Source organism: Polyodon spathula, chromosome 7 (assembly GCF_017654505.1).
Source record: "Polyodon spathula isolate WHYD16114869_AA chromosome 7, ASM1765450v1, whole genome shotgun sequence".
NCBI classification, from domain to species: Eukaryota; Metazoa; Chordata; class Actinopteri; order Acipenseriformes; family Polyodontidae; genus Polyodon; species Polyodon spathula.
The window spans coordinates 10416061-10488149 of NC_054540.1; the positions used below are offsets into that span (position 1 = coordinate 10416061).

Consider the following 72089-nt stretch of genomic DNA (forward strand, 5'->3'; position numbering starts at 1 on the left):
TTTAACTGAAAACTGAATTTAAGAAAAGTCTATAAAACAGTTACAGCTGCCCTTGTAATTTTCATGAAGGAGATTGTTGATTTTTGAAGAACCTTTAATTGGAAACGTGTCTCTAAGGCAGTGGTTTTCAACCTGTGGTATCTGTACCAGTACTGGTACGGGACAGGCTTGCAACTGGTAGACACTGGCATTGTTCTTTAATTGCAGTATTGCAATGTATCAATCCGTACCACCAAATTGCAGAGAAATTAAAAATGATGATGAGCGGTCTTTCAAATTACTGCTGGTGAACAAAAGCAGCCACTCTGCGTGGTTGATTGTGGTGAACTCCTGTCAAAAAAATATTTTGTGATAAAACCGGTTGAAATGGGGTATGTCTCTGTTCTGCAACAGCCATTTCAGATTTCACAGTTACTGGCACACCTGGTGTTCCCTGCTGGAAACACTGGTACGTGAGAGGAAAAGCTAATCTTGTTCACAAGTCTCTTAGCAACCAGTAATTTTCTTGTTGCGCTTGAATGAGTCAGTATATTCTATGGCAGTATTACAAATCTGTCTTATCCAGTTGGAAAATGTTCTTCTTTGTGCAAATAGATGCATCCAAGCAAAGTTAACATGGACATGGTCATAGCTGCTCAACTAAAATGCATCAGAGCTAAGACTACTACCACAACACTATAGGTAGTAGTATATGGTTGACTGGACCTGGAGCATCATCAGTGCAAGAAGATTCTTGATCTAGAGTGATAAGCTCTTTATGCTGTAGTAACATAGCTCTCACAGTACAGCACATACATATACTGCTCATCTGTAAAGAACAACATGTTGCCTTTGACACATCTAACAGTCCTTCTGATGAGATGTAAAAACAAGGTCCTATTGAAAGTGACTCTGCAGCAGCAATTGTGATGCATAGTTCACCCCCAAGTCTCTGTAAGTCGCTTTGGATAAAAGCGTCTGCTAAAAGATTAAATAAAAGTAATGTAAGTACACAAGCACAGATGCCAGTTACTACAACTTTATTTTGTGCAGTGGAAGTTACAGGAAAGTGGCAATATTACCTATCAAAGGTCAGTGCTCAAAGGTCACATATGCCTTATCTCTACCATAATAATGATGCCATTATCCTTAAAGTCGCTTCACTTTTTTATTTTATTTTGTTATTAATGGTTAAGTATTAAATAAGAGCCAATGTCCACTGTATTACGAACTGAAATAGATTATGCTATTGAAGTGGTTTTGCATTTGTTTAAAGGAACATTTATACACTTTGATGCAATAACATTTCACAAGTAAAATCAGATGTATTGTTTATGCCTTTATTTAAAAATGTATAAGTTGCTATATCTTAACTTACGATTACTCAGTATGGATGCCGTCTAGAAATGGGGTGAAGACTATATAATCAGAGGCAAGCTGAAAATGCTGGGCATAGAACTGACAAGCACGTCAAAACTTAGGCCCCTATACAACCCGAGCTGAGAACTGTGTGTAAAATGTATGAGGTGATTGGTGGTTTGTTTCACTTATAATTCTTCCTTGGTCAAAGAATAGAACAAGTTTGCCTTCAGAATTTAGTTTGTGTCTTCAGAAGTTTGATTACTGATACACACATCCAATAAAGTTAACAGACCAGAAAAATAAAACAAAAAAACTCAAACATTTAATTGAGGTGCTTTGTAAACAGTCTCTGGTTGTCTCTTACTTATTTTAGAATTGTAACTGGTGTTTTGTTTTGTCTTTTCCCTTAGAGAAAACACATTAAATAGTTTTGAGAATCTCGCTCCAAGTGAGAACACAGCAAGTTGTCAGAAATTCGGTTTTGAGTTCCTTTCTTTTTTTAGATTTTCATCATATAATAGAGGAGTTTCACACAACAGGATAAGAAGAACACAGCAAGGGTATGATCAATACAGCTCCTGAGCCCATTTACCTTTAAGTGGCAAAACACAAGTGAGGCAGGCAGAAGACCAATTCATTGGGACAAAACTGTATGAGTTATGATGTTTCAGACCTATGCAGTGATAACAATAACATGAGAATGACAGGGAAGATTTTGGTAATTATTATGTTAGCTACTTTAACTTCCCCTCCAAGCCTTAGTCTTGCTTGAATTAAATTGTCTAGCTTTAACGTTCAAAACTTTTCCTTTTTTTCTTTTTGACAGTGCTTTATTTCTTAGTGATAATTACATTTAATTAAAAAGCCTGTTAATGGTTATGCTTTGGTGTACTAGCTGCAGTTAGAGGTGGAGGCCACAGGGGTGCTTTCAACTTTTTAATTTTAAAAAGTCACCACAGTTTGATAACTGAAACAGAAAATGATACACAATGTGAATCTAAACCAAATTTAGAATACAAATGACTCTTTTCGAGCCATTATCGCATTAGCGCCAAGCAATATTTTAGTGGCTAAATATGTATGATAGTCTTCTTGTGAATGTCTCTGTAATGTCTATTTAGTTCTGGTTAGGTAGATTTATTGGATGAATTTTTCCTTTGCGCTATTGTTGATTAGTCATGAGAATATAGCCCCCAGTGTCTCCAGTTTATGTTAAGGACTATGCCGCACTGTTGTATTTAGAGTTTGCCTTGTTAAAAATGGTTCAGGGGTGAGCAGAATCATCAGCATACTAACAAGCCTTGCAGGCCATTACCTCCCAGCATCAAAATATCAATGAGCTTTATTTTTCTTTATTGAATAAGAAGCTGTCTTAGGAAATATGTATCAGCAGGTGCCCTAACGTGGATTAGCCCCATGTTTTAGGTAACAGTCTAGTAAACATGTCTTTCTTTAAAGGGTATTTCCTCTGAAATGTATGTAACACTACTGAGACATGTTGTATCAACTAGAAGGTGTTTTTCTGCACAATATTTATGCATTTGTTATAATGGACATCTAACTAGTTGTCCTCTGTAACAGGTTTCCATTAACAGCTATGGAGTGTGAGGACATTTCTCCAAAGGACCTGTTTATTGACAGCAAAAGACACACTTGTTGACTGTTAACCATATGTTGACTATTAACAGTGTATTGCTATTGGATGTCCAGCCTATGTCTACTTAGCATGTTGTTAACACAGTTAAAGCTTAAAATATTAGGAACCCGTCTGTTCAGCCAGAAAATACATTACATTTATCTTGCTAATGAGAACAAGAACAATTTATTGATGTTGCTTTTAAATGCTGCTTGCATAGACCACTTGACCTCAAAAAGATAAATGATGTAGCTTGAAACAATTATCAGAATGCAATACAGAGCATGATGTTCTGCATCAATGAGGGAAAAGCAAACACAGTTCTTCAGTGTTCTTCAGCAAATGTAGGTCTTCAGTGTGCTCTATTAATGCAGTTCCTAAATCCCATAATCACTGCTATGCTCAGAATCTTAAAACAATGAGCACCTTTTCATATGTATTCCTTATAGCTCTGTTGACAATTTATTGTATATATTTGTTACAGATGCATCATATGGTTATATACCTTTGCCTCGTTTTAGCAGTCCCCATTTGTGAGAAGAACATGGATGAGGCTGTAAATTAAATTAAAAATGCCATTTAATTCCCATCAGTCATTTACTCTCATATTGTATTACAACTTGGTATAAAAAATGCCCTTGCATTTTACTGTAAATTACAAACATGTATCCGGATAGACTGTATGGAAGGCTTTCATTTTGTATTTTTGCCAAACGATTCTTCCAAATAAGTGTACATGACTGATGAGACTTAAATGAGTGGACATGACTGGATGGACTTAAATGGTATTTGTTAACTATGTTAAACCTTGCTTAGGCTCAGCTGGTTTTAAACTACAATCACGTTCCAAGACTGATAAGAAACAATACCAACTTAATAAAGCAGTCAGCCGCCTAAATACTATATTAAACAAAGGCAAAATACCTTTCAGAATAGTTCATATTCCACAGTATCGCTAAAGTTTAGACACACGTTATGTCTCTCCAATATATCTTTTAGGAAGTGCCCAGTGTGGCTGTGCACTGCAACACAGACACAGCTCTGTAGCATGGCATACTGTGCCAGCTTCATAAACTTTAGTGCTGATCTGAAAATGATGGGTGGTGCTCATCTTCAGACTATCTCATTCTATATAGTGGCTGCGGGCATAAGATGTCTGGTGCCAACAATAATAAAACACCTGACCAAAGACATAGTATTTTAAATGAATTTACAGCACAGTGCTTTAGGGGGAAAGGACCATGTTAATTTAATTTACAAGACACAGCATGTTTGTAATCTACTATAGTTATAGAACTGATTGCTTGTACAGTTCATCCCACACATGTGCAACCCATGCTTCTTCCAAACAAAGGCACTAAATGGAATCCATAATGTAAAGATCCAATTGTTGGTGAGGATACCCCCTCTTCATCCAAATTCAACTTCAGGCTTAAAAGGTACTTCTCCCCAACACCTCCCTTTTTAAATGTGTAGCCAGTTCTGTTTAGTTTACTAGTAATAAATGTTTAGAAAATCCATAAACTATAAACTAACACTAACCAGCTGACAGATCTGTATCATTTTCTCCCAGTGTGTTCTATTATTCAGTTGCCATTCCATATTGGCTCAATGGCATCTGGTTCAAAATGTTAACATTTCCCCTGTGTATAAATGCCATTTTTCAGCAGACCTGGAGAAAAAACGTTATTAGTTACAGCTATATAAACTCAACGCTGAGGCAGCGGCCTCTGATTTCCAGTTTTTAAGTTATTTTTACTGTTGTTTTTTTGCAAAATGTAAATTCAAGTGTTTGAAAGGTGGTGGTTTTCCATCAGGTCCACTCAGAAAAACATGTGCCTATAACACTACTTGTAACCTACCTTTATTGTATTAAAAATCACAATGATTCAGTGAGCAAATAAGTACATTCACAAGCAACATAATCCCTCTGCTTGCCTTTTTTTCATTTGGGGGTATGTCAAGAATAAGCGAAGACTAACACAGTTGGTGTAGTGTGTTCTGTGTCCTGTTGCACTCTCCTAAATTCCTCTTTTATTTAACATTATTAAATGTGTTTAAACAAAGTAAATATCGTAAAACATTTCATTAGAGCTCAATAGAGGAGTAATAACAGTGGTAGTCTCCAATTTCTCTTTAGTCATTTATGATATTAACAGCTGGGTCATTCATCTGTCACCAAGAAGCCTTTTCAAAATTAATAACAGTTAATTAGTACTTTACTTTTGTTGCAGGAAATAAATAGTGAATAGTGTTTTTTGTAGTTTTCACATTCATACAAATCCATGTTACAGAAAGCCAACAGTTGTATTGATCTTCCAATAGAGACGACAGACTTCCCTCATTTACCAAAACGACTATTATGCACCCTGTTTAGAAGCAAATGCAAAGGCAAATATTTATAAAAATATAAGTAAACTCGCCACGAGAGGGGACATATTTTTTTGTTCTGAGTAGTTTTTTGCTAGTTTTATATTACTTCAAATATGGTATGCCATTCATCACAAATCCACACTTACTGTAAAACATGGTCTCAGGAATAAGATAGATAATTGCTTACTGTAAGTGTTATTACTATACAGGTTAAAGGGAATTACATCAGTTTACAATAATAAATCCATATAAATCCTATAGTTCATACAGTTTCAACACCTGTTATCCCAATTAAACCTATTTTTCCTTATGAATTACCTGACAAAGTGTTTTTTGCTGTGGATTGATATTTTCTTGCTTTCCCACCAGAGAGCCACTCCTTCCTGTAGGTGGAACTGAGCAGGTGCAAGGTTGTTTATTGGTTTATTAACAATGTCCAGAGCTTTATGGCGAACAACTGTAAATAATAAATGATGGAAGTGAATACAGCTGCGTGTATCACTTTCTTTGTAAAAATCCCACGGGTTTGACCGTAACCAAAAGTCTAGTTTAACACACCAACACTGAACACAAAACACAAACACAGTTCTTTGTGAGGGTGAATAAGTGCTAGTGGTGTATTACAGTTCTCTGTGAAAATGCAGGGGTGGAAGTGATGCCCGGGTTTATGCTAGCTTTCACCACAGCTCCGGATCGTGCTACTGGTAGTCTATTAAAAAACAGATTTTAGTTAACAAACACTAACAAACACAAGACAAAACTCACGGTTCGTAGTACGGTAACACAGACTCCTTCTAGGTTAACACTAACCATTTACCAAGGAACAGATTACTTTGCTACGCCCTTATTTTACACCCTAGCTCATGACCCCTTGGTTAACGAGCACATCCGGTTCTCCAGTCCGTGGATGCCACGCCGTTTCTTGTTCGGATCATTGAGTTTGGGTACTGTAGCTCAGTCTCTTTTCTAGCTGAGACTTCCATCTACTCACAGGAATAAAGTGTCATGACTTTTAGTCCAAGGTACTCTGCTTCCTTTATCTAGCACCCTCCCAGGTTGGGAGGGAGATCTAACACCAAGTGTCATTCGATCTCTGTCACAAGCAATAACACAAAGCTTATTTTAAGCTTAGTTTAAAATTCTGAAAAAAAAGCACTGAAAGCTATTTCAAGTGAACTGTGAACACAGAAAAAACACAAGCAAGGTCTACTACATCTCATAGGTAATGTTTTTAACTTAAATTGACGTGCTACTCGTATGAGACATAAAACTGAGGTCGTATTGTAAGTGACTTTGCAGCAGCGGTTGTGTTGCATAGTTCACCACAAATCTCTATAAGTTGCTTTGGATAAAATTGTCTGCTAAACGACTTCATAATAACAATAATATTTAATGATGACAACAAATATGGGAGGTCAGTGTGCAAGATTTACTGTTAGCACTAGTTTCAGTTATAAAAAGGCAACAACCACATAAAGGAATGTGAGTGAATCAATGGTGTTGTGTCATACTGTATTGAAAATGCACTCAACATGAGGTGATACAAAAAGAAATGGCTTGGGACCAATTAAGAGGCTTTATGTAAATGAAACTATGCAGTTCTAGTTTTGTAAATGTAGCACATACAATTAAGGCTTTGAGAATAGGCCACTTATAGTTTGACTTTTTTTGACTGTCACTTATTATTTGTTTAAGTAGCAGACACCTTTATCCAAGGCGACTTACAGAGACTAGGGTGTGTGAACTATACATCAGCTGCAGAGTCACTTACAACAACGTCTCACCCGAAAGATGGAGCACAATGAGGTTAAGTGACTTGCACAGGGTCACAGTGAGTCAATGAGTGAGCTGGGATTTGAACCAAGGGACCACCTGGTTACAAGCCCTTTCTTTAACCACTGGACCACACAGCCTCCTAAGGTAAGCATGTGGTCATTAGAGTGGGTTGCATTCGCTTGCCCCATGCTGACTGGTGCTAGAAGGGATGCTGTTCAGGGAAGACTTGATAAAAAAAGGCTTGTGACAGTGATCATTTTAGTGATCAGTTCATTCCTCTTCATTGCCCGGTTGCCAAATGCAAAGAGAATTAAAGAGGAAATAATTGTTAACATCCTGTGGTTTTATTGCTCTGACAGTGGCAAACCTGCCCTTTAACCCAGAGGTAGGCAATTCAGGTCAAAAGGGGTCATTCAACTTCAGGTTTAAAAGATACTACATAATGAAGTAATTATCTATTAGGTCCTTCACTTTAATTGCTTCAATTAAATAATTTAGCGAGATCAAAAGTCCAGAAACTCAAGTGTCGGAAGCGCAAAAAAGGAAAAAGTCCCCAATAACATTACTAAATCAGAAAACAGTCTAAAGTTTCTTAGTAGACAAATCCTTGCATTTTAAACATTAGTGACAGTTTATTGTTTTACAATGAATTGCAAAACAAGGAGAAATTGGAAAACTCAAACACGTACTTGTAATTGAATTTTTGGCATTCAATCCTATGCATTAAATTTGTTTACTGTAACTTAATTTCTAAGGGGCTTAAAATAAATTTGAATGAAAAAAACCCCACACGAATCTTGCATTGTTTTCTCAGTGTTTAATATTTGTGCAGATGGTGGGGCTTTTTTCCAAGATGGTATTAATATAAACTGTTACTAAATTCCCAGAGAATATCCAAACAATGGCATTTCTTGATTAAAGTACTTTTTCAAAAAGATGCAATCAGCAAGACCTGCAGACAAAATGAAATCTCTTAATAGGTTCAACACAGATAAACAGCCTGGGAGAAGGTACAATAATACATGTTATTTGAGGCATCATTTTTGGTTACATTTAAAACCCAATCCATTAGTATAGATGTGGCACATGGTCTCTATCTAATGTTAATTTATTCTTAATTTGCCCTTTCCAATAATTCTCTAAAGATGTGTACACTAACCACTATACACCAACAAAAAGCATACTGTTTGTATTGCATGTGCAAGGTTTTTACTGTATGAAGTTTAATACCCCCTGAAGTTGTAATTTAGCACAGGCATGAACTTTATCCTTTACATCCTTTATGTTCGCTTTTCTGGTCCATTAAAGGTCACTGAACATTTCTTTCTCAGAAAAAGTGGGACAACATCTGACATTTATCATATTAAAAAAAATGATTTATTGTCAAAAAGAATTAAACTGTACCAAGAACATCACATCATGTTGAGCTGCACTTTTAGCTTTTAGTTTGGTTAAAACTCCTGTCACATCCCCTGTGACCAAAAGAACTGTCCATGTAGTAGGTTGAAAATGTCCTACTAGAGTGTTGTAGAGTGGGGGCATACATGGGGGGGATACATTTAATGGATTTTCTTGAAGAAAAGTAATATCTGATTTTCAGAAGAGCACAGTTACATGCCTTAGCTTATTTTTTAAAGAAAAAAAATTGACTTCAGTGTGCAAGAACCCTATTATCTCTAGAGAACACATGCCAGAAGAAAAAAAGTTTGTACTCAGTTCAGAGAACGCTGGGCATGAAATATTTCCTTTCCAGTGTAGTGTGGGTGGCATGGTGAGTGATAACCCATTAGTGGGAAACACTGCTGTAAAGCTACAACAGCTGTAAAGGCTGATGAAAATAAACTCTCCTGATCAATCTGTGACATTTTTGGTATCAAATACCATTATAATTGGGCATGGATATTTTTCCATGCTTTCCCATGACTCGGTTATGCATTTACCATATATTTTAACCAATACCATGTTTTTATTATGTGATACCAAACATTTCTGTGATTCACAGTACTTGCATATGATTTACCATGCCGTTGTTACTACTGTATTTGACTTGTGACACCTGCAAGGTAGCCCTTACTACACCATCGAGGAAACCCTCGGAATTTAAGTTCTTTTTTTCAGAGGACAAATTAGGGAACAGAGCAACCAGGACACAGTCGTTATCAAATAAAATAATTGCACAGAATTAAAAGAGTTAGCAGCAGATCATTACGAAAGCGCGTATGTGCTTTGTGCAAGCAAAAAAACAAAAAAAAACAAACTAGGGTTTTATTTTAAATCACATTATTTATTTTAAAAGGATCCGAAATTAAAACCTGTTTAAAAATAAACATAAAACACAGAACACAAAATGCTAGTGTGTGCAGAGAAGGGGACAGCGATAAACATTACTCCCCAACCACATTATTATTATCATCACCAACATCATAGCAGCAGCAACAAGAACAGAGTGTAAAATTTACTATTTCTTTCCGTCTCAGGTCCCCTCTCTTCTATACGCACAGACAAGACAAACGGTAGATGGCCATCCTGGAAAACCCAAAATCAGGGATATTTATAGTCAGGTGAGTATATTCCTTTCAACTGCCGGGTAATTAATGAATTAGCTTCGGGTACTGAGTGGGGAAGCAACAATAAAGTGTTACAAATCAATCATAAAGTGCCCTATCAAAGAAAACATGTACAAATCAAAATATGTAAATAAATAAAAGTGCAAAAATAAAAATGTGAAGTGACGGGCCGTTTTGAACCCGTTACACTTATGCAACTGACTTTTAATATGAACTGGTCATTGGTGAGATAAAGCTATTTTTATTAAAATAAACACATTCACCTGTAATCGAATGACTGATCCTGATTGCTGCTCTAAGGCTGCTGTGTAGGCGGTTAAGAATCAGAACTGCAGTACCCTTGGGGATGACTTAAGGCTTGCCCTGAGGTAGACTGCAGCTACACTATGGCATTTCAAGGTCTGCACATGATTTCTCAAAATCAGCAGGACAGGCTAGACGGCCATAGATAATAACTCTTACAAAAGTGGCCTGTTGACTTTCAAATATATTGATGTAACAGGGATATATACATAACAGAGATGTATTGTTTTATTTGTACCATCAATGTATAAATCACTCAATGGTAAGATTTAGTAACCGTAAAAGGAGCTAATAAAACTTATTTGACAAATGTTTTGATGAAACATTTTCATGTTTGTGAAAAAGTTTGACTTGTTTCTTTCAGTATTATCATATTTGTGATAGCATTGTATAGACTCGAATGCATTATTGTGAATACATTTTTCAATATGGCTCATGTGTCCCTATTTTGAAAAGAAACTACCAAGAAATAACTACTAAAAGTTGAGGAATTATTGAGTTATTTGTACTAACTGGTGACAGTTTTGTTTTTCCCAGCTCTATAAAGCTAAAAAGAATTTCCATGTAATTTATTTTAACAAAAGACAATTTATATATCTCATTTGTGTATCTATACTTATTTTATATTTTTATCTGTAACCAGGGTGTCTATTTTGTATGATTATGGCACAGGGTGTCAGGCATCCAGAAAAAATAAAAATAATGATATTACTGGCAGCAAAAAGTCACAACGTTTAATAGTTACAAAATCATGAACCTTAAAGTGAATGTTCAACACTACTGCCATTTGCACAGCTTATTGTTATAATACACCATTATTTCTTTGCTGTTACATCATTGTTACCATGACAACTACCAAGCTAGGACTCCTCCATTTTGTCCCACCAAAATATCTGTCAATCTCCAAATGTAAATCCAAGTTATGCCCTTATTCTCTGTTTTGGGTCTCCTCCATCCTCCCTTCCTCCTCCACCTCTGAAACAGTCTGCCTTTGGATGCAAGTGAAGTTCACTTTCCAACCTTTGAGAGCTAGCTGTGCTGGCTTCGTCTCCGCCAGTAAGATTCTCTGTGAGCCAGAGAAGACCCAGCACCAAATCTATCCTAACTCTTTAGTTTTATCATTCTCTGCCCACTCAAGACACAAGACTTGCTTCCCAGCCTTAGAGGCCGATTGGTTCCGTCTCACCTCTGCGAGAGCGGCTCTCTGCAAGCCGAACGGAAACTCTGTCCTCTTTTCCGAGTCACAACACTTTTTCAATTCACAAGGTTTTTCCTCCGAGCAGCCCTGGCTCCTGTCCCGTGAATGGACTAAGAAATGTGTTTCATGTTGTTGAGATTTATTTAATACAAATGTCACTGTTCCCATGATGCTTGTCTTTGTTTTCTGCCTGCTGCTGTTTAGTGGATGAAGCCTGGTCTAGTGGGACACTGTTTCAATTCATCATTTTTATTATAGCAGGGCTGAATTGCCTTTAGTCTGTGCATCATGTTACTATTGTTGAAACTGATTGCTTTTTCATCAACAGTTTCTCATTATGTTCTTTTTGTGACCTGCAATTTTATTGGGAGATTCAGTGCCTGGGGACCTCACTGACTTATTTTCAATAGTATTGTGATGGATTTTGTTAATAAGGACATGTTTTAAATGACTTTTGGTACCCCAGGCTCCACCAGAATGGAACCCCCTATTTTTCTAGTTTTTATTTAATCATATTGTCTCTGTACTATACTTTTCTAGAAATGCACATACCTAACCTTGTGCATATTGGTAAGTGCTACTATAAGGAAAATAAAAAACTTTTTTTTATAATTTTTAAATTAATTAAGGTATTTCCAAGTTACTGTTTCAGTAGAGTCCACAGTATGAACACATACTAACTGCTGTGAGACTTAGCTTGTCTCAACCCTCAGATCCTGTAACAGCAATAGTATACCACAGTAACTGCAACAGTTTTCTTTTTTAAAAGCAAGTTCTTTTTCATTTTATTACAAAAAAGTTGAAGTTCGTTTTTCAAAGTGAAAATCGGTTAAACCTGTGGTACAATCTGCAAAATCCAAAGATGCACTTATTGATGAGTCACTGGCAGATTCTAAAAACAGAAGGCTACTAAAAGTTTATTACACTCTTTAAACTCACGCTGAAAATGTCCAGAATTAATCTTGTTCAATTATGTATTAGAAGTTGAATAAATGAAGCAAACTAGAAAGTCCGGTCACAGGGTGAAAGCGTTTATTGCTGTCTGAAGAACTGTGACCCTGTGGGCTTATAAGACGTTTTCCCTGCTGCACATAACCTAGCAGCCCTCATCGCTATATCAGATTCTCTCTGGCTTTTAAAAATACACGTGCAGCAATTCAGTTATAAAATATAGTCTACAGAAAAAAACAATGTTCTGTAAATTATTTTTTTTACATGCCGACTGCCAAAAATAGGACATTAACCAGTGAGATATTTTGTGAATTAAAGCTGCAGCGCCCCATTGTTCTGTTAAATTATACACCAGCGTACAATTCCACTGTGTGTGTTACTTATTGTATAATGTATTTTTTACCTTCAGTGTACAATACTCTACTTAATCAGAAAGGCCTGGTTGACAGCATAGATTGTTTACAATATGTAAGGAGTAGTGGTATCCATCAGGACAAAAGCTTCCTCCCCCTTATAACCTACTAGTAGGTAGATATAAATTTTATCTACCACATTAGCTTTATAATAGATTTTTGTTATATAGCTATTCATATAGAGGTAACACTTTCTTAAAAATAAAATACATATCTGTGAAAGGGTGGCTTGCAGTGGTAACGTCAGACCAGAAACACATACTCCAAAAAGTGAGGAATGGCGGGGCAACCTGAGATGGTACGGCGTCCAGCGTTTTATTAAATAATAAACAAAAAATTTAAACAAACAAATGGTATGCTTATTTCAAAACCAGCTCGCTCGCACAGACTTATGCCTCTCCTTGTACACTCCACCCTGAGCGTAGACAGCTACAGGCTTTTATATTCTGGCTGAGGGGTTAACTAGCTATTAATTAATTACCTTATTACCCCTTGGCCATAATCTGCATCTGCACCCCTTTGGAAAATGTAATTAATTGAGCAGGGTAATACGGTGGTTCATTATGTTGGCTTAAAGGCTTAAAGGAGTGCTAACACATGTGTATTGACATGGCATTTCAATTAATTGAATTGAATAGAAAGGCAAGCGCATGACGCGAACCACAAACCACACAGTTAAAGAGCAAGTTCTGTAGTCGAGGGGCTTCTGTGCTCAAGTCAGTAATAATAACTCATCACACTCTAGATGGGGATCCTTTACATTCTATCCCCATCTAATCGAAGTTCGCCCTTTCAAAGTGAACGCAAGGGAGCAGAGTTTCAACGGCAGGCTCGTCACGATGACCACTCACCGTTGAGAGCATCACGTGTCTCCCAAGCCAGTAAACATGTTATAGTTTATATAGAAAGAGCACGGACATTATATTACCCGTTTTAACCACATGGTCAAGATTACTTCCTATAGGGTGCCACTGCAATGAATTGGCACCTGAGGCCACTCAATTGAATGGAAAGGCAAGGTCTGAACGCGAACCACAAACCAGATTTCAAAGACAAGCACTTTACTGTTCATGTATTCTATCACATCACAATAAACTAAAGTAAACTAAAGACCTTTTTTTATTTCAAATTTCTAGTCTGCATCTGGGCTTAGACGTGCATTAAAATAATGACTACATGAATAACTACTGCTCAGCTGATCTTAGCTTGTTCTGAAACATGCAATACATTTGAGTAAACCAGTTGCCTTGTTGCTAAGCAACAGCTGCTGTCGCTTTTTTTTTTTTTTTTTTATCAAGGAAATATTTGCTGAAAATGACAAGAAGTGCTTATCAATTATTTTTTATGCAAGATTATAGCTCATTAAATAATCAGTGGCGGTTGGTTAACACTGTTCGCACGTTCGCCGAACTCCCAGCGATTTTCTAAATGAATTCAGCTTCCCATCGTCTGGGTAACGTGAATTCTGGTATTTCAACATTTTTCTGTCACTCTCCAAAGAAAACTTCTGTTTTGGATGAAGACGTAAAGAAAAGACTTCCAACTGCTCCTCAAACCAGGTGGAATTTTTGTAGTCGAGCAGTGAGGACAGTGTTTGAACAGTGTGAACATCTGCTGAAGTGTTTTCAAACAATCGACAATTCAGGACAGCATCACATTTAGAAAAGCAAATATTTTTTGCTATAGCCTCATTGACAGAGAGTTTCTGTACTTCTTGTACTTGTTCCAAAAGATAGTGCTGAAAGTGGATATTTTTTTATGGGGAAACTTATGGCAAGAAATATCACATCTGATGTTAATGCAGTGGTCACTCAATTTGTTGAATACATTCAGGACATCCGAGCATGTGTTGGAACACTAGGATCCATCCTCCCTGAGAACCTGCCACCAATGCAAAAAAGAAGCAGCCCAAATACCACTGAAGATTGTGACACATCTGCCTTGAAAATTTGTGACATCATAATCTCTGATGATTATGCGAGATTATTATTTGCACCTTGTTGCTGCAAAATTGCTGCAGAGTGACTTTTGATGAGTATCAGGTAGCTTTCCCAGACAGTGTATTAGAAGAAACAGTTCAAGCATATCCAATGCTTGGAAAGACCTCTATAAAATTGACTTACAAACAGTGTATGAAACTGAAGATTTTAAAAGTGCTGAAAATGCATAAAGTATGCTTGAACTGATGACATATAACAACTTGGACAAAACGTTTCCGGAGATTACAAAATTACTGAAGATAGTTATTACCACTCCAGTAACTACAGCAGAGGCAGAAAGGTGCTTCTCAACACTGAAACGGATAAAAATCTTCTTGAGAAACAGTACAAAAACTGAATGATTAAATGCTTTAGCCATGTTATCAATTGAAAAAGACATGATGACTGACATTCCTGACTTTAATAATAAAGTCATTGAAAGTTTGCCACGATAAGACATCGCAGAGCAAACTTTTTGTATCACTTTCAGCAAGAAACAGATCCACTAGACAGTGCATCTATCAATGAGGTCGGCCCCCTGGACGTCACCCCCACAGACCCCACCCCGTCAGCTACATCTAAGGCTGCCAATGTTGCAAGTTAGTCTACTACGAGAAATAAGGAAAATGAGGCAGAGTGATTTTATTTGTCTTCCAAGTTTGGTGGATTTTTTTTGTGTGTGTGCGTGTAATAGGGGTACTTAGTCATTAACTAATTTTTTAAAAGCTTCTGATATATAATATGCAGAACAAATCAGATTATTTTCAGTACAAAGCAAAACCACTGCATTAAGCTGAATAAAGTGATAATGGATACTATAAAATGGACTAGAAGAGGAATTTGTAATTATAAAATTGTATTACAGTATTTTAAAGTTATAAAATCCACTTTCTTATTTCCTATAACTAGGTCCTATGAACCTGTTGGTAAAGAAAAAAATCCCACCTCCACCGCAGCCTCATTTTCATTTCTTACCCATTGCAATTGAATTTGTGCCATAAATCCTATAGTATAACTTATCTGCTGAGGTAAGTCGTAAGTGCTTGTATAGTGGAATCTTAGATTAAGTCTTTGAACTGTGGTCAATTAAAGTGATCTTTAACTGCATGTATTCATCTCAAACTCATGCGTTGTTCCCCTGCAGATTATTGTAAATGCCATACTATGGGTAGTTTATGCTATGTTTGCTCAAGAATTAATGGAAGATACCATTAGTTCTTTTTTTTAACTGTCTGATTTATATATTTGTTGGCTTGCAGAAGATTTTAGAACTTGAAGATGTAAAGGCAAAGGCCTTGAATATGTTTTCTCTTTCTGCAATCCACGACTTACCTTCGGATTTAACACTTGTTAGGTAACTTCGTAAATCAGAGTGACTGGGCCGGAGCGAAGTCTTTCAGTATATTATGTCAGTGTCCCAGTTCAAGTTATGCTTATATCTTACTGCTGCCAACGGAAATGACCAGGAGTGATTTAATCTCAACTCAGTGACAGTTAGAAACAAGGTGTACAAGTATGCACAGAATCCTCTTAAGAGTAGCTAGTCTTCATTGCTCCAGAGTCAGCGTGGGGGTGGTAGCGGTGAGCTGAGCCTAAAAATAATTGAACATGCCAAATTGGGAGAAAATAATAAAATAATAGGTGATTACTAAATTTTAAAAAACAAACAAACAAAACAAAACAGTGCAAACTAATTGAGAGAAGCTGAAGTCCTGTTATAGCTGTAGTACAAGCAGGTTAATAAGGACTCCTTGCGGTTTGCTGTTGGCACTTTGCTTTGTTTTCTCACAACAAGCCCTCCACAATATCAATGTTTTTGAATGAGTATGAACCACAGAAGGAATTAGATGCAACTTTGTGACATTCTGTGGTTTCCACACAGGGAGCCAAAGGGGCTAATTCTATTTGATGGCCATTGTAGTTATCATTTAAGGGGAAAAAAACAAACATGATACTGAAGGTGTCACAGTCAACAAAAGGAATGCTGGGGGGCAGGGGACCTGATGTGGAATAAAAGTCTGCAAGCTAAATTACAGTAGATTTTATTTTCGATATTTCTGCTTAATAAATATTAAAACAGTGTTATCTAAACCAGTATGTCCATAGACAAATAAATGCATTTTCTTCTTCGATTAAAATAAATGAATAAATAAATAAATACATCTTCAGTCATATCTATATGTCACTTGCATTGAGGCAGATTTGTATTATTTTTTGTTTGGTTGTGGTGGAACACCTTTACCACCACAGATAAAACCGTCACTTCACTTCTGCGCTATGTTTCAAAAAATATTAGATGAGAGTAAACAATCTGAAAATATGACTGTGTGGGTTATAATGCAATACAGAGACTGTTATGTATATTGACCAATATACTCTGTGAAAGCCAGTGTAACACTGAAGTTTATATTGTACATTTTTTCCCCCTGTGTCAGTAAAATCTTCACTGATATTGTGAGTCTTGCTTCCATTTGTCAGTGTTGATGAATGCAATAGACAATATGATCACACTAATAGCGAGCTTGGGGAATAACTAGGATAAGCGGCACTGACTGGACAAAATAAACGAGAACATTTCAGGAAAGCACATGGATCTCATTGTCGGCCATTAAGACATTTACCTATTTTTTGACCAGTCAGTATGTTGGTTTTCTGGGGGCATATTTGTTTGACAAATAATGTTATAAGGAAAAGCATGCAGAACTTGGAAGTCAACTGTGTTCTTGTCAAATTCAGTAAAAAAAAAAAAAAAAAAAAGATTTTTTATTCATAGGATTTAAGGTTAGACTTGTTTACTACCTTTACTGTGTGTAGATCATGTAAAAAGTTGTGAAAAGGTGCCACCTTGTGGACATCTAGAAAAAAAAACATTATTTTAGAATACAGTATAACAATAGGAGTCATATACTTTATAGTTTGTATGAAAATGTGTGTGTGTGTTATTTTTTAATTAATATCTTTTTTTATGTTTTCACCATGTTTAACACATCATTTTTATGAGAAAAATTATCAAAAGTTAAAATCAGGTAAATATGAAATGTTTGTAGATTTGTGGGTTAAGTTTTGTCTTGTGGCTTTAAAAAATACTTGTCCTCTATAGTGGTTAAAATAGTAAACTTTATTGCTTTTGAAAAAAAGTTATTTGAGAAAGTTTGTGTTTAAAACAATTGTGTATTTGTTGAATTTTATTTTAATGACTCACTATTTGCTGTGGAGTTAGGTGTATTTAAACAGTGTAATTAAGTAAAAAAAATAAGTCAAACTTTTTTTTTGTTGCTTTGACAAGTTCTAAGGAAGTCTAAATGTATGTGTACGTGTTATGTTGTGGTGTACAATAAATTAATCTATAGCCTGTTTAATTTAAAAAACAAAACTACAGAAATAGGACCACTAAGTTAAGAAAGCCACTTTAGTTCTAAACTCAATCACAACCACAGACCATATACAGACTCCTATGGTTGTATAAATGGGATGCATGATGTTATTGTAATTCTAATCCCAAAAAAGTCAAGAAAAAGCATTAGAAACATTTTTAAAACATACATAGGTTTGGAAGGAGGTATAACTGCAGATTTGGTTCCTGACACAGTTGGAGTAGTGTGTGTGTTTCATGGTTCTTTGTATAATAGGCACCGGTACTGAATTGTCTAAACAAATTAGCAACTTTGTTGAATAAATAACTTACAGCAAATCCCTATTTTGATGGTAAACTTTTTTTAAGGAATGGCTGGACACTTACCTGTTACATGTAGAAAAGTGACTGCTAATTCTCTTTATAATATGCATTTTATTTTGTCGTTGACTATATGAACTGTCTGCATTATAAGCAGTGTTGATATTAAAACAGTAATATTCAACTTAGATTTAAATACATTGCTGTTTTCACATTAATTTGGACTAATGCTGCATAATCGAGTTGAATTTGTTTGAATTTCATAGTCAGAAAACAGTGAGTGACGTTTTAATCACTCATTTTAGTGTTTGGAGCATCTTTCTTTCATAGTATGTTTTGTAATTAATTTTCTGTTAACTCACAGAATCACTATTCAGCCATTTTCTCAAGAAGAGTGCAGGAGAGAAAGGTGTTCCTTTGAAAAGGTGCAGGACTGACAGTGATGTGGGAACCAATCACATGACAAATGGACTATTGACCAGTGGTGTAAGGATGTTAGGGCAATAGTTCAATCTATTTTTCCTAACAGTTCTACTGTTTCCTAACTAAACTTGTGTCTAAAAAAAAGAAAAGGACAAACAATGAAAAAATAGGACTACTGTATAATTCATACCAGAACTTGTTTACAGTAGCAGCTGTCTGCTCATTGATGGATATTATTATAGACACAACTTTCAAAAAAACAAAAAACAAAACAGCGTCTGGCCTAGCAATGTTTTTCTAGCAGTTTAAAGACAAAACTGTGTGATGCTGATTATTGCTGGTATTTTTGCAACATTATTAGATTTGTCAGTCTAGGTCACAATCTTACCTATCTCAAACCCAGTGTTCAAAAGCAACCTTACATTGCAGGCCCATGTATGGATTGGGTATGAAAGTAATATGGTTTGGGAACTAGCACTAGTCTTGGACTGATTACATTTCAGTGGTCCAAGATCCCTCGTGCTCCAGTTCTATAAAACCAGCTTATACAATTGACAGAGGAGACTGCAGTTTTAGAACCCTATTCCTGAAGGTCAGACAGAAAAAGACAATCCAAGGACCTGACAAGTGACATGAAGACTATGGACTGTGGTTCATGTTCCATGTACCTGCAGTTTGTTAGAAAGCAGGACCAACCAATTAGGAGTGAAGGGTGTTAATAAAGTTTTATAACCCAGGGCTCACAATGGAACGTTAAACAAGCAAGGTTCCAGCTATCCATATACTGGATGGGTCACTGCACTGCCTCACATAATTTAAACTAAGTATCGGTAGCCACCTTGCTTGCACTCACAGATGTACAGCTGTAACTATGAAACTGAGTGACAAATTACCTGCAAAAAATCCCAGTGGTAAGTGGTAATGCCAATTTGGATGAAGAACAAATTAAATTAACTGGAAGACAGCAAAACAGAAAAAATACCCCCCCCCCCCCCCCCCCCCCAAAAAAGCTGTCTTTATGCTCACCTACCCCGATTTTGTCACTTCAAATAATGTATTTTTAGTGGTTTGTATATGCTAAAGAAAAAAACAGTGCACATTATCCACCCCTCTGACACAGACCTTGAACAAATTACTGAAATCTGAAATGTCGTTGAACGTATTTGTATTCCACACGACTGTACTGTTCAATGTGTCTGACAGAAAAAAAAAAAAAATGAGTGCTGTCTCAACTGTGCCCCCTGGTGTATTTTTTCAATGGCAATGTGCACAATACCAAAACAAATGATTTAATTTCTTTTATATGTTTAAATTAAACTAATTTACTCAGATTAATTTAGTGTGTAATGTAGTGTGTGTATTTAAAGTTAGATATGGGACTATTTTATTTGACGTAAGAATATTTAATTAAAAAAAAAACTAATAATTTTTTGCCATAAACAGAATTTATGCTTTTTTTTCCTTCATATCCCCAGTTTTACCTGGATTATAAATGAAATAAAGCCCTTTACAGCCCGTATACTTTGAATACAAGGACTTCTTGGGGGTTCAACGTATACGGTTGCCCAGCCGGGCACTACTGTATACATATATAAATGTCAGCCTCACTGCTATGCATTGTGAAATATTTTGAACTGCAGAAAAAAAATTAGAAAAAAAAAATAATAAAATAAACATTGGTTTAATTTATAAGTCAGGTAAGTTTTGTTGGCCAAAAAGAGACGTTTAGAAACCAATCAAAACATTTATTTGTGTACTTTCAATTTGTATTGATAAATATGAGTGAACACGTGTAGTACATTGAATTAAAGACAGACCATCAGTTTGAATATTGTAATTGTTCAAAACAGAAATGTTTCCAAGGCTAACCTATGGGACTACACCAACAGGGTTTTTAATCCTGGTTCACAAATAATACCAATAGTCCAGATTTTGTTCAAACTAGGAACTAAATATTTGTTTTAAATATGCCTTGTTTTCCAGTGCACTGGTTGAAACAAAAACCTGGACCACTGGCGGTACTTAAGCACTTCTACGGTGTTGGCTATGTTAGTCTTGTGTGCAGTTTTGAAAGAAGCCTACACTATGTTATGGCAACATGTATTTTAATGTTATAAAATTAACGGTGCATTTTATATGAAAAGTTGAACTGGTATCAGAAGTTATTAATTAAAATGCATTTTTTAACTTGCATTTCTTTCAAAACTGCATATATGGTACATGACTAAAATAGCAAATGGAAGCTCAGTAAACAAGTATTACTAATGGAATTATTGTATTAGCTATACCCCATTTCATTAGTACTAAATGTAATGCTTACATTACCATCAAGCAGTTAAACTTAATTTCCAATGCTATTTCATCACTCTTTCAACTTACAGGACACTGTTTAAACATGTGGTGGTACCCTGCTTCAAATCATTGCACCATAGAAAACTCAAGTGTTGTAAAATAGTTCTCCAAAACCTTCAACTTCTCTTCAGAAACAATATTCTCCTGCTTTAAATGTGTAATAAGATTAGCAAGTGAGTTAAGTTTAGCTACTGTTCTCTCTTCGTTTTTCTCCAGCTCTGTTATCTTTTCATGTAGACTGGCAATTTTTTTCCATAGATGCTCCTTGTCAGTGTCCTGTCTGCAATACGAATGTTCAGAAAAAAAAATCTGATCTGCGTCAGCGCACTGCTGTGTTTCAGGAGATTCAACTAAATCACAAATTTCTTCATTATGCCCAACAGGACCTGTAATGATATCTGTATTTAAAGTTTCATTCGTTCGTTCGACAGAGTGACATGGAGCTCGGTTTCCAACAGACTCCCAAGTGCTTGGAAATGTTGAATCAAGCAGCTTTTCAGTGGACTCATTCTCAGATGGGGGCTCGGACTTGACTGATATGAACTTTTCCTTCAGCTCTTTTGCATCTTGTGAATTGTTTGTGGTGTCTACAGCTGAAGCATTTGTGTTATGTATCTCAAAAGAATGTGCACCTTCCTGGTCATTTACTTTTTTGTTTTCCTTTTGGCAGTTTTGTCCTTCTGATTCTACAGGGTGAGCTGTCTCTGAGTTTTCCTTTTCAACACATTCAATTTGAGGGCTGGCTGCTTTTTCTGTTTTATCTTGCTTTTTTAAAAGCAAAGATTTTTTCTTTGTTGAAAGAGAAGGTTTGACAAATGCATTTATGTCATTGCTATCAGCTGCCTTTTCCTTTGGCACTGCTTTTTTCTTTCTTGTATGTGGCCTACACCATTCCTCCTGGAAAATAATGTCATACAAAATGTATTACAAACAAATTTTTTTGAGACCAATACACGTAGTCCTGCTGAGTTTAATACACAACATACTTCAATGTACACAAACGCAACATTAACATTTTGGTATAATTATAAAAAAGATATATTATACATGTACTCAATAAGCATATACTTTTGTACCACATAGTATGCTCACCTAATTGAAATTAACTGGGGGAAATTTTTTTTTTTTCTGTAGCCTCAATGACATCAAATTCCTCTTTTGGCATTCACAGGCACAGCTTGTAACCTGATGCATTTTTAGATCTCCCTTGACACTAACAGGCTCCTGTAGTTGTTATACTCACCAAAGGGGGTGGGGGTCCAAACCTATAATACATATTCTAAACCTCTGAGGTTAAAAAAAAAAAAAAAAAAGAAAAAAAAAAAACATAAAAAAATACATACATACTGAAACCTATTCCCTTTCAAATATGCTCTGAAATGCAAACCAATACCAATAACTGACCTGAAAAGAATTATTTATATTCATTACCTGTACTGCTTGTGAGCCATGTCGATCATGCGAGAATGCAAAAACTGTAGGTACAGCACTGTGCTTCAGATACCGTATACCCCAGCGCACATCAAAGGAGTCTGGAGTGAAATGATCACTACATAAATACTGATGTTTACTGGGGAGCCACGCTCCTCGTTTCATGTTCACTGTCCATTTCTGAAGCCTTTCTTTATCTTGCAGTGGAAACCTTTTGAAACAAAATATAAAGAAAAATACCTGGTTAGACAAGATAAATAGTCATTGTACAACATTAACCAACCACTATGCCAATCATAATACCCTTTCACACATTTCACATCCTGGTAAAACAGACTATTTTAAATATCAAATATTTTCTATTATTGTCTTCAGAAATATGCTCAGGCAGCAGAGTGGTTATGTCATACAATAACAGTGTCTTCATCTTAATCAACAAGATGTACAGTGTGGCTGTTTGTAAATCCCTTCCTACTGTGTATTTTTCTCAACCACCGATATGTGTTCATTTATTATAGAGTTCCAGTCATTAGGAGGGTACATTTTGTGGGTGGAAACTGTAGACTGAAACTTGACAGGCTTTAATGTGTGCTTAGATAAGCCTGTGCTATTTTTTGGAAAATGAAAAACCTGAAATAGATCAAATTCACAGTAATGCAAGTCCTATTTCTATCCATGTGTGTGTGTGTATATATATATATATATATATATATATAGTGATTTTGTTTACCGCCTTTATTTTTAGACACTGTTGGACTCTGTACGATACATTGTGTTAACAAAATGAAGGGAGTTTAAATGAATGTAACGGGGCACTAAATTGACAAAATAAATGCAGCAATTGTTTCTTTTCAAAGTAAATCAATTTCAGTATTTAGCTTCTTACTAAATTGATTCTCCTTGTATTTTGTATTAATTGCAAACAGACAAAGCAATACTTCCTATATTACTAGTTGTAAAAGAAAAGAGTATCCTTCAATGCGATTATTTGTTCATACTCTGCCACAAGAAAGGCTGGCACTCGTTTCTATAATATCAATGTAAAGTTTTCAAAGTAAAGTCAACATAGTAACACAGATTTGAACAGCACGGAGTTAAAAACGATTAGAGAGAGAGAGAGAGAGAGAGAGAGAGAGAGAGAGAGAGAGAGAGAGAGAGAGAGCGAGCTATGTACCAGTTCCTAATGATAACAGTATTTGTATAAAACTGCTCCATTGAACAGTTTAAAAAGAAACAAAACCCCCAAACTTACGGATAGAAACTAATTTTCCTATTATCTTTTGAAGACAGGCCTCCACGATTTTTACAGAAATTTGCAGCACAGTAACGGGGCATATCACAAACTGCGGGCTTAATACAAGACACAAAAACAAACAATACAAACGTCTACACTTCTCACACACTTCAAAGTACTAATTCCGGGTAATAGGAGTTAGAGTCGGAGGTGACGTCAGTGCTTCGGAGAATAGTCTTCCACGTGCACACTATGAAAGGGGTCACCTGGTAACGCGTGAACCAATGGGTTTGCGCTTCGTGTTGTTTCGGTTCTGGAATTCACTGTCACAAAGTGGAATGTCTGTTTGCAGGAGCGTCAGTTGCGTCAGCCTTCATCGTTGAACAGGGTAAGGACGCAGATTTTGGTAGGTTAAAAACATGTTATTTCAAATAATAACAGCCATAAATGCGATGTAGATTATTTCCAATGTAAAAATATGAATTTAATGTGTTATTAAAACTAGCCAGAAGTGGTTTGGCCCTAATTATGCTGTCACAAAAGCATCGCAGTACGAGTGTATTAAATAGATTTGAAATAATGTACAATATTAAGGTCTTGGAAAAGTTAAAAGGTAGCAAGGTATTGCTATAGTTGGCTTTATGATAGCGAGTTTGTATTGCAAGGTTTTATAACTGTCTTTGGCCATCTAGACATATTCGGTTAGCTGTACGTACCCCAGGGCAACACACAATTTTATTCAGAGAAATGCATCAGCTACTGCCACGACTGCGACTGCTAACGTTAATGATTACAATATTTTCTGAATACTGTTTAATGTTAGTTTCTTACTAGGCTGCGTGCTTTTGAGTTGCAGTTCCAGTCTAGTGTATGTTGGTATTATTTTGTATTAACTGCCGGTCATTTGTAGTTAGTTCTTTTTTTTTTTTTTTTTTTTTTTTGAAAAGTTGCGGGTAACTGATTAATAATAACGTTTTATACACATTTAGAAACCGTGCCAATTAAAAAAAAAAAAAAAAAAAAAAAAAAAAAGTTGAAAGTTAAATGTACAGCTGAAAGAAGCAGCAACAAAGTCAGTTCTAAAAATAAGGATTTGTAACGTTTGCAAAACTGACAACACTTAACCCTAAAACCAACCAACCAGTAATTAACTGTTCAGTTGTCAGTGAGGATAGGAATATTTGAAAAATGTAGGATTTTTGTGAAGGCCCCATGATTTATGCTATAAACTTTTTTTATTTTGTTGATAAAATCACATCAATGGCTTTTCTGTTTAAAATAATAATAAAAATAATCATCATAATAATTATAAATATATTACAACACTGACTGGATATTAAGGCTCATTAAGTCAAATCTATGGGATTACTGCATGGTAATGAATGATTGAGAATAACATTAAGGGATTATATAATGCACTTCGACCCCAAACTGTCATGAGGTTGTACTGTATTGGACCCATGCATGCTTCAGATGAAAAACAAAAAAAAATATGAATGAAAACAGTAGTGAAACAAAGATTGTAAGGATTTTTTAAAAATGTATTATTTATAGTCGTTGATTTTAACAAAGAATGTAACCAGCATCACCAGGCAGTTATCAATGGTACTGCAGTTTTAAAAAAATCTAATTCATTGGGCTTGATTACTCCGGCCAGACCCCAAAAAATGAAGTTTGTCAGAACCACTGCTCCCAAACCATGATATATATATAATTTTTTTTTTCAAACTAAGCAGCATATCCATTATTTATATATTTATTTTTACTAATTAAATTATTTATTTTTCCCTCCAGGGTAACAGGCAATATGGCATCAGCACAGGCAGCCTTAACATTTGCTATTTGTATATTAATGATATCAGAATTAATATTGGCAAAAAAGGACTACTATGATATTCTGGGTGTGCCAAAAAGTGCATCTGAACGGCAGATAAAGAAGGCCTTTCACAAGCTTGCAATGAAATACCACCCAGACAAAAATAAGAGTCCTGATGCTGAGGCAAAGTTCAGGGAAATAGCTGAAGGTAAGTACTTTTTTTATTATTTTTAACATCTGAATCGAGATTTAAAATGGGTAGTTGTATTAACTGACTTTAAGTGTTATATGAAATAGATTACATGTGTTTATTAAAACAATAATAAACATGCATTGCTATTTGAGGGAGTTGTAATTGTTAATGGATTGTTATGGAGTTGTTTTCGATTTCTTTTATTTCCAGCATATGAAACCTTGTCAGATGAGAAAAGAAGAAAAGAGTATGATCAGTTTGACTACCGGGCGTTTACAAATTCTAAAGGTGGGAATGGACATCATTTTGATCAGCCATTCAATTTTAACTTCGATGATATGTTTAAAGATTTTGACGTGTTCAGTCAGAATCACCAAGCTCGTCAAAAACAGCACTTTGAAAACCACTTCAGAGCTCACCAGGAAGCCCACCGGAAACACAAGCGGCATTTTCAAGAGTTCTCTTTTGGAGGGGGGGTCTTTGATGACATGTTTGAAGACATGGAAAAGATGTTTTCCTTCAGTAGTTTGGGCAATACTCAGAGGCAAACAGTAAGAACTGAGAACAGGTTTCAAGGGTCTGGGAAGCAGCATTGCAGAACTGTCACACAACGAAGAGGAAATATGGTCACCACATACACAGACTGTTCAGGCTGATAAGTTACAATGTTTCTTGCCTTGTTGGGTGCAGTGAACACAAGTCAGATTTGTAAGTATCAAGATTTTTTTTTTTTTTTTTTTTTTTTTTTTTAATAATCCAGACATGTAACATTTTGCCAAACTAAAACCTTGAGTAAAGTTGGTTTCATTTTTTTATTTATTTATTTTTTTAAATGTGCTTCAGACATAACCGCAACATTTACTAAAGTTTGCAATAAAATCAGACAATACAGTTCATATTGGGCCCATTTTAGAGCACCCTGCAATTTAGGTTTTAGTTATTTTCTAATCAAATGTAGTAAATATATACAGACTTCATTTTTTTTAATTATTTTCAGTGATCCAGTTTAAAAAAAAAAAAAAGGTAATTGTACTTTTCCAGGAATGGATACTCATTAATATCAGCTGGTTCATCTTTAAAATAATAATAATAATAATAATAATAATAATAATAATAATAATAATAGTGATGATGGCCAGGTTTAAAACATTCAGATCTGATTTGTAAACTAAAGGTTATGGTAACACATTTCTCAAATTAGTTTTATATACAATTAAAACATGCAGAAGATGGTAGACCTTGATGTTGTTTAAATGTATACATGATTTATGCTGAAGTATACATAATAATCCTTATCAGTTAATACTCAGGAAGGTTAAAACTACATTTGCTTTCAGTAATGATCTGAATTTCTGTAGTGTTTGATTCTGTTACCTCATGTCCTCTGTAGAGTCTGTGATGTATAGATGTGTAATGTGCAATATGTCAAGCCAGCTTTTCTCTTTTCCTGTGTCTGCTAATTCTTTTCATTCATTGCTGGTTTTATATTAAATGTTCAATTTCTGTACAGCTGAATTGTCATGCACTTTCTTTGTTGCACTTATTCCTATGGATACAGTTTATTTACATGAGTCTTATATGATGAGTGCACACGTGTGAAAAAAATAAAGTATACTTGTAAAATCTAAACATTTTTAGTGTAATCTTGTGATTTGTAAAATGTCAAGAAAAACATTTAATCCAGGGATTTGTAATTTTATAGAGTAAGTAGCTTCAAATGTCATTTTAATTGCTGTTGTATGGTGTGTGTGTGTAGTCCTTCTGTGTGTTCCTTCCATTCTGCTCTTTATTCCAACTCTGGTCTTATTTAATTGAAACAATTAAACCTCCATACAAACACTAAAGTAGTTCATTATCTAATTGTACCTGTTAAAAAGAGGTGGAATGGCTCTCCAGGACTGATTGGGCATCGCTGTCTTAAGTGCTGGAACTGAACAGCCTTCCTCATTTCATTCCAATTTGACTATGTGACCTTTCACTGTCAGTTTCACCCTTGGTCCAAGTAGAGTAGGTGGATCTAACACAGTTACAAAGTCACATTGTCACATGATTTGAGTGGAATGAAGAAGCCATTGTCACAGCACAAAGGATACTCGAGAGACACTCGCAAGCAAATAAAGGATTTAGAGAAAAATTCTAATAATCCATAGTGGCAAAACAACCCAGAAGAACTCATAATGACTGAAATGTAAGGGAAATAAAATTACATTTGAAGCTAATTAACCTTAAAAGGTGTGTTTTATTTTGATTGTGGAGTCCGTTGTTTCACCTCAAGTCATATTCAGGTGGACTTTGCATAAGATGTCACCTGACAAAATCAGCTTTGTTTATATTATGTTTAGAAAATACTGGGACATGGTTTTTAAAATTGGCCTGGATTGGAACTTTATCTGTTACCTCAGCTGACCATGGTAAAAATCTTTCCAGTTTTGTATAAACAGGTCTTTTTTAACCCCAATGAAAAGTATTTGCAATGAATAAAAATCTCATTATAACATGCATTGTATTACAACTTGCCGTTCCTCCTGCTCTAGCCTGCAGCTGCTGGAGTGGATGATACTAACATAAAAAGAGAAATGTTCTCGAGATATATATAAATTACTTATTTAGAAAAAAACAACAAAAAAAACAAAACATGTTTGATCATTTGGCAAATATTTCATGGCATTATTCCTACAAAAGTCCAGTATGTGATGGCAAACAGGTGAGCCACGTCACATTGTTATGTTGATCACAGTTGCTTTGCTTTTCCTGCATTGCAAACCTGTATTTATTTATTTATTTAACCCTTTCCCTATACAGGTTTTGTTTTAATGTGGACTGGTGATGTGAAGTCAAGCTGTAATGATGGTTGATGAAATGCTGCCAACATGTGAGATGCATTCCTTATATCAAAATATACAGTATGGACACGTTTTTTTGTTTGGTGTTTAGGCAGTCTGGATATGGGTAGATTAAAACTGTTGGATGCACAGGGTCCATAAACAGATAAAAACTGAACATTATTGTCGGTTCTAACTGAGCAAATTAAGACAAACAAGAAAATATACTTTGCAGAACCACCAGAGGGCACAAGAATACTGTGTTTAGCATTGTAAGCCACAGGGACAACATGGATTTTAAAAGGTTAAATACACTTTAAGCTGAAGATTCTGACAGTTATGTAAATTCAAGCTTACTGATTTTTACACGGCATTGTAATAGTTTAAAAAAAACAACAAAAAAAAAAACAACACTTCACATGAATTTTAGACCTATATTTAAAAAAATATAGTAAAAAAAAACAAAAAAAACACAGGAAACAGCAGCTTATTTTAATACTTTCCAAATTGTGAAGTGACACTAATTAGGTATATAACCTAAGCATTTTAAGAATGTTTAGCTTCATTTTGCAGCCATGTAAACATTTGTATGAACAATTTAACATAAAACAATTTAATGTGTAATGATACTAGAACTTTGTTAAAGCTGAAAACAACATACCCATGCTATATCTCGTCCTCTTGACAATAGCATACATTTTTAATTGGTGCTATGATTAAAATGCGGTACTAAAAACAAGAAGCTTAAATGGGGAGAGCTATTACATGACCTAAACCCTATGCTGCTACTACACAATCTTTTTGAACATGTTATTTACAGAGTGGTTGACAACCCCATTGATTTAAGCTGTGAATGTTATACCCAGTGGAAAAGCTATCCTATTGAGTCTTCATTAATGGTTTTGTATTAACCAGCAGCAGTGGATTCAGTTCACTAATTGAATGTGCAACCAACATAACTCTTCAACAATGCCATTGGTACCCTTCCACGACCAATGACCTGAACCTTTCTTTTCTCATTCATTACAATGTAATTGTCCTTGACGGATTATGTAATACATGTCAAGCAGCGTTATGAGTGTACTGAGTAGCCGCTATTAGTATACTTGCCTTACTATATTTTCTTTATAAATGTTTTGAAATATATTTTTCATTTAATAGCACATTGCAGTTTTCTGCTTTGATAATATATAGAATATAGCCATAAACCAACACATGCGTTTTATTACAACTCTCTGTAATACATCTGTCGTATTAAAATACTTTATGTTGGTGGCTTTCTTTTTGAAATTCTAATATCATTACCAAATACAAAACTGTCTGCACATATTGTCTTTTTTAATGTAATATACCAGTATTTTTCTTGAAAGCACCCCACCCATCGTTTAAATGCTGCTATTCAGTTTACTTCAGGTAGTTTAAACGTTTACAAAATAAATGCAAACTTAGCAGCTTTAAAACTGACGCTAAAAAAAAAAAAAAAATGTAAGGAGACCAGTTTTCTTTTTTCATTTTTTTTTTTTTTTTAAATAAAAAATGTTGAGGGGTTAAACTTACAGTGTGGACTAACATGGATGGGGTCCTACTGATTTGTCCCACGTACTGTTCCTCCCCTAACCAATTATAACTTTCACCCAGAGAGCAGATGCAGAGGATGTTACTAAGATGCTGAGACCTAGAGGACAGCCTGGAGCTCTTTCTCTCTGGTCTTATCATACATCTGACCAGGACTTGTAGCTGGAGTGCGATGAAGCAAACCAACCCCAGCAGCTCCCTCCCTAGCGCGTGGGAGAAATAAGGCCAACACAGCATTTTACTGTCTGTGTTTAAGTACAATGAAGCAATAATTTTTAAGATTGAATGGTGATTCATTGATGATATGTATTTCATACATAAGTAGTCAGACCCACTTAATGCTTTCCATCTTATTCAGGATTAGATCTTTAGCTGGATAAATTAACCATAGAGAAGAAACGCAAAGCCATGTTTAATACTAGACATTCAAGTCATGTACGAGAATGCTTGAGTATGGCAGTATACAGTAGTTCTAATTTGCTATGAATGAAGCTGAGCATGAAACACTGACAGGGACCCAAACAACTGAATATTTGACAAATTAGCTTCTCTGGGCTTAATGCACCTCCTCCCTTCTACACAAATACAGTTCTGATATCTTCTTCCTCTAGGAGGCAATAGTACTCCAAAAATTATAATAAAGCCAACATGTTGTCAACCATTTTCACATATTTCACATACAATTTTACCTGAATGACTGTATCAGCATAGTTATCCTAAATCTCAAGGAAATCTTTGAAAAATAAAGACTTTCATGAAGTGATTGGATTTTAACATCAATCTGAAAAATAATGCACACCGATGTAAATGTATTTCACAAATCAACTTCAAAATAAAATCCAGCAGCACCTGAGATGGGTAATTCAATAATCAAGTACATCAATAATGTACTGTAATTCTAGACAAGAACAGACACATGCATTAACATGCACATACCCATAACACAATATAATCTTTCTATGTACATAAAACCACTCATAACCAGTACATAAATACACAGCTCACGGGACACAGTGCCCCAGTAAAAAAAATAAATAAATAAATAAATACTGTAACGTTGATATGTGTTTCAATTTAAAGTAGAAAACAGTAATGAAGTGAAATGACAGCATGAATTTGTTGCGTGTATTATGCTGATGCTGATAGTTCAATTTGAGTGCATTGGGAAGGTGACAGATTGAGAGCATTGGAAGATAAAGACACCTGTCATTACCAATCAATAACAGCTGGATAATGAGCAAGCACAGTGCTGTTTTTTTTTCTTCTTTTTTGTATTGTTTCATTAGTGTACCTCAAACCTGACCTCGCTGACTTTAGAGGGGTCTGAAGCCAATTCATTTCACAAGCTTTTTAGTCCACCATGCTGAATGGTGGTTTTAATAAATGGACAACAGTACCATTGTTATGACAGCTTACAGCCACCTATTGCATTACTGGTTTCTGGTTGGAAATAAGATGAAACATATTAACACCAATAACTTGATTTCTGTTCATAATTTTCTAAATACAGTAAACCTGAAAAATCTAACCCTAAAGAGTGTGCATAGATATGTAACTGAAACTGCAGACCTCTCCAGCTCTCCAGTAAGAGGTACCTTTGCTTCAGGTTGTGTATGTATCTGTTAGTTAGTATGTGGAGATCAGTTACTGAGATGGCTCCAACTCACGTTCACCAAGTTAAATTAAATGTAATTCATCACAGCAACAGTACAATTGCCTAAGGTAACACAGCTTTTCAGGTGCACAGTGTGAGTAAAGTAATACAGAGGCAATCCTGGTGCAGACCACAAAAGTTTTCTGTGAATTATTTCAGGACAGCCTAGATCTACAGTTTTATCTATTATTTAAAAACTTTGCAAATTAAACTCTGATGTAAGGTGGTCCACTGCAATATGCATTGGTAAAAATGTCCAAATTCAGCATTAAATAATGGGAATAACAGGCTCTGTTGTTTAGAGATTAATTTACTGCACAGGTTGTGAGCCAGATCCCTGAATGTACCACAAAATGAGGTCAGATTCTGACAGGATGCCCTTTGCCTTGTTAAATAAGAAATAGTTTTTTTCTTTAAACTGAAATACCTCATTATAAAACTCGCTCTCTATCTATTTTTAATCTCACAAGTTCTTTATTTTTAGAATTGTTTTGTTATATTGTAACATTAACGTTGCTGTCCACAGTGAGCTCTGGTGTGCCAGACGTTGGGTCTCACAGGGCTGTTTTGTATCATACGAATTGGACAAAAATGTTCAAAAAGAGGACAATGACTGGGAAAAAAAAGTATCTTGCTTTGATAAGATAACACTGTTTCATCTATTCACTATTGTAATGAAATACTAGATAGCAGCCTAATACAAAGAGAGAAAGAAAAAAAAAACATGCTGGTATTTCAAAGCTAGAACCAACTTAGCAAGTATAATTTATGATATTTAGAGAGTTTTCACTATGAGGCAGTGATTTAATGCGCTTGAGGCAATGCAAAATCTGAAAAGATCCTTATTTCCATAGACAAGACATTTTTAGTATTCTAAAGATTATGATCAGCAATCTGTACAGGGTCCACCCCCAACTGGTTTGAATAAGTCTACTATTTTTGCAAAACCAGTTTATAACTGGCAGTTTTGTTGAAACTGTTCTAATTGCGAGGCAGTCGGTCTTCACTGGGACTCCAGGGGGCGCCACATTGGCTTTTGCGCTCCCGGGGTTGGGGAGGTGGGATCCGGCTTAGACTGTTTCTCCTCAATGCTCTGCGCCGACCCCTATGATGGAGGGGGGAATTTGCTGGATTAGTCTTTATCCTCCAGAGGCTGGTAGCCTGCAGACATCTGCTCTCATTCCTGGGTGTAAGAAGATGCCAATTGGCTTGTGGGATCAGAAGATGCCCACTGAGCCTCGGGTCCCTGAGCTGTGTGGGGAATCGCTGAGGTGAAGGAGAAAAATAATAATAATAGTTGGGAATTGGGGGGTAAAAATAATTGGAGATTCTAAAAATTAAAAAAAAAAGTAAAAAGAAAGAAATGGTTATTATTGCAATAGTAGTAGCCAATTAATACTGAGTGTGAACACGGTGCCCTGCTTTTCTTGTGTATTGTGCTGCTTCTGCTGTAGCCTTGTAAAACCACACTGTACTGGGTAATCTGGAACTCTCTTATTCAGAATCTCAATTGCATCAGTATGACCCCAATGTACACTTGTTTACTGGACTGCTACAAAGTAAAATGCAAGTAAAACTGCAATAAACAAACGAAAATAAACTTCTCTCATCACTTTCTCATCTAATAATAAGAATGCATACTGAGTTTGTGTTTCCATTCTGCTTTCTATGTTAAAATATCTCACAGGCTAAATTGTAGTACATACACGAGTAATGTACTCAATAATACATCGCATTGCAGGAGAGCACAGTACACTAACTAGCTCATTTTGCCTTTCATGTAGCCGGTAGACTTGTTATTGCTGTAAAGTCTTGCTGGTTAGTGTTGGATTTGTTCTGCTTTCAAAAAGTCTATCTTCTAGCACGTAACTATCTTGTGTCTCAATGGAAAATATACAATATTTATGTTGCATCTCTGAGTTGCTGAACATCAAGCAGAGGTGCTTTGCACTGGGTGTAAGGGATTAGAAAACTACTGCGAGGTCCCACGACCTACAAGTTGACGTATTCCATGTGGAATATTTGGGGGGTACATATAATGTTCATGAGGATATTAAATATTAAGCAGCTGGCATACATTCTTCATACTGTCGTTATTGTTTTTTACAGTCAATCAGTGAAGTGTGTTTACACAGCATACGACTCTACATGTTCAGTTCATAGCAATGTCAACTGTGAATTAAATAAATCTTGATTGTCTCCATAAATCCAGCTTCTTTTTTTTTTTTTTTTTTTTTTTTTTAAAGGCTTGCAAAGATATAAAACTATATTATATACTACAGTCTTGTTTTTGGGTTTTGTATAGCATGTCAAATTTTCTCGTCTAGGCTGGAATTAAGTTAGTTTTAACAAGTTGTGCAAAAACAAAAGGATTTTTACAGGACTATGCTTTGCATATGGAAAATAACAGTAATATATTCATAAAACAAACTTAATTTAATCTATTTTCTCTAAATTGAACATATACCATTGGATTGATTCAAACCATTCAGCAAATGTAATTTTTGCAAAAAGGAAAACACTGAAATACATTCAAGTTTATGCATTCCTTGTTCTCTTATTTGAATGCAATTTACATTTCCATTGCTGTTTCCCTAATGTGATTGTCATGTATAATAAGAACATGTCAGCATGTTAAGGATTTCTTGAGCTGTTTAACTGAAATTCTTAGACAAGGCTATCTTTTGGGTCGCTCGGATGCAGATTAAAAGCTTTTTGCAATTTGTTTCTCAAATAAACAAGATACCAGGTACTCCTAGCAGGCCATTGAGTGCAAACTGTATTTAAAACAATCTTTCACATTTCACATAGAAAGGTGTTTTTACATTTTTTTAATAAATAGCAAGAGATAATGCTATCACATATACACTATGCATTATCGCTCAAGCAGAGGGATGGTAATGTTTCTGTTGTGCAGCATGACATTATCTAATTATTAGCATTAAAGCTGGTTAACTATTTTATTTTCAAAAATAGACAACAGATTTATGGTTTCTGCTTTTATCCACAATAGAGGACCATTAGTGCCTTTTGTATAGGATGTTAAGAAGTAATTACCAAGACTGAGCATTATGTGGTAACACCATGTAACAATTTTATTTATTTTTTTTTCCTGGATAGTAAGTGTTATTTCCTAATTGCTTATGCCTCAAAAGTATAGGAAATGGCTATTATTCCCCACAAACTTTGCTTTTGTGACCAGGACAGATACATTTAAAAATATCACTATTTCCAATGAGAAAACGGGCGAATTTGTACTGTAAATTTACAGTATAATCGTAAATCTTGAAAAACTACTCACTTCTAATCTTTTGTAGTCATTTTTGTATTGCTTTAGTATAAATACATGTTAATTTGAATTCATATGTTGTTTTTTTTCGGACTTTATGAGAACAAAAAGACACAAATTTGCCCGTTTTCTCATTGGAAATAGCGATATTTTTAAATTTACCTGTCCTGGTCACAAAAGCAAAGTTTGTGGGGAATAATAGCCATTTTCTATACTTTTGAGGCATAAGCAATTAGGAAATAACACTTACTACCCAGGAACAAAAATTGTGTTACATAGTGTAATCAGTCTATAAACACAGAACATGAACAGCATGGTTTAAGAAGGAGGGCACTACCCATCCTAATTTGCCATCGACATGGCTACCCTACACATCGGGTTTTCCAATACTAGGAAGGATAGTGTGATAGATTGTTTTTCGTCACCAATGCTATGTTCACACATGGTGATTCTGAACCCCACAACAGGTCTATAAAAATATGCCAACACTCTGTGTTCACAAAATAAAGTATAACTTAATTTCCCAATGTGATATGCTAATGGCTTATTACTTTTTTCTACCGCACCACTCAAATATGTTTCTTCAGTCATTTTTTTCTTTTCTTTTCAGGGCATTGCAAAAAAAAAATGTCTCAAGGATCAGACACAATGTTATAATACCTTCCCTTCAGTACCTTGTCACGTGCCTAACAGCAGATTGTTTTAAGTTAACTGCTTTCACACAGCAAAATTGGTCCGGCCAGGGTTTTGACATCACCGTGTGACCATGGACTGAATTATCCACTTCCCCTTAAAGTATTGATAGTGCCCTTTCAGATAAGCTTAATACCACAGTTTAAGGGGTAGGTAATAGGAAAATAAATGTAATTTAAGAGTAAAAGGAACATATGAAAGAGAGATTATTGCACCATTTATGATGTGGAGTCAGTCTTGTCAAGTACTTTCAGATCACGGTGAACGTAAAATTGTTGTTTACTGTGCTGTACATACTATACCATTATAAAAAATGCTAGAACCATTTGTCATTTTACAATATATAAACAAGCCAGGATACTGACTAAAATATTTCAGTTCCGTAAATTTGTTGTGTGTGAAGAAGTTTACATTGTCCTGCAGAAAATAAATCACTGGTCACATACAATACATCACTTTGGAGCTGCAATACTGTTGAATTTGGGTGTTTTTTTTATATATATATTCTGACATTCCCACTATACTAATATAGTCCTACTATACTAATCTTAAGTGATTAAATCTGATGAATGGGTGTGCAGTTTACAGTGTCAGGAGAGTGATCACCACCCCAGAATGTTGTCGTGCAACGTGACTGATTACAAAGTTGCCTTTCATTCAAGCAGATTGGAAGACAGTTGATCTACAGTAGGTAAGTTTGGTGTCTAGACTAACTTCAGCAAGTCAGTTTGGAATTTGTTTTGAAGATGTCAATTTGTCTACATTTTATATAGTAAAGAAGAAATTATGTTTTTACAGTAAATTGAAAAATAATAATATTACAGTCCTGGTTTTGTAGTGTTCAATATATATTTTTGAAATAATTTTTTTAAAATAAGCATTAACCACCAAAATAATTTCATCTAATTAAATCCATTCTCTTTGTTTTTTTTTTTAATCTTACAAATTGTCAATAAACTGTCTTTGAATCTATGCAAAATCTATGGATATAAAGGCGAACATTGAAATCAACGTTATCTTAAGGGTAACTTTAGTTTGAAGTTTTAGGGCCTCATGCACTAAACAGCGGTAACCAGTTTACCACGCAGCTTTGACAACCTATCTGCTATATTCACTAACCACGTGGAAAAAGATACAGCGTGTGAGTCATTTACATACAATTAATAATGGTAATCAATGGAAATGTATTCAAATACTTTTGATGTATTTTTTTCCATTATGACGTTGTACTGCCAAAACAGCTAAGAGACAGCTGTTTTAACACATGATTTACACTGAATTATTTCGGCCCTGAAAACATTAGCATTTTTGTCATGGAAAAGACAACAGTGAGTACTGCACAAATTGTGACGAGCCTGTACAGCACGTCGAAATCGCCAGATAAGCAACTGGAAGGGTATAGTTTCTTAAAAGAAAAAAAAAGAAATAAACCGCACACTTGCCATGCCTGTGCAGTTGAAGTTTTTCAAAGCTGGACGTGGAGGCGCGATATTCCTGTGTCCGAGTCCTGCTGTGTTCTCAAGCTCTCTGTTCTCCTGATCTACGCAGGCATCAAATCTAAGGGGATACAGAATTCTGCGTAACCAGGCCGCCTCCGATTATCCTTGGTTACTGTCATTCTGACAAAGTGAGAGCCAGACTACCTGTCCTTTGGAGTGTCCATATACTAAAATAAATGGTGTGTTAATCATTTAGCTCACCTTACTCGTACATATTATTATATTAGTGAATAAAACGGTCAAGCCTTCCTTTTTGCGTGCAATATGGGTTTCTCTTACCACGCAGTATTTCAGGTAATTTATCACTGTTTAGTGCATGAGGTCCTTAATTTATATGACTGGTTTCACTGTTCCTGATTAGGACTAGCCTTAGAGGACTCACCATGGCAATATATCTAAAGATGTGAATTGAAATGCTATCCAGAAAAAAAACAAAAAAACAACATTATTGATGTATTTGTTGTCTGTATTAATTCATTCAGACGTATGAAAGGGGTAAACTTGATGTGCAGCATGTCCTTTGCAAGTACTTTGATTGTTAAGTTGGGTGTAATATTTGCGTTTTTCAACCCACCATTATGATTACTGATGCTTTGTCTCTGTAATATTCTTGTGCATGCTTCTCTCAAGCCATGTATTAGATGCAAAACAAAAAGTTGAGATAATGATGGCAGAGGATTCAAGTCAAAAAAAGACCAGCAGAGTTTGACTGTCGGTAACCTTAGAAAACCCGTCCTCACCCAAAGAGCAAAGACAGACCTCTTCTATTCCTCTGATTTATTATGTCACACCAGAGCGTGTCTGTGCCTTGAGTCTCTTTAGATCATAAGCTGCTTTCCAAAAACATTTTCAATTTTTTGCATGCTTAGGTGGATCAAGATTCTTTTCTCATTTACCGGGGCTTAGATAAGGGAGCCAATTTAAACAAGATCCAAATAGCTTTTGTAATAGTATTTTCATAAGTACAATCAGTTCAACTAAATAAAATTGTCCTCTTAAACCGACAAAGAATAGATTTATTTTATGCTACTTGCATTTTGTATTTACTTTTTCTAAGCAAAGGAACGCAAATCACTTTTATCTTTACAATTCTCAGAAGAATATGTTGTGATGCTCGATTTCTCTCGGATAATGGGTAGTTAAAAGTTTGACCCACACAGGTAGGTAAAAATAAAATGTACATTATAATAGCCTATACTATATATTATAAAGTACTATGACTATTTGCCCTTCCATTTACATCATTGAAGAAGAAGAAGATTTAGGTTATCTGGTAAAGCGAAAAAAAATGCTCTGCTCATAACCAACAAAGCTTATATATAGAACCTTGGATTATCTTGCAGTATTTGAACATGCTCTCTAACCCACTGCATAAACATAACAAGCAAGAATGTTGGAATGTTTGATTTCTTGTGACACAGCCTGCTCCAATGATCACAGCCCACACAGAAAGCTAAACATCAATTTGTATTCCAATAAAGACCTCAATTTTAAATTAGTATTTTATTACTTGAAGAATAATTGGAATAGGGTCAGTTAAATGAACAGTTAAGCAAAAATGTGACTCAGTCATTATAAAACATCTACTGTATTCAGGATGCAAGTACTGTAACTGTCTCATACACCAGACCCTGTGATTATATTACTTTTTAATACTATTCCATGTTTAAGATACTATACCACTGTATTCTTGGTTTTGTTTTATTTCCAAGTCAGTTCTGGATTATTCAGTTTTGGACAACATTTTACAATGTAGAATTTATAGAAAAAACATAAGCATTTTTTTTTCTAGTTGCTTTGACACCAAAAGCGACATGCCTCATTAGTTTTGTATCACCCTATCTATCCCTATTTTATATTCCCACCCGCAAAACCATCAAGGGCCAATACAATGCTCTCTATGGGATCCCCAGCCAATAACAACACCTCAGTAGAGCTAGGATGCAAACAGTTGCTCCCCAGACTGTTGACTCAACCTGAAGCTTGATGTGGTGAGATCCTCTGTCCCCTTCTCTGTGAACCATACAACAGAACAACAACAAAAAATGTTCTTTCAAAAAACCATCTCTTCACTTTTCAGCAAATACGACAAATGGGTTAAATACCTAAAATGTAGAGAAGTAGATGGAACCATCAGCCACCTGAAGCACGTGTTCTATTCTACCTGGACCTCCCTGATTATTGGGATCTAACTCAAATTTAAGTATACCAGGGGAGCATTTTGGCTGAAAAGTTTGTATCATTCAATTGAAACTTCTATATCCTTTTTCTAATTATTCAACACCAAACTCACCTAAGCAGGATAAGCAATGAGGCATTTTATTTAACTGTATCTTACTTAGGAGCCAGATAGTTCAGAAGGGCAGGGAGGGAAAGAGATTTTGCCACCAATAATGTATGAAGTGTTTGACTGCAGTGTACTTGCTCTAATTAGCTTGCAGTGAACTGACAGAGACAGACAAGCTTAACGTTAATCAATCCTGGCAGTCTCTGAATTCTCTTTTGTACTGTGTATTAAGTCAGAGCTTACAGAGCTGTCATTGAGTTGACACTGGTTCATTTGGGAGTGTGTTTTCCCTAGAAATTGAAATTCAGGAAGATAATAAATCATGCGATTTTGCACACTTCATATTTTACCTTTATGAAAGTTTTATTTTCTATCATAGATTAAATAGTGTTAGTGAAACAAAGCATTACATTGTTTTACATGGTGTTCTCCAAAGGATGAAGGATGCATTTTTGTTTTGAAATCAACAGAGACACTGTCATTTTCCAGTATCATTTAGATACAAAAATGGGTTCTGTGAATGTAGATGACAATCAAAACATTTGATTCTTGAGGATTCAAATACATTTTCCATTGACCAATTTACATTGCTGTGCTCAACAAACAGGTGCATTCTAGCTACAAGACAGGTACCATAACGAATGGTTACTATACATTTTTTCTTTGCTGTAGAAAAAAAAAAATGTATAAGACAATAATTTTAGAATTTAAGGACCAGACAATATGATGATACTGACATATCCCTTGTACAATATAATGCTGTTTCTGGTTTTCTTAGTGGGATTTTCATCTATTGTGTTAGGTAATACAAATTAGAATACTTTTAGCACTATTAAGCACTTTATAACCTTTTTTTTCATTCTATGAATTACACATATTAACTCATGAAATCCTAACCTATATGTATGTGGCCAGATTTACTGAATTAAGTGAAATACAAAATGAGTATTAAACGGTATAGATGTTTATAAGAGCCATGAAATGCCAGTATGACTTGTTTATTCCTGGCTTTGAAACGTGATAAAAGCATTTAGCAAATCTTATCTGGAGTATAGTGCTTTTTGCAATGCTTGCAAGTCTTATGAAAGAAAAACACAGCAAGATACAAACAGGGAGGGCAGATGGAGGATTTGCTATAGATTCCTTATTGCTGCTCATACCGTGATGGTGTCAACTATCTAAAGTCCAGGTGCTTTTAGGGTTTTCAGAAGCACCCCCTTGGAATTTTGGCAATGTTACCCATGTGGGTCATCACATCGGTGTACACAAACATAGAACGCCCCTCCAGCCAATCAGGATCTCCTGATCAGCTCAGCTCTGGGCAATCATTCCTGTTCATTAAGCAACAGTGCAGCTGAACCAGTGACAAGATCCTCCACCACATATAAAGCAAGGCAAATAATGATTCAAGCAGAAACAGTACTAGATATTTCTACAGTTAATATAGTATATACTTTAAAATCCAGTTCGGATTGTAGCAATATGTAAAATTCCCCATTAAAGGCCCAACAGCAAAATGAAATCAAAATGTTACCCATGCACAGAACTGCGTAAAACATAAAAGGCAACGCAATTTAGCAAAAGACAAAAAATACAGTTTCCAACAGTATCCAAAGTCAGTATTAAAAATTACAGAATATAGTGCTCTATAAGGCCCTACTATTCTTTTTTCCAGAAACCTAGCTCTACTAGGCAGGGAGGTGGATTTGCTACCGTTTTCTGTAGTGAACTTAGAATCAAACAGGAAATTGTTGAAGGTTATTCATCATTTGAAGTTTAACTTTGACATTAAACAGTCCATTACCTGTTTATATTGTAATTATTTGTCGACCACCTAAGTCAAACTCGTTATTTCTGACTGAATTTGGGGATCTGCTATCTATACAGAGTCAAATATGATAAGATTATTTTATTGGGTGTTTTAATGTTTGACATTGATTCTGATTCTAACTCCTTGGAATTTTTGAGGCTACTGGATTCCTTAGATTACATCCTGCATGTCAAAGGCCCTACCCATAATCGTGCTAATACTTTAGATAGGTAATTTCTTGTGGATAAACTGTTAAGAATGTCATAACCCTAGATCTTACTATTTCAAATCATCTTGTCATTCTTTTTGAGGCAAATCTGCAAGTATCTACAAAGACTGCGGACCATACATTTAAATCCAAGGTAATAAATTCTTCAACTGCTGTTAAGCATTTTGATGTATTGAGCTCATTACTATTCTCCGAGTCCTCGTCAGTAGATGAGCTAGTTAATAGCTACAACACTACCTTCCTTGACTGGTATCTTAGATACTGTAGTGCCAATAAAAACTCAGAGAGTGTCTCTAAAAAAAAAAAAAAAGCTCACAGTGGTTTATTATTAAGATGAAATATGAGGGTCATTAAATAGAACAGAGGTGGCGGGATTCTAAATTGCATGTTCATTACATCACATGGAAGGGCCATCTGGTTCAATATAGGAAGGCTCTGGCACTGGCTAGATCATCATATTATTCTAATTTAATTGAAACAAATAAAAATAATCCTAGATTTATCTTTGACACCCTAGATAAATTAATTAAGCCTTCCTCTAATAGTGGAATGACTTCTTACATGTCTTTAAAAATAAAATACTAGACATCAGAAATGAGATTCCACAATTTTTGTTTGGTTTGTATTTTACCAACTACACCTATTAACCTTTTGCGCTTTTATGTCGACCAGGTCAAACACTACAATTTCTCCTTTCCAGTCCGATGTCGGGGGTCATACATAGGTCCCTGGTTGTTTTTTTTTCTCTGGAAAAAAGCCGAGAAAAGCTTTCAATGGCCGAGAGAGGTCGACAGAAGCCTAGAGAAGCCGGGGAGAAAAATGGATGTGAGCAATATGCATAGTCCCTTCACCACACACATAACATGAACATAAACAAACAAGAGAGCTGCTTCCGCATCCAGTACTCAAAGAATATCACAGACATTTGCAGAGCTTTTTGAGATGCTATAGTAATAAAATAATGACTTGGATAGCATTATTGAGGACTTTGGTGATAAATCGAATGATCAAGAGATGATTTAACAATATGCATTACAATGAAGAGATATGCGATTTCCTAAATTATGGAATGCTCTCCCTTTGATTGTCAGGGAAGCTGGGACCGTTGCAGTTTTCAAGTCAAGACTAAAAACCCACTTTTATATAAAGCTTTCTTATCTTAGTGGGATATAATTTAACTTTAAAATTGCTGCTTTTGTATTATTATGTGTATACTGTTATTTAAATGGTCTGACAGTTGTATGTGTGACATGCTATACAAATGTATTGTGGTTTGTTCTTTTTCTTCTGCTATGTACTGTACAGTGCTTTGCAATACTTTTGTATAAAAAGCGCTATATTAATGCAATAAATAAATACATAATGTCAAAGTTCACTTGCAAATGAAACTGCACAAAAGCAATTAAACATCACAGATTCTAAAACTGGTTAATGATTAATTGTTTTACATTACAGTAGCTGGTCTCGCTCACTTTGGTTTTGTTGCATTTTCATCAGGTAAAACTGGAGGAAGTGCTTTGTAAGTGCACAATGAAGACAGACTGATTATGCATGTGATGGATAATCAAATATACTGTTACAGAGATGAGCTTTGTATTACAAAACACAAGTGGCATGGCACCACACATATTGCTCACCTTTTATTTCAATTAGAGTGAACAAACATTGACGAAAAAATGACGTTGTGGAAAAGTTTCTCGGCGGCAGAATTTTAGAATGGCAAAATATCTCTCGGTGAGGGATATTTTGTTGCTCAAACATTTTCCCGCAGTGTCAAATCTGGGTCCATGGTGTGGGATAAGTCATGTCTTGATGAACTCGAGTATCCATCAATATGGAAGAGTAACTGATAGCTGAAGTTTCTCAGCATCCCTATTTGATTATAAAAATAAGAATTTCAAGGATGTTGGTGATGGGTCTATTGAATGAGCCAAAACAAATACTAACCGCTTACACCCCACATTAATCCAGTTACTTGACATCCTGCATCATTTGTCAGATATACACATCAAGTAATTAACCAGTTGCCAGGGGACCGATTATTGTGTTATTATTAAAGAATGAGATCCCTTTCTTCCTTATAATAGCAGCTCCTATACAATGTATAACTACAGATACAGTACCAGAGTCCAGTCTTGTTAAGTGCTATGCTGGATATACTGTATAATAGCTGTTTCTTTGTAGAAAAAGGCAAATACCAGATATACCAAAATAAAGATCATATTTTACACACATATCCTTAGGTAAATAAAAGGCAAGTATTTCTGAGTGCTGTTCTGATATGGGAACTTATAACATTAGATCCTAATACAAATATCTGAAGATGGACATGGTCATTCACTCTGAGTTCAAGTAGTAAAAGTTCAAGAATGATATGCATTTTTTGAGTTGTTGTACAGTGCTGCGAGGTAGTTGGTCGTCTTTCTTTTTTTTTTTATTGCCGCTTCACAAGCGTTGATGTGCGTCCACCAAGCAAAGCGGTATCACTGCGCGCTGCCTCGCAAGTGGTGCCGCGCCACTCATGTGTGTCCTAGGCTTAAGGGCATTCATTTGTTATATATATATATATATATATATATATATATATATATATATATATATATATATATATATATATATATATATAAAATGGGAACTGATTTGTGAAAGAATTATGTTGCTGTCGTTTTTGCACAGACGACTGACGTGTATCTGAGTGTCGTATTTCTGAGTGTGGACTGTTGTATATTAAACATTATATATCTTTATTAAATGATTTATCATAGGGACAACAGAGGGATACCTAACAATGAGCTCTTATTGGTAATAATTAGGGGTCTACTTAAATCGCAGTGAATTTACGTATTTTTCATGGGTAGGTTGCGGAATAAAATTAGGATTCTGCTGACATTTCATGGACCTGTTTAAACATTAAATAAACCTAAGTAGACAGCACTGGAACATTTTTTAAAGTGGGGGTGCTGAATGCCATTGAACAAAACTATAACCCCTGTATATAATGGAAGCCATGAAAAGCCAGGGGGTGCTGCCACACTCCCAGCACCCCTAGTTCCAGTGCCCTTGGGCAAGCATGCAGCATCCCCCTGCAGTTGACTTGCTCATACATTGAGACTGCACGTTCTGCATCCACTGAACTGGTTGGAAGTTAAGGCAAAGCTGTGCCAAGTTATATAATATACAGATGTGGAAATCAATTAGAAACAGCCCAAAAACGAATTTACCCAAGGGCATCTGGCATACTTTAATAAAGGCAATATATGTAGCACATTCATTGTCATGTTATTTATCCCATCCAATAACACATTTTATTAGTACCTAGTCAAAACAAAGAAAATGTGGCCATTACAGTGGCTTGCGAAAGTATTGACCTCCCTTGGCATTTTTCTTATTTTGTTACCTTACAACCTGGAATTAAAATTGATTTTTATTTGGATTTCATGTAATGGACATACACAGAATAGTCCAAATTGGTGAAGTGAAATGAAAAAAATAACTTGTTTCAAAAAATTCTAAAAAAAAAATAACGGAAAAGTGGTGCATGCATATGTATTCACCCCCTTTGCTATTAAGCCTCTAAATAAGATCTGGTGCAACCAATTACCTTCAGAAGTCACATAATTAGTTAAATAAAGTCCACCTGTGTGCAATCTAAGTGTCACATGATCTGTCACAGTATATATATATACCTGTTCTGAAAGGCCCCAGAGTCTGCAACACCACTAAGCAAGGGGCACCACCAAGCAAGCGGTACCATGAAGACCAAGGAGCTCTCCAAACTGGTCAGGGACAAAGTTGTGGAGAAGTACAGATCAGGGTTGGGTTATAAAAAAATATCTGAAACTTTGAACATCCCACGGAGCACTATTAAAGCCATTATTAAAAAATGGAAAGAATATAACACCTCAACAAACCTGGCAAGAGAGGGCCACCCACCAAGGAGGGCAAGGAGGGCATTAATCAAAGAGGCAACAAAGAGACCAAAGATAACCCTAAAGGAGCTGCAAAGATCCACAGCGGAGATTGGAGTATCTGTCCATAGGACCACTTTAAGCCGTACACTCCACAGAGCTGGGCTTTACGGAAGAGTGGGCAGAAAAAAGCCATTGTTTAAAGAAAAAAATAAGCAAACATGTTTGGTGTTCGCCAAAAGGCATGTGGGAGACTCCCCAAACATATGGAAGAAGGTACTCTGGTCAGATGAGACTAAAATTGAGCTTTTTGGCCATCAAGGAAAATGCTATGTCTGGCGCAAACCCAACACCTCTCATCACCCCGAGAACACCATCCCCACAGTGAAGCATGGTGGTGGCAGCATCATGCTGTGGGGATGTTTTTCATCGGCAGGGACTGGGAAACTGGTCAGATTTGAAGGAATGATGGATGGCGCTAAATACAGGGAAATTCTTGAGGGAAACCTGTTTCAGTCTTCCAGAGATTTGAGACTGGGACGGAGGTTCACCTTCCAGCAGGACAATGGCCCTAAGCATACTGCTAAAGCAACACTCGAGTGGTTTAAGGGGAAACATTTAAATGTCTTGGAATGGCCTAGTCAAAGCCCAGACCTCAATCCAATTGAGAATCTGTGGTATGACTTAAAGATTGCTGTACACCAGCGGAACCCATCCAACTTGAAGGAGCTGGAAAAATCCCAGTGGCTAGATGTGCCAAGCTTATAGATACATACCCCAAGAGACTTGCAGCTGTAATTGCTGCAAAAGGTGGCTCTACAAAGTATTGACTTTGGGGGGGGTGAATAGTTATGCACGCTCAAGTTTTCTGTTTTTTTTGTCTTATTTCTTGTTTGTTTCACAATAAAAAATATTTTGCATCTTCAAAGTGGTAGGCATGTTGTGTAAATCAAATGATACAAATACCCAAAAAATCAATTTTAATTCCAGGTTGTAAGGCAACAAAATAGGAAAAATGCCAAGGGGGGGGGGTCAATACTTTCGCAAGCCACTGTAAATTCCAGCTGCGAAAAAGTAAGCAGCAAGTTGAAGCAAGGTGGCTGTGCTGGATCATTGTAGTACTGATTTAATTTGCCGACAGGAATGCTTTTTTTCTGGGCTGATTTTCTAGTTTGGTTTCTGCAAGCTGTTTGTTTAACGTACTGTTGAGCAGCATCTGTAGTAGCCTTTTGTTTCATGTGTGATTCTTAAGATAAATAGCGATTGATCATATTTTCTCCAAAGACACATTAAGATATGCAAAACAATTATCTACATCTGCATATACAGTTTCTTTGGGAAATATCTTGACATGATCAATCACGGAAATATACTTTGCTTTTTTTGCTTTGTCGTCCATTTCTACTATTTTACCTCCAGTGCTGAAAACTAGATTTTAGCAACCTAAATCAAAACAATGCAGCACTAACTTTGTCCCACTCCCTACTGTACAGTACAGGTCACAGAAAAGCCAATACAGACGCACTGATAGGCTGATTAAAACATTGTTGTCATTTGTACAGTAAACAAGAACGTTAACCGCTTTGGAGAATTTTGTTTGTAAATCTTATTTGTGGAGGTTTTTTGTTTGTTTTTTGCTTAAGTGCAATGAACACAGGATGGCAAAGGAATAAAAAAACGCCTACTACAGAAGGAAGATAAATAGTTTGCTACTTGTGCAGTAGTTTTAAAATTTAAAACACGGTTTCTTTTTTTTTTCCTCTTAGTACTTGTTCAGTATGCATTGGCACCTAAAAAGGTGAATTTCGCTGTCACCCCTCAATTTCACGATTTCCGCGAAACCGCAATATAGGTAGACCCCCTAGTCATAATTAATATAATTCTGAGGTAGTATATACAGTCTGACCAAAAATAAAGAAATCAGCAATAATGTACATGAATTTGATAGCTGCCTTTTCTGCGCCCGTGACGTGAGGACTCCCTCAGCAAACACTAGCTATAACTTAAGAGAGCAACAATTGAAAGCTGTGTTCCCTTCCCTGGAAACCTACCTCACTAGCATAAACTAACTAACTAATGTAATAGATTTCTCCATCTCTGGTAGGTGTCTCCGATCAATCATTTTGTCTCATATAAATCTAGGATGCAAGGCCAATGTTGCCTTGATTTGAGAAACTGTGGATGACGTAAAACTTGAACAAAGCAAAACATCAAGCACAGCAAGGGCAGATCTCAGCAAAAAGCAGGCAAGACTGCTTCATGTACATTCGAGATAATCTGTACAGTGAACACCTAAGGTCTGGGTATTCTGTTAATGGAGTAGAAAATAATATGTATACCATAATAGCAGCTCACTTGAAGCAAGTGCAAAGGCAATTTAACTGTTCCTTCCTGCAACTGCAGTATGTAGTTTCTTGCTATTATTTTTTTTTTACCTCTACAGTTATTTAATTAGCCTTTTGCCCTTCCCCTTCAAATTTGATCAAAGTACTAAATGCTGTACTGCATTAAAGTAGTAAATATTGTAGGGAACAGAGTCAGTTTACTACACATATAGAACAGTACTGCTGGCAGAGCTTTAATTTAGCTTTCATTTAAATATCACATGTAATTCATATATTTTCAATGCGCAAAACACCCATTACACAGCTTATCTGGAGCGTTGATTACAGTAAGACTCGTTTGGGCAGCACATAAAAATGTAATATTATGATGGTATCTGGTCCAGCAATGTCAAAGAAAAATGGTACCGATTGATTTTATTGAACCTGTAAAGGCTACATTTAAAACCAATTGTTTCAAGACTGACTGTAGAGGTCCCTTCACCAGGCACTGTAAGAGCAGCAGGTGTGAGAAGGAAATGGGTGTTTATATTTGATATTACAGCATATTGCTGTCCTTTAGCATCACAAGTGCATTGAATCAGTTTTATTGAATCTAGCAATGTAGCTGTAATTCAGTTTATTCTGTGGAAAAGATTATAAATTAGTAACAGTTTTTACCCGACTTGTGTGCAGTTTACCATATTTGTTTGAACTAGATAACACTTCCTTCATGCAGCTGACGTTTTGTAAGGCTTCTAATAATGTTGAAATGGGATTTGGCACAGCCTGTTAACGCAGTGCTAGTCCGTGAATGGAGACTCAAGGCAAAGCATTGCACAAAGTCTTGGTGGTTGAGCTTTTTGGTTACCTGTATGGTACTAGTCCTTGTATATCCCTTTGAATCCCAGGTTGACGATCTTGGCGGCTCTTCAGCGGCCTCTGCAAGGCTGCGTTCAAATATTAATGTTCTTCCTCGTTATTTTTTTTTTTTTGTGGTAAACATAATCTTTCAGAAAAGAACTGTAGTGTGTGTATCTGCATCAGCCAAACGTACACAACCCTAGTTGGCTTGACAGTGGGAACAGAGGTCGGCCTTTGAGCTTCTGTCATTCTGATCAATAAGTGGGTTACATCTGTGAATATTGGCAGTTCAAAATTGAATTAAAAAAAAAATGGGAACAATTTTGAAAATAATTATTACAAAAAATACAACCACAATTATCTGAGATTTCCTTTACTTTGTATTTATGTTAATGTTCTTGTTTCACCATAGCCTTTACTTAATTGATCTACAATTAGAAAAGCAAGATAAATGTTTATACAAAATAATAATTTATAAATCACAGAGATGCAAATCACATATGCAAAATCCAGTGTTAGGGATTTCTTTAAATTCAAGCAGAATGAATCTTGATTGCAGATTTTATGCTGGACATAGAACATACAGCACAATTCCTGCATACAATCATTGTTTTTGTGATTTATAAAATCTACCTTAGGGAAACAAAAAATATTGCAATATATTGGATAGAGCAGTGCCATATATTGTCATATACCTTAAAATCTACTGTAAACATATACTATGACATAATATATTATAAAATGCATTCTAGCCATATATTTAAGATATATGTGAAATATACTCATCTACACAATGTCGATGTATATAACAATGTATTTCATTGGTTATGTTTCACATTACTTTTTCAATAAATTCAAATTATAACACAATTATAAATCATCCTTTATTTTCAATATAAACCAAATAATTGAAAATATAATGGTACATATGTAGTATATTCTCTAGTACTATATACATATTAAAGTACATATGAAAATGTACACAGTACACAAAGATGATTTAGAAATCTACCAACAAAGCCTTAGAGAAACAATGATGCAAACTCTATTCAAAATATAGATACATATTACGCTATAAAACTCTACAGTGCTTTCACATTACAAACATGCCTAGCAGGTGAATGAAGACAACAGGAATGCAAGGATGAAATTGTATCTTTATGTGCTACACCTTATTATTAGGGCACTTGTAGATCCATTTGATATTTGTTATGATAGAATTCAAACATTTTCTTCCAATATTGCTCGCTGAAAAAATACTCAAAAATCTTTTTTTTTTTCAATAAGGCAGATCAACCAATTATCAATAAATGAAATGGACAAAAAACTGAATTTAAATCATCTATGAAAATGCAGACACTATATAGCAAATACAATCGAAATATCACATGCATGCTACAAACATCAAGCACTTTTAGTCTTTCACAGCATCATTTGGTGGTAAAGCTGCATACAGATATATTTGCTGTGGGATATCAATCATTGCAAAATGGCCTGCATAAATGAAACGTCATGATAGGCTGAACAAGATCACATGACTGTGCAGAAAGAATGGTCTTACTGCACAGCTAAGGGCTAATCAGCTGTTAAGATCAAAACACCTGGGTGAACAGCTTCAAAAATAAATATTTTTATATATATATATATATATATATATATATATTATATATATATATATATACTGTTATTACATACTAAACCACTGTGTATCATCTTTAAATACAATGACACGGCAATGTGTATAGACTGTATACTATTCACTTATTGTTGTAGACACATCAATGCAACTTTTATTAATTTCTGCACTATTGATTTGATAATTATTGTGTAGCCTACCATTTGATGAGACAAGCTCAAAATTGCACAAAAATATGGATGAAATAGGTTCAAATGGAACAGCTGGAGCCCATCCTCATTGTAAAAGAATAATACGTTTCTTCAACCATTTTCAAAGTTTTAAAGCAATGTTCAAGAAAGGTAAACCACAAGTACAAAAGCAGTTGTTCCAGAAAATGTGAAATCTTGACAGGCAATATCTTGGCTTGCTTGGGAACAGATAAGAATCCAATAAAGGGTTGCTTTAAAGCCAGGAAGAAAAAGCCCTCGAAGTGGAGGACCAAATGTACTTTTCATTATTGTGTGGCTTAAAATGAAGGCTATAGTATATTTTCCAAAATAAACAGTAAAGCTGTGAAGTGTCAGTCCTTGGCCACATAGTAAAAGAAAATGTACAACACTGGATTTATTTGAGTTAGTATTAGCATTTACAGGTACCAGCCAAGGAACACAGTAATTGTGTAATTATCATAGTGATTAAGATTCATAGTAAAGGTCTACGAATTCAAGCCAATATTATTATTAAAGTCCTTTCTGTGCTATCATCAGAATATTAATTAAGTTCTACACACACACACACACACACACACACACATACATATATATATATATATAGTTGAAAACTGTTTTTATTTTAGATAAATCAGGGGTATTCAAGCTGACCTGTTGCCAATCAATAAGATGGGTTTGGTTCCTTTTTGAAGATGGTATGTTCAAGATACGCTAACATTTCTTCATAGAAATATACAGATAGCTGTCAACCATTCCAGTTCTTTAACTTGATGATGATGTGCAAGTGACTGTTTTAATCGTCCATTGGCTAAGATATGTTAATTAAATATAGGATTGTGATTTACAAATTACAAAACTATATATGTATTCAAGATAGCATTAGAATATTATGCTGGAGATTGCAATTGCGTTTTGTAGGACTATGAGTTTGTGTGTGTGTTGGGTGGGTGTACTCATGATATCATCAGTCTTATTGTAAATATGGTGAGCTTTATTCAAAAGAGAATTGGTTTTGTTTGTTTTTAAATGCCATCATGTTTATTGAAGAAAATGAAGAATGAAAAAACTAATTGGGTAATCAAGAACAAAACAAAGTAATCATATTTGTTAGGATTTTTTTTTTTTTAATGAACCAAATATTTACTATGGCATTTCATGCACTCCCCTGAGTTAAAATGATAAATCAATTAAAATTCCTCCAACCAATTAATAACCAACTAAGTTAAAATGTGCTTTGTCAAATCATTTAATCAACACATTCTGCTTCTAGAAATGTAATTTTTAATTTAATCAAGACCCTTCCTTTCTACTTCACCTATGACATTGCAAAAGTTAATGAGAATGGAATATTTCAGTTAGCCAAAGTAAACACTATTTCATTTCAAAGTAATTTTAGGATTGAACAGGGTGTTGCATATTAATTGAAAACAAGTAAACCCCAGTAAATGATTTGTACTAATGTACCATAAAACTTCAATTAAACACGACTGGTGTTTATTTACAATATTTGCCAGCAGACCAGCCACATATTGGAGACCGGCGATTATTTGAGACCGGCGTTTATATTAGATCACTAGCTGAACATGCTTCTGGGGTCCTTGAAGTCATTAACATACAACGTGTAGCAACATTGTAACTCAATTTAAACATTCCAGCAACTGTGCTAAAAGGTTCTGTGTCAGTGGGAACCAAGTAACAGTTTTGTTTTATATTGTACACCCTCAAGTATAAAGCAAAAGTATTATTACAGTCTTTTTATATGCACTGGTTAACAAAGATACAGAATGCAAATGTTGCAAAATGAACAAGCAGAAGTACAAATTTGTATTTAAAAACAAAATTAGATCTACCTTTGTTAATAATAATAATAATAATAATAATAATAATAAATAATAATAATAATAATAATAATAATAATAATAGTAAGAGTTAAAGCCACTAAAAGACAGCGCTGCAGATATCAGAACATCTTCCTCAGCTTCAATGGCAATGACAGAGACACAGCGTTTATTTAAAATATTTGCCAGCAGACCCAGCGCGTATCGGAGACAGGCGATTATATGAGATCCAGCAATTATTTGTAGTTTTACGGTATGCAAGTTTATACACTATACATCTCGTTTTCAAATGATCAAAATCTTGATTCAGTAATTGCTAAAGTAAACAGATTCGAGATATGTCTGTTTAAAACTGTAAAGGTACATTAAATCATTTGCGTTTGCAGTTGTTGCATATTTCAGTATAAAAGACTTTGATAGGTGAAATGGTAGCCGTATCAGTCCAGAGATGATAGACAAAGAGATGGAGAGGTGATACCTTTTATTGGACTAACTCAAAAAATTATTAAATCACAATCATTCAAGACCTCAGAGGTCTCTTCTCTAGGTGAAAAAAGAAAAATCAAACACAAAAATGATAAAATAAATAACTGAATGCCCATAAGTAGAATTATTGCAATGTTATGATAACGATGTGTCAAATTTAAACTAGAATAGTTTTCTTTTTTCCTTTTAATTCTAGAATTGGCATATGGAATTCAATGTGGACGTTTTTGAGATAGAAAATGAAATGTGAATACTAATGTTATACGAACAGTTCATCATGTGAAACATAGACTTTTTAATTTAATTGCCTTTCAGGACTTCAGCTGTAATTGAGATCTGAAGAACTGCAGAAAGAATTATTGCTTTTCTTAGGAAGCAAGTTATTATTCCACAGACATATGTAATCTCCGTTAATGGTTGCAATCTTTAATGAGTCTTAAGTTTTAATGACATAATTAACATTGTTGGACTAAAATGCTTAAGGCATATAGTCCATTCATAAAGGGACCTTGACTTTCTAACAGGGAGCATAGGGTGGCTGAGCACAAAATACCCTTGACCACCCATATCTAATTGTGATTTTTTTTTTAGATTATTTAATTTATATGGTAGCCTAACTAGACAGTTAAACCCTTTTCTAAATATATGAAACCTTAGAATCCATCACCAAATATTTTCTTTAGATTACTAGTATGCAAAACCGTCTTACTCTCATTATAATATTTATATAAGTGACATGAGCTGGGAAAACATTTTAATTAAGAACTTCCATCCTGACAGCAGGTTTAAAGCCTCACCAAATTACAGAAATGATTGCATTGCAGAAAAGCCCTTCACAGGCATTGTATGAACACATTACAATTAACCGTTATTCCAGCATATAACAAACCTGCCCAACATAATGCCTTTACATTTATGCAGCAGCACTGATTAAATATCCTATAACACTTAAGCTGTTGCAAAAGCAAGAAAAGTGATTCTTAAACTATTTTTTTTTTAAAAAAAAAGAGGTTTGCAACGTTATATTAACATGCCACTGAAGAGCAATTTTCATATAGGCATGTTTTTAATCTGATTAATAAAGGTTAATTGACAATAAAAGCAATTAAACAATAAAGGGAAGATATGAAACAGATCTCATTACATAATTTGTAATTATAACATGATATTTTGTCCATATTAAATTGAATAAGTTATGTGTTAATACAGCACAGTGAAAATTATTGCACCAGGCCCCTTAGTTATGTCCCATAAAATAATCCATTGAATTGTATGCCATTGAAGTCATGTCCAATATATTTAAAAGATATAGCATTAACACATATAATTCTTCACTCTGCTAAATAGTTTTAGTGAATGTCTATTGAAATGGAAAACATCACTAAAAAGGACAGTTCCCTATTTCCCTATAAAGAAATAATTAGTTTGATAATTAATGAGTGTTGAGCATTTGCACAAGCAGCTGGAGAAGTCGCATCCTGCCATTTCACACAATTTGCTTGACCTAAGTTGTTAAAGGCATTAATTACCTGTTTTAATATTAAGAAAGAATAGGACGGATATATATATATATATATATATATATATATATATATATATATATATATATATATATATATATATATATATAGTCATATTTTACCTTAATTGAATACATTGTTTTACCTGAATCAAACTAAACTAGGTGATTAACCAGGTTAATATAATATAGGACACACTGAAAAAATTGCTTAAGAATTGTCTGTTAATAGAAACAATATCTGTATGTTTGTATACCTGAAAAATGTGGTTGTGTTTCTGGAAGGAGAATAAACTCTGTGTGGCTTGCATTCATGTCGCTTCTTTTTTGTTTGGCTTCTCAGTCACACATGGCAAAGCCAAACAGGGAGACAGCCATCTTTAGAAGGGCTACCCTCAGCCATAGATTCCCTAAAGCTTCCTCCTACCAGCAAGTAGAGTTTTTTTTTTTCCCTTACCTGAGTGCTGAGCGGTTTGTATTTCGCTTCCTATCCGTGGCAATAGACTGCATGATGTCATCGTGTTTTTGCTAGCCAGCCAACACTGCAGATAGCTGTCAGCACCCACGGACAAGGTCTCCGGCCAAATTCATTATAATCATTAAAATCGTCTGTTCAATTACAATTTAAATCATCAACATTCTGGATTCTCTATATTGAATATTACACTGTGTAACAATTTTTTTTTTGTTCCTGGGTAGTAAGTGTTATTTCCTAATTGCTTATGTCTCAGAAGTATAGAAAATGGCTATTATTCCCCACAAACTTTGCTTTTGTGATCAGCACAGTGATATTTCAAAATATCACTATTTCTATTGAGAAAACGGGAGCTTTTGTGTCTTTTCGTTCACATAAAGTCAACATAAGCAATTAGGAAATAACACTTACTACCCAGGAACAAAAATTATGTTACATAGTATTATGTAAAACATTGTTTGAGTGAAGTGCAGCAAAAATTCATTTTGTTAGTGTTAAAACATTCCACATAAACTGTGTTTTTTTATTTACTTTTTTTGTTGCCGCTAAACGCATTTAACACTTTCTCGCTTTCCACGATCAGCACAAACATCATATAACAGTGAACTAAGAAAAAAACAAACATTCTAAACTGCCGGAGTCCTACGCGCTCATTATTTTTCAACACCCCCCCGCCCCACTTTGAAAAAAAAAAAAATCTAACTAGAAAGCTACACAATTTTTGTAGCTTGATCACACATCCGCCTTAGCATAAGATTTAATTTACAACACTTACACTAACATATTTAAACTTGCTGAAATGCTTCCTAAATTTTCTGAGCAAAAGACACAACATACCACTAACATCTCATCATAGCTCAATGTTGTCAGTCTTGATGAAAAAATGAGAAGCAGTACAATATTAGGCATGACTGATTGCTATTCAGAGCAGCACAGACACTCAACACTTTCACGTCTTTTTATCTTGATCTTGTAGTTTATACATGTCACCAGAACACCTTGATTAAATTATGCTTTTGTTATGTACAGCAGATTATTATTATTATTATTTATTATTATTATTATTATTATTATTATTATTATTATTATTATTATTATCTGGAAAATGTTTTCCGGATCGCAAACATCTTTTTAACAAGCCACAGACTTCAAATTCAAATTCATTACCATGTTCTCTTTGTGAGGTGTTATTGATAAAACATACAAAACTTTTAGAGTGACAGATCCTAACCTCACAAGCCAGGATGTCATAGTGAAGTGCCTGGATACAGTTTCAATTAAGTAGCCTAATTCTTAAGATCCAAAATGGAAAATTACCTATATGGTAACCGTATCCTGGGAGACAACCAGCGTGGTTTTAGGAAAAGGAGATCATGTAACCTGCTTGATTTTTTTGAGAGTGCAACATCGACAATGGATAATTGCAAAGCATATGACATGGTTTATTTAGATTTCCAGAAAGCTTTTTGGCAAAGTCCCGCATAAAACATTAATGCTCAAACTGAACGTGGTAGGAAATGCATGCATATGGATTAACATGTAGAATAAGTGTAAGGTACTGCACACAGACATTAAAAATGTACATTATAAATACCATATGGGAGATACTGAAATTGAAGAAGGAATCTATAAAAATGACCTAGGCGTTTATGTTGACTCAGAAATGTCTTCATCTAGACAATGTGGGGAAACTATAAAAAAGGCCAACAAACTGTTTATATATATTGTGAAAAGTGTTGAATTTAAATCAAGGGAAGTAATGTTAAACCTTTATGTTAAGACCTCATCTAAAATATTGTGTTCAGTTCTGGTCACCTCGCTACAAAAAGGATATTGCTGCTCTAGAAAGAGTGCAAAGAAGAGCAACCAGAATTATTTTAAAATGGATGTCATATGCAGAGAGACTAAAAGAATTGAATCTATTCAGTCTTGAACAAAGAAGGCTACGCGTCCATCTGATTCAAGCATTCCAAATTCTAAAAGATATTGACAATGAGGGCTCAAAGGACTTTTTCGACCTGAAAAAAGACACAAGGACCAGGGGTTACAAATGGAGATTAGATAAAGAGGCATTCAGAACAGAAAATAGGAGGCACTTTTTTTACACAGAGAATTGTGGGAGTCTGGAACCAACTCCCCAGTAATGTTGTTGAAGCTGACACCCTGGGTTCCTTCAAGAAGCTGCTTGATGAGATTCTGGGATCAACAAGCTACAAACAACCAAATGAGCAAGATGGGCCGAATGGCCGCCTCTCGTTTCTAAACTTTCTTATGTTCTTATGTTCTTGAAGGATGATTTAGAACTTTCCCAACCAACATAAATAATAGTAGTGTCACTACCAAATTAAAAAAAAAAAAAGATGGACAATGTAACCCATTAAATCCCATTCCTGAGTGCAGTTGAACCTGTAACACATTCCAGATTTGATATTGTGTCTCTACACTTTAATAGCACAGTAACTGCACATGATTAATCCAGGGTTTTTCATTGTTCTCAATTAGAATATCTGGTTTTCATGAGCAAGGCTATGCTATCAAAAAATATCTTCTTTACCATCATGTTACAAAAGAGGCTTAATTTTTTAAAGATATCTGAGACTGCTTATTGATCAAAAGGATCCATTATTTAGCTGTCTACATGCACTGTGTGATCTCACTACATCAAAGATAATTACATTAACCACACTAGTATCACTTCACCACATCTTAAAATTCCTGCCACCTAACAATCCTACCACCTAACTGCATCCCGACACACAAGCGTTTGTATTTCCAATGCTTTACACTTATGTTATTACGTAGTGTGCAGAGTGTCTCTTATTGGCTCTTCGACTGTGGAAAATGATTTCTGTTTTAATAAGACTACACATGATGTATTAACGTATTATAAATGGCAAGAAAAAAAAAATATTACATTTTAGAATTGCGTCACATGCTCTAAACTAAACCCCAGGAATCTACAGAATGTCCACTCAAATGGACAACAGTTGTTCAGATATCACTTTTCCCCCCAGATTTACTCATTGATAAAGGCTCCTAAATTAATTTATACTTGTAAAGGCTTTGGCTTCTTTCCATTTGAAATAACTATCGTTCAAGAAAAGATACACTCTACAGGAGCTTTTTTAAACATGTTATTGGGTATTATACTGAGTGGACTTGTAACCCTGGCCAAAAACTCTTTTTCTATATAGGGATTAACTGTGTGTGATTTGCAACTGATTCCAGATATCAAGACAGCCAAATACAATTTATATAAGAAATACCCTTTTATAAGGTATTTCAAAGCTTATGTGAAAGCCATTTCTGAAGTATAATGTGTCTTCTTTTAAAGGATAAAGACTTAGCAAGAAATCCAATCTCTCGAGGTTAATTGGGGTTATTACCTTGTTCAACATATGACCTTGCGCTGTGGTTGGCTTGAGTTTGAACGCTACATGAGTGTTGTGCAATTTGTCTAACACTGAGCTTAAAGAGTAAGTAGTGGGGTTCTGTAAAATATAAGTATATGGTATAGTACATGGTGAAAAAGAGGGTTGAAAATGTGTAGCTCCTTCATGAAACACCCACACTTCTTTAAAATACAATAGAGCCCAATATTGCTTTATATGCTATCTGCAATGTCAACACTGACATTCATTAGTCATACATTCTAATATAGAATTTCAAAAAGTATAGTTACATTAATTGTATGCTTTTTTCTTTTAGAAAAATTCAGATTCTAGATTTACCAAAATGCTTAGTGCATCTATAATAACTGTACAATGCATCAGAAAAGGCAATAATTGATCATTAGAATTGTATCACTCTGTCTCTATGGATACAAGACCCTTACTGACACATTTAAGCTTCTCATTACTTTGGGGCATCATTACTAGTAAGCCCACCAATTAAATCTATGACTTGAGCAACATTTTAAATCAAGTTGTCATTACGACTGTTTGGAGAAGACATATTTATTTTTCTAATATACTCTTTGTCAGTTTCTAAGGTCTCTAGATGCTACTTGAGCAGCCTGAGCTTGGAATCATACATTAACAGAATCTTGATTGGTTGACAGGTCACCTGTTATTCTCTAAGTCTCCATGGAAAAAATGGCTATTTGTTGCATGTCAAAAGTTCAACTTAACACAACTATTTCTAAGAGAATTCTTGCCAGGACTGGTACCTTTCTCTCTTACTCTGTTTCACTCTCTTACTCTGTTTCACTCTGCATTGCTGCAACCTGGTCACATTTCCCACTTTTCCAATCACACCTCAATCACTCAGCTAAACAATTAAAAACAATGTCCATCACTAGACACCCAAACACACATGCACCCATGTGCTGAGCCTCTGCTGTGCACATATCCTCCCCCTACTCTGTCACAATATATGTGTTAATCGTACTCCTGACTTGACCCTCTTAGCATAACATAACCCATTCCCTCTGCGTCACCATTTGAATATACTCGAGTGCATGCAATGCAAAGAGTGCAGCTGGCATTAGCATGGAAAGTTATATAAGTTATATATATATATATATATATATATATATATATATATATATATATATATATATATATATATATTGTGAGGCGAGAGTGTATTAAATGGAATGTCCAGACAGTAATTTATGTGTACAGAAATAAAATAATTTATTTTTATTTTCTATACACAACAAAAGGATTAAATAACAAACAAAAACAAAATGGTGTGAGGGAAGGAGTGCAGGGGTGAAATCCAAAACAAACTGATGACTCGTCTTTAATTTGTCTTCGTGGTGACCATAAACAAAAAAAAGACAAAAGAAATGTTAGTATTTCAAAAAAAACCCGCTGCACAAAACCAGTCTCTCCCTTCACCCGTTACTCCGCCTATTTTACTTTCGGACCAACCCCGAACACAGTAGTACGTTCCCTTTAGTATGTAATGTCCCGCCTCTGTAGTCAGTGGAACACCAATCCCCAACCGACACGTGTCCTTCTCCTTCACTTGACTCCAGTGGCTGGAAGTTACATACTCGTACTTCCGCCCCTCACCAAGGTGCCGCCCCTCAAAAAGATGACTTTTGTCATGGTCACGAGATCTTGGTAAGGGAAGTCCCGAGTTGGTTTGATGCCATCTACTGTCGGGAGGCTGAATCACAGACCGAAACCCCTTTGACTCATCACATATCCCACCCCTCAGAGTGGAGCCGAAGGAACACTCGGAAACCTCTAACCCTTCCCTTTTACCTCCCTCCCGGGAAAAAAAATCAGCATTTTGATGTAACTTACCCGCACGATACCTTATTTGAAAGGCGAAGGGTTGGAGCGCCAGGTACCACCGCGTAATCCTAGCGTTTGAATCCTTCATCGTGTCTAACCACTTTAAAGAAGCGTGATCTGTGATGAGTACAAAGGGTCGTCCCAGAAGATAGTATTTTAAAGATTCCACTGCCCATTTCACTGCCAGGCATTCTTTCTCCACTACCGAATACCTCTGTTCTCTGGGCAGTAACTTCCGACTGATGTATAGTATCGGGTGTTCTATACCATCTCTCTCCTGGGACAGAACCGCCCCCAGACCAGTCTGCGATGCATCTGTCTGCAGGACGAACTCTCGGCTGAAATCCGGGCTTACTAATGCTGGGGCCTGACTCAAATTAGTTTTAATAGATTCAAAGGCTGTCTGACACTCTGCACTCCACTTAATTTTATTTGGAGCGTTCTTTTTAGTGAGATCAGTGAGAGGGGCGGCTATAGTGGAAAAGTGTGGAATAAAGCGGCGGTAATAACCAGCCAACCCTAACAGTGATCTCACCTGGGTTTTCGTGGTAGGTACCGGTGAATCCAACAAAGCCTGGACTTTTGAAACCAACGGTTTCACTCTACCCTTACCCATTATGAAACCTAAATATTTAGTTTCTTCTTTTCCAATAGCGCACTTTGCCATGTTCGCTGTGAGCCCCGCCCTCCTCAGAGACTGTAAGACGGCTTCTAATCTAGTCAAATGTTCTCTCCAGGAAGAACTATAAATGACTACATCATCGATATACGCAGCTGCATACTCTCGATGAGGTTGTAAAACCCTGTCCATTAGTCTCTGAAAAGTAGCAGGCGCTCCATGAAGTCCGAACGGCATAGTACAAAATTGAAAAAGACCCTCTGGGGTTGAAAATGCCGTTTTCTCACGAGAGGCTTTCGTTAATGGAATTTGCCAATATCCTTTCGTCAGATCCAGAGTTGAAATAAACCGAGCTTGCCCCAGTTTGTCTAAGAGTTCATCTACTCGAGGCATGGGATATGCATCAAACTTGGAGATAGCATTCACCCTCCTAAAATCGATACATAATCGTAGTGACCCATCTGGCTTGTCTATTGGTACTATTGGGCTACACCACTCACTTCGGGAAGGTTCAATTACCCCAAGTTTCAACATACACTCCACCTCCCTTCGAACAGAATCTCTCCGACTCTCTGGAATGCGATACGGTCTCTGTCTAACTCTTAGACCTGGCGGAGTGATAATAGCATGTTCGATCAAATGCGTTCTTCCAGGCACGTTAGAAAACACATCACTGAACATTTTAATTAGATTGCTTACCTCTTCACGCTGATCAGGAGTTAATTGTTCCCCCATCGGGACCTCAATTGCTGACTCTGACTGAAAAGGCCTAGGAACCAATAACTGTTTTACGAGCTGTCCCGTCCCGGGAGCCCGGGTTATTCTATATAATAAGTGCCCAGATACAGAAAAATGCGGAAATACCACCGGTTGTCCTTCCTGCATATCCTTCCCCTCGATATATCTAACCCGTTTCCAAGCATACTGTAACGTGGGATCATTTTGTTGTTCATATCCCAAGTCAATATCTCGGTCCCAATGGTTAGGTACACAGAGAGGAGTGTCTTTTATTACATGACCTTCCACCTCAGTAACCTCGCAGCCCCGGTTACACTGAATACCTACTCCCTTTCCTTGCCGTTTCAGCGATTGGTTTACTTTTGTGTCAGACCCCTCCCCTTGTCGTCTCAGAGTTCCCTCATATTTTTCCACCCGACGCTCTCTTTTTGTTTTTCTTGGGCGGATTTTAGGGTTAAACAGGTCGGATTGCAACGGAAAAATCTCGCCAATTGTTTTCTCCTGTTGCTTTAATTGTCCCCTGGTAGAAACTAAGACCATTTCCCGACCTAAAATACGATCAAAAAACGGCCAGTCTCTTCCCAGGAGAACAGGGTATGGTAAACATTGCGCTACAGCCACTTTAACGCAAGCTGAATAATCACCTACAATAAGTCTAACTTTAGTGGTGGGATAAACCCGAGTTTCTCCATGAATACAGGAGATAGCCACTTTACCCTGTGGCTCCCAGGCTACCCCATCCAAGAGAGCTTGCCGAATCAATGTTTGTGCACACCCAGAGTCCGCAAATGCGTAAGTACTCTTTCCCCCGACCTGTACTCTTAACTGATAAGGGCCCTCCCGACATTCCCCAGTGTTCCTACCTGTTACTGCTGACCAGGATCTTGTCGCCAGGTCCACCTTTATTACTGGACAATTCCTGGCAATGTGTCCAGGCTCATTACATTGGTAGCACACTTGGTTAGGAGGCATCAACGGAGTTAATCTGTCCTGCGAGTCCGCGACCGGCAGGTTAGGGGGATTCTCTCTCGCCCAGGATGGGGCTAACCTCGACCTCCATGGTCTGAAGGTCCGGTTACCCCCTCTGGGCTTCATTGGTTGGTTGGTCCGAGTTAGTTTAGGGGCAGGAGTGGGGTCTGACCCGGCACCTTCGTTTGCGTCTTCGTAGGCCTCCGCCAGGAGGAGGGCATCTTCGAGAGTGGTAGGTCTATTCCTCTTAATCCACTCTCGATTCCCTGGCGGTAGTATAGACGCAAACTGTTCTATAACTATTTTCTGCACCAGTTCTTGGGGTGTATGTTCTTCTGGCCGCAGCCACCGGGTGCACTGATCTAAAAGATATTGGCCGCATCCCCTTGGACAGCTGGTATTCCCGAAAACGGCGCCGGTATGTTTCCTCCGTGATCCCGAGGCGTGAGAGAATGGCTTCTTTAACTTTGACATAGTCCCCTGCATTCGTGGCCGTCAGGGCTCGATATGCTGCCTGAGCTTCCCCTGTCAGGCAGGGTGCCAATTTCATGGCCCAGTGTTCCCTAGGCCACTCTGCAGCCTCTGCCACTCTCTCAAACGTAATCAAGAAAGCCTCGGGATCATCTTCCGAGGTCATCTTCTGAAGATTAGGCTGAGCTGCAAACATCCGGGCAACCGCTCTCTCTGATGTTGATATTGATAGTTTTTCTACCAGCTGTCCCAAGAACTGGGCGAGCTGTTCCAGGTGCCGTGTCTCTCTCTCCTCTCGCTTCTCCTCCTGCTCCCTAAACATTGTCAAAACTGTAGCTGGATCCATTTTCACTTCTGACACCACGTGTGAGGCGAGAGTGTATTAAATGGAATGTCCAGACAGTAATTTATGTGTACAGAAATAAAATAATTTATTTTTATTTTCTATACACAACAAAATAATTAAATAACAAAAGAAAACAAAATGGTGTGAGGGAAGGAGTGCAGGGGTGAAATCCAAAACAAACTGATGACTCGTCTTTAATTTGTCTTCGTGGTGACCATAAACAAAAAAAAGACAAAAGAAATGTTAGTATTTCAAAAATCCCGCTGCACAAAACCAGTCTCTCCCTTCACCCGTTACTCCGCCTATTTTACTTTCGGACCAACCCCGAACACAGTAGTACGTTCCCTTTAGTATGTAATGTCCCGCCTCTGTAGTCAGTGGAACACCAATCCCCAACCGACACGTGTCCTTCTCCTTCACTTGACTCCAGTGGCTGGAAGTTACATACTCGTACTTCCGCCCCTCACCAAGGTGCCGCCCCTCAAAAGATGACTTTTGCCATGGTCACGAGATCTTGGTAAGGGAAGTCCCGAGTTGGTTTGATGCCATCTACTGTCGGGAGGCTGAATCACAGACCGAAAACCCCTTTGACTCATCACATATATATATATATATATATATATATATATATATATATATATATATATATATATATATATATATATATATATATAGTAAAAATGCACAAACGAACCAAAACATCAGTTATAAAATTTGTATGTAAAGTTTTTTTTTTAAAGTTTTACTTTTGTAATGTTAAGTCATAGTAAAACTCGTAATTGTGTTAGGACCGTCATGACTACGTATTGGGACTAGTGATGCAGACCTATCTGACGACACCTACAAGATGGCGAGAAAGACTCATCGACGTCGGTCGACCGTTACCAACCGACTGACCAACAGAGGATGGTTGGGCGCTACCGCTAAACCAGGGTGGATGGCGATGGCGATTTGGTCCCACAGATGTTCTATTGGACTCAACATTGTTTTCTTGAAGTCATGCAAATGTAATACTAGTACTGTGTGGTCTTGCATTGTCCTCCTGGAAAATCGACACTTTCGATTGCTAGCACATTATACTGTTCCTGCAAAGGCTTATTTGGTTACTTTTGATGTGGAGAGTTTGTATAGCAATATGCCTCATAAAGGAGGGTTCTTTAAAAAAATAGTGATTTACCTATAGATTGTTTTGTTGCAATTAGTTACATTTGTGTTAAGATCTAATTACTTTTTATTTAATGACAAGTATTATTTATAAATTCAAGGCACAGCAATGGGGTCATCCTTTGTACAAAACTATCAAATTTATATTTGGAATATTGGGAAAGCCTATTTATTAATGACAGATCCTCCTGCACTCCTTTACAAAACACGCTTTTCTGGAAACGATATATTGATGACATCTTGATGGTATGGACTGGATCTGAAGCTGAATTGATTATGTTTAGTGAATGCATTAATTCAAATAATTTCAATTTAAGATTTACAATGGAATATAGTCAATCACAAATACTTTTCTTAGATTTACTAATTTTGATAAATTGCAGTGGTATGCTAGAGACTTCTATTGTTCATAAGACGACTGATAGAAACACAATCTTACATGTGAAAAGTGATCATTCAAAACATCTAGGCAAATTTATACAAGGGAAAAAACGACTGCAAAAAGCCACGGAATGTGAATGTTCAGTACGACATGAAGATGTGTTGCAAGATGTGTATACATTACGACGCATCACCCAATTCCTGTGCTTCGCGTATTAGTTCAACTTTTAATTCCGTATAGACTTTTCAAACTTCAGAAACAGTAAGTTTTATTTACTTACATCCATGGCAGTCAAACGGGTGGATAATCCTTCCATTGTTGTACAGCAATATGTTCAGCAACAATAACCCCATACAGCTTCATACGAACAGGCTTCAGTTTAACTATGACTTATATCTTCTTAAAGTCTTATGCAGTTACAACTCTCCTATTTCTTATGTTTGTCTGTATTTCTTACTCTATGTATGATTTTAAAGCATATCTGTATAGTATATATTGTCGAAAAACTGTACTTGCTCTAGCTCAAAACTAACTGTGTCATCTGTCCCACTGTCCTTTTATTTTTTGACTGTTTTCTTTCCAACTCGAATTTAATAATACAGCCTAAACCAGTATTGTTAAATACCTGAATGCCATGTTACAAAAAAATCCATTCTGTAGGCATTACTAAAATAACGGTGGAGGATGAGCCCCCATTGTATATGAGACTTTTTCTTTAGTGCCCCTTTGAATATGGTTCCATAATCTCCTCCACCATTGTTTTAATAATGCCTACACCCTAATAAGTAAAGGCTCTCATTAGAATCTTGCTTTGCCACTGTGGGGAGACCTTTTTAGGTGCTTCTAAGAATCTTTTTTACATGGACTCTCTATTCTCTATTTGCAGACTTTCTGTTTTGTCATGTAAGCTATAAAACATGTATTGAAAATTGGAGTTTGTAAAACAATACAGAACTGGTATTATAAACCTTAATTTACAACCTGATTTAATCAGAAGGGTTAAAAAATGAGCTCTTTGGAAAATACCAGAGAGAGTGGGAAATATAGTAAAGGGAAGCCTATTGGATATTTGCTTTAAAAACAATGGAACCACATGGCCCTTGTAAATGTTGTAACTGGTATCATGACTATGAATGTAATTGAAATGTTTTGTATATATGTGAGGGGTTAGCTTGTACCTAATTGCTATTTGATTTTAATTGAAAAATGATGGGCTATTCATCTATCAATTAAATGAAGAGACAAAATAAGTATTAACAAAGTGTTGTGTTAAGATTTAAACTTGCCATTAATTTGTTAATTGATATTATGATTGAATGTAATTAACTATGATCTGTATAAAGAGAGTTGCTGCTCATATTTGATTATTGTATTCTCCACCTGAGAAGACTTGTTTGAATAGAAATGTGTCGTGGACGTGGACTTTTAAATCTCCCATTTGTCTAAATAAAATGAAAAAAATCTTTGAGTTAGTGTGTATCATTAAGGAACATTACGTAGTGTGTAACCTTAGCTGTCTCGATTATGCTGAGCCATGGGAAACTGAAGTTTGAAGGACTATTTCCTAGTTATTGGCATAAGTTAAGAGACAATCACTTGTACCATACAGTGTATCAGCTGCCTCAACGTTTTTAGATAGATGTTAAAGGAAATAAATGAAAACATTCTCACAGGTGCTTATTGGGTTGAGGTGTCAAAGGCTTTCTACGTTATTAATAGTCTGTTCTCTTGGAGAATCCTATAATCTCTAGGAGTGAGACGCTGCTTTACTGTAATACCTAAGAGTCTAGCAGAACACTATCATTTTCTATAATATATCTATATCTATTCAGGACACCTTCTTTAGTGTCTTTTATTTCTTCAGCTGGTCATTCACACTATTAAAATGCATCTGTAGGCTGATAACTTTTAACCTATGTGAGGAATCCAGACAGAATATAATAAGCAACATAATTTATTCTATTTAATAAGTGACTTTGTTAACAGAACAAATGATGAAGGTTGAAGGTCTATTTTGTCTCACTTATTCAGCAAAAAAAGTCAAATCTTTTGACTAGAAGTCTTTATTAATACCTTCAGTATCAAAATGAGTTGTTGAGTTTTATATCCCAGTGTTGGCTGTGATCTCCACACCCACACAATAGTATGACAACCTCTTAATTAATCATATTAAGGGGACTGAGCATATACTGGTTATTGCATGCATTCGGCATTAGTCTTGTAAAGGAGTGAATAGCTCAATTATTGCTTGGTACTGTTGGTCACATAGGCAGAGAATGTGAAATTCAGGACTTAATAAGGTTAAATAAGATAGAACAATGTGCCAGTGAGTTTAAAGTGGAGATTGTATAGTTAAGAGAAAGATGGAAACCAGGAAAGGTGGAAGGTAAATAAGAGAGAGCAGCGAGTTGGGTTAACTAGAAAGGTCATTATTGGAGTGAAATATTTTCTGGAACAATGGTGCTATTTTGTTTATGCCAGATGGTCTTGGTTATTGTTTGCATGGTTGTGTCTTTTTCTTGCAGTGATGAGGTAGGTTAGAGGACAGATAGTGTTGCATGTCAATTTAGGTTTTGATTGTATTGATTAAAGCGTAAGGAGACTGGAGCAGATCTGGAATCAAAATGCACTTTTTTTTACAACAACAACAACAACAACAACAACAACAAAAATCCTTGTAAATCCAGTTAGTGGTTAGTCAGTCAAACATATCCATTAGTACTGAAGGCTGTATCTCTAAACACTTAATCCATTGGTTGTAATCCCTAATTATGAATTCTATGAAAGACAAATGTTACAACCCAGACCCTGCAAATAAAAGTACATGCTCTTAACTCAAACTGCCTGGAGGAGAGAATGAGTGATCTGATTAAAAAATTAGTAGTGACAGACAAGTAGAATATTACGAATTGTTAACAGGTTATCAAACTTACAGTTACCTTATTTCACTTGTTCGCAGCCAATGAATATTCTAAATCTATATATTTTTTATTCATTTTTTTAAAATAATTTACTTTAAAATAATATAAAACAACCTGAGGGTCCACTAATTAGAAGTATAAAAACATGCCCATCATGTATTCCTTCTGTTGCATACTCCCTACAGAGGTAACCCACATTCACTTGAAACATAAGAAAAATGAATTCTGCATTGTATTAAATGATTTACACTACTTGCCTTGTTAAATTAATCTATATGTGATAACGGGATACCAAACAAAGTGATAGCATTATTTGAATTAATCTGTATTATCAATTAAAAATACCACTGGACAGAATTCTGAATGTAATCGCTCACTGCTCCCCATGTAACAGCTATTTGTCCAAATTAGGTGTTCTGAACACATGAATATACATCCCCAAATCTCCATATCTTTCTAAGATTTTCTACAGTATATGTGCCATTTCTGCCCACACTATCGGGATAGCCTTCGTCTCAGTTGTAATTATTTTCTTTAGCTTTGTCTAGCAATAGTTCCAACCCAACACAATCAATTGTAGAATCAATGAAGTTACTTGCATTTCCAATCACATTCAATAAACAATCAGTTTAAAAAAATCTGATAATAAAACACCTATGGCCACTCCACTAGGATCAAATCAGATGTGTCTTTATACCATTAATACTGCACAGTTGGTTAGTCTCCTTTTATTTTCTCTGACTTTTTTCCATTTGCAGTCTTTTGGGTAAATATTGGAACCCGGTAAAACACCCAGCAATCAATTCTTCAGTAGCTCATTGGGGTCAATGTCCTACATCAAGACACCCCTCCCACTAAGAAGTCTCTTTTCTCTTCTGCGTCTAGATTGATGACAGCAGCTTTTTCATAAAGTGAGCAGCTTTTGTGTGCTGCTATTCAGGTGTATCTCCAGTGATGCCTTCAAAGCGGCTCTACTCTCTGCTTTTTGAAAATTCCTATAATCCCTAAACCACTTTGGTGAATCTAAATGTCGTCTCAAAATGTCCAACCCCCCATTTTCTGATATAACTTATTCTTTAAACTTAGTAAAGCCACCCAAGACTTCCGTTCCACTTCTGAATAAAAGATTCCTCTACAGTTTCTAAACAACATTTTCATTCTTGAGAGACTCAATACTCAATTCCCCTTCAAATTCCCCTTCAAAGTGCAAAAGGTACATTTTTCTGCCTTTCAAGAGTAGTAGATCTTATATATATATATATATATATATATATATATATATATATATATATATTATATATTATATATATATATATATATAATACATACCAAAAAAATCACAGCTCCTGCTGAGAAAAAGAATGTAGAGTGTTGGAGTCTTGTTTTTTTTGTTATGAAGTTTCACTTTGTGCATACTGAGACATATATTGAAGCACAGGTTGTGACAAATTGTTTGTTTTGTTATTTAATTATTTATTAGATTTTGTTGAGTTTCTATGTACATACTATTTGTTTGTGTAGTTTATATTTGTGTTTGTGAAATTTTAAAGGCCTTTATCATTGATAACTCGTTTAAAAAAAAGATAACATATTACAATTCTTAGCACTTAAAAAAAAAAAAAAAAATCTATAAATAATTACCAAAATTATAAGTTAACCGCATTTATGTATGTGCGGAGCATTTTCAACCCTTTTTAACCTTCCTTTTGAGCCCTATTATTGCAGTTAATGAAGTTAATGAAATGATATTGTCATTGAGATGTGTTTCCAGAAGAACATTATTTGAGATTTAAGAACTTAAAACTATTATAGCCTTTAGAAAATAATTAATAATGTTTGAGATTACAGTTCTCTTTACAAAATGTTCAGGTACAAATCAAATATCATTATTTGTGTCCTGAATGGGTTACAAAACTAAAATTCAAATGTAACATTGCAAGTTACCTGGCTTCGAGTCTACCCTTTAGTGACAATGTCATTGCCAGGAGCTTAAGTATTTATCAGAGCTATCTGTTAATTAAAACATTTTACTGAACTTCTGCCAGTGTAAATTCATCTGTCGGTCACTGCAACCCTCAAGCAATCTGGATATTGTTTTTTTTTTTTTTTTACCAGCTATAATTGCCCACTGTCTGAAATGCAAAATTATATTTTCATCACTCAAGGCTACCTGGGATTTTATTTTTCTCTCACATGACTCACATGTGAGAGGGGGGTTGGGTTGTATTCTGCCTGCTATTCATGATTTTGATGATTAAGAAATGTTTCTCTTCTCTCTTCTCTATTTCTTTATATTCCAACATGGTGAGGCGTTGTTGAATTAGTAACTGTTTGCCTTAGTAGAGTAAGGTGTTTGGCCAGTATGACTTGTATCTGTTGTGCTCTATTATAAGAAATGAAAGAAGTCATTTACAAACTGCTAACCAAGATCATGCAACTGTCTTTTGAGACAAGGGTTGTACCTACAGACCGGAGAATTGCAAACATAATACTGATCCACAAAAAGGGAGACAAACGGAACCAGGTAACTACAGACAACCTGACTGACTTCTATTATATGCAAACTTATGGAACCTATAATAAGATCCAAAATGGAAAATTGCCTATACAATAACAGTATCCTGGGAGACAGTCAGCCTGGTTTTAGAAAAGGGAGATCGTGTCTTAACTAACCTGCTTGATTTTTTTGAGGATGCAACATCCACAATTGATAATTACAAAGCATATGACATGGTTTATTTAGATTTCCAGAAAGCTTTTGACAAAGTCCCACATAAAAGATTAATTCTCAAGATGAACGCAGTAGGGATTCAAGGAAACACATGTACATGGATTAGGGAGTGATTAACATGTAGAAAACAGAAAGTACTGATGAGAGGAGAAACCTCAGAATGGAGTGTGGTAACAAGTTGAGTACCACAGGGATCAGTATTAGGTCCTCTGCTCTTCCTAATCTACATTAATGGCTTAGATTCTGGTATAGTAAGCAAACTTGTTAAATTTGCAGACAACACAAAAATAGGAGTGGCAAACAATGTTGCAGCTGCAAAGATCATTCAAAATGATCTAGACAGCATTCAGAACTGGGCAGACACATGGCAAATTACATTTAATACAGAAAAGTGTAAGTTACTGCATGCAGGCAATAAACGTGTGCATTATAAATACCATATGGGGATACTGAAATTGAAGAAGGAATCTATCAAAAAAGGCCAACAAAATGCATGGATATATAGTGAAAATTTCCCATGTGCTGCATGACAGAAAATACGTGAAAATTGCAGAAGTAAATTATATACATTTTTTGTTTTTGTTTTTGATCTTTTTTTTAAAAAATGCCCCAGTGAAAATTGAGTTGTGCTGCCTAAACCAAAAGAGAATTTTTACAGCAATGTCTACTGTTGCTTAAATAAGGAAGTTGTAAGCTGACTAAAAAGCACACATAGAAAGTATGGGCCAAAAATGAGAAGCAACTGTGGTAGAGGATATAACGGAAACACACATGAATGCTGGTACCTTCAAAGATGGTTTTAGTCAGAAAACTGGCAGCGGATGCATTATTTACTGGATTTCCAATTTAACACAACCTTCCTTCGACAGCTATAGATCATGCAGGCCTACTGTTTAAAAAGATTTTCAGTGATTCTACCATTAGTGCGACTGTATTGAGACAAACTGTATAAAAAGATTTTTCCGGCAAGGATTTTTTTAACCGCAGTAGTTCTTGAAGAAAGAGATCCCATGGGAAAATTGTGTAGGACTAACCCTTGACAATGCCAATGAAAACAGAATTTAAGGTTTGAAAAACGTATGTGTATGATGTGTATGCACTTGATTAATCTGTGTATCAGGAAAACTTTATCTACCCAGTCTGTAGATCCTGGTTATTTTGTCTCTGTCATTTTGTCTCTGTCATTTTCAACTATATATATATATATATATATATATAGATATATATATATATATATATATATATATATAGGCAGAAGAATAAAGTATTTATGTAAATTTTGTGAAATTGAAAACAGAAAAAAATCTCAAGCATTGAAGGAGGTTGTGAGAATGATTTTTGGATCAGCTACTGCACCTGCTCTCAAATCCTATGCAGTCAGATGAAAAAACAAAAGTTGTCGAGATTAAAGCAGATATTTTTCAATCCAAACACAGAGCTGTATTTGCTGTTTGTACACGCCTCTCTCTGTACAGATGTACATGTGGAGAACCCAGAACCTATTTACTATTTTCATGACAAAGCAGTATATCAGTTCAGTCAGAAAACTTCTGCGATAGTTTATTTAATAAAACAGACTAGACAACACTGCTACATTATATATATATATTTGTACATTACATTCTTGCCTGAGAGGCTGCCTGAAGGGAAGCCATGGGCAAGGGGAGGATAACTGCCCTCCCCCGTTAGATGAAGACAAAAAGCAAGTGTAGGCTGGGGAGGA

The 72089-nt window shown here is 35.7% G+C and overlaps 2 protein-coding genes across 3 annotated transcripts; one reads left to right on the forward strand and one right to left on the reverse strand.

Annotated features, from left to right (window-relative positions):
* Positions 1-20170: 20170 nt before the first annotated feature.
* LOC121318137 (THAP domain-containing protein 5-like) lies at positions 20171-23820 on the reverse strand. Its single transcript, XM_041254496.1, has 3 exons — positions 23669-23820; positions 22417-22627; positions 20171-21882 (listed from the first exon to the last, which is right to left on the reverse strand). The coding sequence occupies exons 1-3, from the start codon at positions 23749-23751 to the stop codon at positions 21052-21054; spliced, it is 1125 nt and encodes a 374-aa protein (XP_041110430.1). The 5' UTR covers positions 23752-23820; the 3' UTR covers positions 20171-21051.
* Positions 23821-23953: 133 nt separating this feature from the next.
* Positions 23954-28184, forward strand: LOC121318138 (dnaJ homolog subfamily B member 9-like). 2 transcript variants are annotated; one of them, XM_041254497.1, is made up of 3 exons: positions 23954-24056; positions 25445-25674; positions 25870-28184. In XM_041254497.1, exons 2-3 carry the CDS (start codon positions 25458-25460, stop codon positions 26313-26315), a joined length of 663 nt encoding a protein of 220 aa, XP_041110431.1. In that variant the 5' UTR covers positions 23954-24056; positions 25445-25457; the 3' UTR covers positions 26316-28184. The 2 variants fall into 2 exon arrangements, with proteins under 2 accessions (XP_041110431.1, XP_041110432.1); XM_041254498.1 differs by having other exon boundaries at positions 23954-24038.
* Positions 28185-72089: the final 43905 nt, after the last annotated feature.

What these genes read in the sequence shown, in the direction of transcription:
- LOC121318138 (XM_041254497.1), top strand. Translation starts at nt 25,458, where the DNA reads ATGGCATCAGCACAGGCAGCCTTAACATTTGCTATTTGTATATTAATG. An exon ending in GTTCAGGGAAATAGCTGAAG is followed by an intron (nt 25,675 to 25,869) that starts GTAAGTACTTTT and finishes TTTTATTTCCAG; the next exon opens with CATATGAAACCTTGTCAGAT.
- LOC121318137 (XM_041254496.1), bottom strand. Translation starts at nt 23,751, where the DNA reads ATGCCCCGTTACTGTGCTGCAAATTTCTGTAAAAATCGTGGAGGCCTG. An exon ending in AGGAAAATTAGTTTCTATCC is followed by an intron (nt 22,628 to 23,668) that starts GTAAGTTTGGGG and finishes TTGTTTCAAAAG; the next exon opens with GTTTCCACTGCAAGATAAAG. An exon ending in ATGGCTCACAAGCAGTACAG is followed by an intron (nt 21,883 to 22,416) that starts GTAATGAATATA and finishes ATTATTTTCCAG; the next exon opens with GAGGAATGGTGTAGGCCACA.